Source organism: Sorex araneus, chromosome X (assembly GCF_027595985.1).
Source record: "Sorex araneus isolate mSorAra2 chromosome X, mSorAra2.pri, whole genome shotgun sequence".
Classification (NCBI taxonomy): Eukaryota; Metazoa; Chordata; class Mammalia; order Eulipotyphla; family Soricidae; genus Sorex; species Sorex araneus.
The window spans coordinates 169,272,893-169,336,828 of NC_073313.1; the positions used below are offsets into that span (position 1 = coordinate 169,272,893).

The window sequence follows — 63,936 nt, forward strand, 5'->3', positions numbered from 1 at the left end:
ACACAGATGGGAAACCCATGGGTTGCCAACCTTACCCATACAAATTCATCTCTTGAGGCTTTTTCAGAAGCAATAATCCTTGACTAATTTCCTCATCTTGTTTTCTTGGGTATCTTTTACAAATGAGGATAAGTCTAAACTCTTCTTACAATCAGCCCTAGAGAGTTAAAAGGAAAACAAATAAACAATAATAACAAACCACAAAGACTGCCAAGCACCTCCCATTAAATACTATTGTGGAGTAGATTAAGCCTGTTGGAAAATGGACAGAAATGTTGCAATATCTTGATAAATAAGTCAAGTCTGCAATGTGCTTGTGCTGATAAGTGGCATGGAACAATGGCCTCTTCTACAAAACCCTGAAATTTATGTTCAGTTTGCCTGCTTCAAAAACTAGATAATTAACTCATGAAACTCATTCATCAACACATGTAAAAAAAAGAAATCACAGTACAGAAATGAAATTAGCATGGAATTAGTTAGCTGTAGGACATAAATAGAGGTACTGACAGTTCCCTGCATCTTCTGTAGCGAGTCTTTGGAGAGTTCACCAAGCTTGGACTGTAGATGACAGCCCCTGTAATTTATTTCAACATTTCTACTCACAGTAGATTATTTGCAAAGTCCTTCAAGTATCATTAAGACAAATCAGAAAGTATAGATAATTCTTCAACAGAGAAATAAGATCAGGGGAAGCACTGCTTGTACAGAATATGTACAATGTGTCATTGCAACCACCAGAAGAGTGCATCGTTGTATTTATTAATTCACTGCTACAAAGATTATGGCAATCTGACATGGAGTCCTAATGAATTCTTGGCACATTTGGAAATTGTGACTGTCATAGCTCAGGGAACCTCTTAAATCAACCTCCTTTTCACTGTAGTTGCCTTTTCAAGGCATATATCAAACTGAGATATGAATTACACCAACCATAGATTTAACTACCTTGCATTACTTGACCCTGTGCAGGAATGTGTGTTGCAAAGTGTATGAATCATAGAGTAGAGATTGTATCTGGGAGACGGATTATTTAAACATGAAATTGCTACCTGGAAGGAATAGAGGCAGAGAAAGAAAAAAAAATAGTCAAGGCATTTATTTGGGAGAACCCAGGTATTTGTAACTACCTTACTTTATTTAAGGTGGTGACATTTAGGTAAGTTGCTCAATCTTAGGACTTCTAAGTCCTAAGAACACATGTTTTTATTATAAAATAGAGGAAGAACACATTTTTTCATTTAAAAATATCCACTTCCAAATTGCTAATACTCCATCCACCACAGCTTATTGGATCCTATCCACCCTTTAGTCATTCCCAATTTTGCTACTGAAAACTCAGTTCAGCTGACTATGAATTTTTTCCATAGGACATTGTTACCATGATTTGATTATGATTATGATTATGATTTTGGCACATGAGGTTGGCTCTGGGCTTACTACTGGCTCTGCTCTCAGGAATCATTCCTGGTGGGGCTTTGGGGCCCATATTAGTTGGCAGGGATTAAACCCAAGACTGTCACATGCAAGGCAAAGTCCCTGTCTGCTGTACTCTCTGGTCCCCTACTTTGTTTCTTAATAAATCACATCTGAGTGAGATCATTAGGTACTATTTTGCAGTCCATAAGATAAATTTTCAAATAGAGCTGGAGCAGTAGTACAGTGGGTAGGGCATTCACCTTACACATGGCTGACTCAGGTTTTATCATATATTGTCCACTGAGCCTGCAAGAAGTGACCTCTGAGCTCAGAACCAAATGTAAGCCCTGAGAACCATCAGGTATGGTCAAGAAACAAACAAAAAAAAGAAAACTGATAATTTGAGAGGATAGATACGGAATAATTCTTAAATGTGGGATACGAAAAATCAGTATATGGGAATAACAAATGGTCAAAGACGGCACAACCTAAAAACTGCTTACAGGACTGCATTTACCAATAGTTGGGTGGAAGGAAGGCATTTGAGAGAGGACCCTAGTCAATAGTGATGGAAAGCAGTGTACACTGGTGGAGGGTGTGGTGTTGGAATGTGGTATGCATAAAACCCAGTAAGAAATAGTATAGCCTACCAGAGTGAGTGCTTAAAACAAAACAACAACAACAAAAGCATGATGAATTCAATTGTATGTAATTATTCTATTTAAGACAGTCTGTGTCCAAAAATAAAAAGTCATATTTGCACAATATGTGGATGCACAATGTGAAATCAGAAGGTAGACAGACTAGCTTACTTCATACTACAAATCTGCTTTGAGAGGTGGACAAGATCATTTGATTTATTCAGTATCTCACCTTTCTCACCTTCGTAATGTGACAATAGCAACCAATCTTTGAACTCATATGGTAAGGATCAAATGAGATCTTACATGCTATTTTAAAATATTTAAGTGGCAAGAGAAAGACAGGTGAATACCTCATGTTTGATTTTTGATATATAGTTGGGAATTAAAAATGACAACAAGAAGTATTTGAAGTAGTTCTCCTTTTCCTTTCGAAGGCCATGTGGTTCTATTCCATCTTCACTTCTCTTTCTAAGTGAGGCATACTAGTGTGGTCCTTTTTCTTGTGATGATCAGTGGCTATTCTAGTTCAATGTTGGAAGTTTGCCTCAAATGCTAGGGTAGAAGGCAGCTGGGATAGAGAAGGGCCCATTATGACAAAGATAGTTGGAAATGATCACTCTAGATAGGAAATGGGTGCTGAAAGAAGGTGAAGGAACAAAGGGGATTACCTTTCAATATCTTCTGTGTTGCAGATCATACTGTTCAAAAGAGGGGGGATAAGAGAGAGAGAAGAGAGAGAGAGAGAGAGAGAGAGAGAGAGAGAGAGAGAGAGAGAGAGAGAAGTGTCTGCCGCAGAGTCATAGAGGCAGACTGGTGAAGGGCGGGGGTAGAAGGGAAATTGGGGTCATTGGTGGGAAATGGGCAGTGGTAGAGGGATAGGTGTTGGTCATTGTATGACTGAGACCTGATCATGTACAACTTTGTAGCTATGTATCTCACGGTGAATCGATTAAAAAATCATCATCATCATCATCATCATCATCATCATCCCGTTGATCATCAATTTTCTCAAGCAGTCTCAGTAACATCTCCATTTGTCCTAGCCCTGAGATTTTAGAAGCCTCTCTTTACTCATCCTTCCCAACAGTGCCAGATTGGAGGCTCTTTCAGGGTCAGAGGGTCAGGGGAATGAGACCCATCATTGTTACTGGTTTGTGCATATGAATACACCCCCACGGGGAGCTTGCCAGGCTCTCCCATGTGGGTAGGAAACTCTCAGTAGCTTGCCAGGTTCTCTGAGAGGGAGAACTAGGCTATGTCACTTCTAGGAGCTTAGTTTTATAGTCTCTGGTGTTGGCCATTGATGGGATTACACAGCGCTGGGGGCAGTTTCTGGGTGTGACTGACTAGCTACTGGAAAATGGAGGATCTGGGTGGAAGAGGCCCAGTCCTGACCTAAGCAGGCTTGGAGTTCTCAGCCCTGGGTACCGCACACCTGGGTTCCTCTGCCGGTTCCTTCATGCATTCCTTCATACATACACACAAAAATTGACTCATGAGTTCATTATTCATGGACTCATGAATATTTAATATTAAGGTATGTCTGTGATGCTTTAATGGCATCAGATGAAAACTATACTCCAGTCTATAGTATTACATAAGTTAAATGTTTTTAGCAGCAAAAGGTGATACGATTAAAAAATTTAAATAAAAAATGAAATTAAATTTAAAAAATGCTAAATGTGGAGCTGGAGCAATAGCACAGTGAGTAGGGCATTTGCCTTGCACATGGCTGACCTGAGTTCTATTCTCAGCATCCCATATGGTCCCCCAAGCACCACCAAGAATAATTCCTGAGTGCAGAGCCAGGTGTAACCCATGTACATTGCCAGGTGTGACCCTCCCAAAAAATACTAAATGTTTTTACTTTGGTGTTTGACAGTACACAAAATCCACTAAAAGTTCAAGTTTCTCAGAAACACTACTTTTTAAAATGGGAGTCCCACCCAACCAGCATTGCTGAGGGACCATGAGGTTTCTGGTTGATGTTCCTGGAGAGGGACTGAATTCCAGATGGTGTACATGGTAGGCATATGCTCTACTACTTGAGCTAATTTCCCAGGCTTCAGAAATGAATTCCAGCTTCCAGCAACTAAAATGAGTAAAGATACTGAGGAGTAACAAGTTTGTTGGCTTTCTTGAACCATGTTTGCAAGTAAATGAACTCATAGCTAAAGATAGATGCTTGAGAAAGAATTCACTACACACCCATTATTTAGCATCTTACGTATACATAGCATCATGCTAAATACTGAGAGACACAAAGTGATATAGCAAACAATGTTCAAATTCCTTGTGAGTTTTTTTCTCAACCACAGAATAAATTTGAACTAGAATGTGACTTCTTTGAATACTTTGTACTATCATGAAATGCTAACAGAAGTGGAGTTCTATTCCTTTACCAACAGAGTTTACTATGATGATTAGATTTTCTCTGAGAATACCAGTTTTGTGAAAGTATGAGTAGAGACAATGATGATATGAAAACACATAACAAAAGGGTATTGATAAAGGGTCTTGAGGAGATATGGTAACTGTGTACACCAACATCACAAATATTAACACTATCAAACTATAATAACACGTTTTAAGAGTTTGAGAAATCCTGTTATACTAATTTGAAGCAGATTGAATGTAATTAGCCTTACATTTATTTTATAAGGGAGAAAATGCCTTTTTGACAAATATCCTTCTATAGCTCTGTCATCTAATTATGTTTAAGAAGTTATGTTAGTTGTATTTTATGTGTATAGCACGGACTAGAGCGATAGCACAGTGGATAGGGTGTTTGCCTTGCATGTGTCTGACCAGAGTTCGATTCTTTTGTCCCTGTCAGAGAGCCCAGCAAGCTACCGAGAGTATCCTGCCTACACTACACGGCGGTGCCTAACAAGCTACCCATGGCGTACTCAATATGCCAAAAACGGTAACAACAAGTCTCACAATGGAGACATTACTGGTTACTGGTACCCGCTCGAGCAAACTGATGAACAATGGGAGGACAGTGCTACAGTGCTTCTTTTTATTTGCCCAGTAGTGCTTGGATGTTGGGGCTACATCTAGTCATGTTGGAGATTAAACTTGGGGCCTCACAAATGTAAATCACATGAGCCTATATGTGTACTTTTCTTTTCTTTCCTTTTTTTTTTTTGTTTTCTTTAAAGAAAAGACCGTGGCTTGCTGTATATAGTCTTGCTCTTCATTTTTTGGCTAAGTTATTCAAGGTCATGATGGCTCGTATCCATCCATCATGTGTCTCACAGATTTCCATTGTCAGTAGTGCATATGAGTATGATTAATGGTCCAGGGCACAGATTCAAGACTCTGATTGGATAACTGTCATTTCATTTGTTGGAACTTGTAATTCAAAAACATTGATAAAGTTCTCTAAGAAAAGAGAGCAATACAAGTCAGCTTTAATTATTATGAACAAAGTTTGTCCATCATTGGCATAGATAGATTCTGAACTCTGGTGCATTCACTGGACTTCAACTAGGCCTAAGGTCATTAACATGTAAGTGACCATACTACAGCATTGAATGGTAGCTTTGTCATGTCAAAGAATGAAAATCACAACCATTTAAGGCTTCATCAATGAGAGAAAAGGAACCAAGATCTGTTTAGTAAAAGCTTACTTTTGTTCTAAATGAGTTAGTAATTACTTTTTCTCAAATATTTCATGTTAATTATAAAATCATTTACCAAAAGATGTTTTATATGAATTATACTATAAAAGATAAAATAAAGAATACCAAATATGTTTATTAAGATTCTGGAAATTCTACTGTTCAAAGATTTGAACATGATTTTAAAAAATATCTTACAAGAGCTTTAGGACTTATAAAGTAGCGATATAATTCAAGTCTTTGAGAAGTTAATAACAAAAGGTACATTGTATGTCAGTGTTTTTTTTTTAATTTGTTTTGTTTCTTTGGTTTCAGGGCTATATCAGGAACTATTCAGAGGTTAATCAAGATATGGTATTCTGGAATTACTCTTTGTGATGCTCAGGAAATCATGTGATGTTAGAGTTCAGAGTTGACCAACCCTCAAGGACAGAGAACAGAGCCGATAATGCAAATCACATAGCGAGGTTTATTGCTCCAGCTAGCTGGGGTCCAAGTATCCATCTGATGCAGCGGGCTTCAACAAGGACCCTGAGCACTAGGTTCAGCAAGTTCTTATACTTTCATTTTTGCAAGTAAGCATTACTCAGCAATTTTCTATTACCTACAGAGTACACATCTGTTTTGTTGTTGTTGTTGTTTTGGCCCGCAACATCCAGCCCACCTCCCTGACAGTTACATTCCAGAGACCAAATCTTATTCTGGAGATGTAATCTTTGAAAAAAGCATCTGGTTTTTCTGCTTTTCTTGTTCCTGGAAGAAGCATAGGTCACTCAGAAGGCCACAAAGCCTGTCATGGCGGTTTTCTGGGTAAGTGAGTCTTAACAGTGATACTAAGGTCAAACCTCAAGCTCCTGCATGCAAAGCATACACCTCAGACCATTGAGCTATCTTTTTGATGCTAAAAAATCAGTGTTTTTATTTTCAAACAATGTGTTGACACAGCTATTATTTTTATTTATTTTATTTTTTATTTTTAATTTATCCTTTTATTGAATCACCATGTGGAAAGTTACAAAGCTTTCAGGTTTAAGTCTTATCCCTTCACCAGTGCACATATTCCACCACCAAGAATCACAGTATACCTCCCTCCCACACCCCCACCTCCTCAGCCCCCCGCCTCGCCTGTGCAACTGATAAATTTCACTTTACTTTCACTTTACTTTGATTACATGCAATATTTCAAGGAAAAAACTCACTATTATTGTTTGGAGTTTCTCCCCCCTTAAGTCGGACCTGCTGAAAAGGAAGCATTTGATAATTTGTTTTTCATTGCTGAGAATGAAGAGATATGAGGTCGAGCGACCACACTAGTGGCCGCATGGTTTTGGCTTTCTGCATTTCAGTATTTTAGTAACTAAGTCCAGAGAAATATCTGCCAGAAATTGCATCATTGCAAGCTTGTACCTCTCTGCTACTTTATATTCCGCATATGAATGCAATCTTTCTATATCTGTCTCTTTCTGACTCATTTCACTCAACATGATACTTTCCATGTTGATACACTTATATGCAAATTTCATAGCCATACTTTATTGGTATGCTGGGGACACTAGTACAATAAATAAAATAGTTTTTTTTTTTAATAAGCCAATGAATCTTAGTCTTGTCACTTAGTCACCTTTGCTGGACATCATCCAGCATGTTGTCTCTTAGAGGAGGGATTAGATCAGATAAGCATTATTACACAAGGAAATACTAAAATGTCTTCAAATATTCTAAATTTCACACGTTAAAAGATAACATCATTTTATATTAATGGTTATGTATAGTTTATAAGTACTGAAATGAGTGACCAACATTGTTCAAAATACAATTTTTGAATAGACTTATACTGTTGTGGTTGTTATTTATGCCTCCACCACTATGAAACTCAGACTATTATTGAAAAGCACTTTTCCATCTTTCTTTACACTGAATTCAGGTTCTTGTAGATCTTTCATAATTTCTGCCTTGAGATCAGGTGGTGCTGTTGTGGTAAAGTTGCAGGTTTCCGTCAAAAAATCCCAGAGGAAGTCTCCATTTTCATTGCCTTCAATAAAACAATCAGATATATCCATAGTCGATAGAAGGTCATAGCACTCATACTTAACCCCCAAATTGTCCAGCATCTGAATGAGGTCAGAGGATGTGACATACAGGCAGAGGTCATTCAGGGGTAAGCGGGATCCATACTTTTTCCATAGTTTGTCCCAGCCACTGATTCCTGTGTAAGAGAAAAAATTTTGAATTCATGAATTCTCCTTTTCATGTATCTACTCAGCAGTCAGTGCACTAGATAGTTAAAATATAATATTCCCTTGTATTTGTAACACAATACAATTATAAAACAATTAAACAAGAAAAACATATAAGTAAATAATATGCATTGATGCTAAAGTATCATTGATGCTAAAAGGCTATTTTAAGAAAACAGTCAGAGCAAGGAATAGGAGGATCAGAGTAGATTGGGTTACTCTTTTACAAAAATTGGCTTCTCTTTAATCAAGTGACATTTGAAAAGATAAGAAGGAAAACCAGGTTAATATAATGGGAAAGATTAATCCAGACCTAAAGCAGGAACATGCATGGTATGTTTAATAACTAACCAGACCCAGCCCCAGGAGAGGCATCTGCAGAGCACCGCCAAAAGGCACCCCTCACCCCACCCCAAACCTCAGAATCGTGGCAGAGGAAATTAGACAGCAGCAGAAGGGACATAAGCGGCCCCTCCCACTGACAGGTATGGCAGCGTGCTGGGCGTGGCTTCCGGGGCACGCAGCCCAGCCCTGACCCCTGGACCCTGCAAGACCCCAGCCCCAGCAGAGGCGCCCTCCAAGCGCTGCCAAAAGGCACCCTCGGAAACCTCAGAATAGTGGCAGAGGGAATTAGACTATAGAAGCAGGGACATAAGCGGCCCCTCCTACTGACACGTATGACAGCATGCTGGGCATGGCCTTCGGGTGGCCGCCTCTCATGCAGCCGCAGTTATTTTCTCTTTTCCCAGCACATTGTACTCACAGCTTAACCTGCATTACCTAATTCTAAAGCGGACATCCTGAGTATCCCAGTTAAACTAGGCCATAGACCACTAGCCTAGTCCAATCAAAAACCCGAAAAAACGACCCCCCATCGACCGAGCTCTTCCAGAATCCTTTCTCGAAGCAAGATAGGAATACTGATAGAGAACTGAAAGGTCCCACCTCCATACCATCACCACAACATGAAGAAACAGTGCAAATCCCCACCATGAGGAGAGGATGAAGAAAAGAGTCCAGAAGCCTCAACAAGGGTTACCCACAAATACGATCTTTCTGAAAAAGAATTTAAAGATGAAATGTTGAAGATGACCAAGGAACTCAAAGAAACGGTTGAACACGCATCCAGCAAACTAAAGGAGGGCATGAAAGAAACAATTGAATGGACAGCCAAGAAAATACAGGAAGAAATGAGAGCAGAAATAAAAAACCTACAAGTAGAAATGTCACAAATAAAGGAGTCGGTAGAGGAAATAAAAAAACTCAGTGGGTGCCCTGAACAGTAGCATTACTACAGCTGAAGAAAGAATCAGTGAGCTTGAAGATGAGCTGCAAAAATCTTACAGACAACAACATTGGGAAAAAGACCTCAAAATAGCTTTAGGATGAATCAGAGTTTTAGGGGATGAACTCAGGAGGAACAATATAAGAATCATTGGCATATCAGAAGAACAGGGAGGCAACCCCAGTGAAAAAGCCACAGTTAAAAGTATCATCACTGAGAAGTTCTCAGAGCTGGAGAATGCAGGCATTCAGCAAGGAGTCTGAAAGGTGCCAGCTTAAAAAAAAAAAAAAAACTAACAGAAAGTTAGTTATATTTGCACTGAATGAGTCAGGGGGAAAGTAGAAAGAATTGAGGTCAGGTGGCTGGTGGTGGGAATGAATAGGATACTAAATCATTTAGAAAAAGTGGAAGCCATTCTAGCATTATCTAATAAAACTGTCTGGACTCATGGACACATTTAATGTTTATATTATCAAATATAGTGATCTCTAAACTTTTGTGGCTATGGAACTTTAACCTGTGGCTAATGTGACTAGAAAATAAATTTTAATTTTTATTACACTTTAATTCACTTCTACTTAAAGTTTAAATTTCAAATGTCAATTATTGTCAATACATCAGAATTCCTTAATGGGAATACATTTTAACAAGATCTCTCTGACCATACAGATGAGAATAGAGATAACAACTTAATGGTAGTAAGAATAAGGGTTGAGAGGGCTGGAGCACTAGCACAGCGGGTAGGGCATTTGCCTTGCACCCGGCCGACCCGGGTTCGATTCCCAGCATCCCATATGGTCCCCTGAGCACTGCGAGGAGTAATTCCTGAGTGCAGAGGCAGGAGTAACCCCTGTGCATTGCCAGGTGTGACCCAAAAAGCAAAAAAAAAAAAAAAAAAAAGAATAAGGGGTGAGAGATGATGATAAATTGGATCAATGTTGGGGCTGAACTGAGTCGTCAGCATAAGCCCATGTAGACTGTACCATATAATGGGCAGGAACAAGGGACCCATGAAAATGGGCGAGATTTCTCATGTGGCCTGACTGGTTTGGATGAAGCTGAATATTTTTTCCTTCAAACTGCCTTCAGTAAATAATTTCATAAATTTCAGTATACTGAAAGGGGCAGTTTTCCTTTTCTCACAGCAGCCCAGCCTGATCTTTGACATGTAGATTCCTGGCTCTGGCCCAGCCTAGACTTTGGGATGCAAATTTCAGATGCTTGCCCAGTTTGTCTTTGTGTGTGAATTTCAGGTGCCAGTCCAGCCTTGTCCTTGAGATGCAAACCCAAGTATTTGTAGCCCAAAAAAGGTTTCAATTTCAGTTCTGAATCTCTTTCCAGAGGACAAAATCACTGGCCTGCAGACACAAGGAAACAATACATGCCATGCCTGCCTCAATGTTCTTTCTGTAACTTCTTTTGATGACTTCTCTGTATTGCGCCCTTTAAAGGTATGGATGATCAATTAAAACAAGACCTCAGGACACTCTGCCTTTTGTCACAGGATCAGAGAGAGTCCAGTGATCCTCCATGAAAATAATTTCCCTCACATTCCTTGTGCCTCCAACTGAACGAACATTCATGCAACAGATCAGCAAGCTTGGAGGTGATGGGAAGTGGTTGGATTTTTAAAATATTACACTCTGAGATCCAATCAGATTTGCCAAACAATTTGGAATTTAGTTGTGAGTTGAAAAAAAATTAAGGATGACCCTGATGTAGGCAGGAGATTAGGGAAGGACTGCCATGGCAATGGAATTCATGGAAAGTAGTAAAACCACCTAGTCCTAAAGCTGTCAGCACCTACCTTGTGGCTACAGCAACTAAGCCCTGATAAGGCCTTTACCTAGACCCATCCTCTAAAAGAAGATCCAGCAGAAACAAAGGTGAAAAAAAGGAGTTTACAAAGAAGACCATCATAACTCTACCTTCTTCACAAACACCCCCGAAACCACACCCATGAGGGCAGCTTGGGAAAAGCCTATAAAAGCAACCTTGAACAAAGGAAGCACATGTGCTGCTTGTGTCCATGTGGCCAAGCATATGGGGTCCCCGAGCATATGTTTTGCCCACATACTCCATCTTGAGATGTGTACTGGGGCGCTCTCTGCCTTTAGAGAAGCCCATGTTCTCTCTTCAGCATGTTACACACTCTCTCTCTCTTCTCTTTCCTCAAAAGCCTACAAATAAAACCTGTTTTTACTTCATTGCTCATCTACTCCAGAAATTATTTTCTGTGAAAGGGGAAAGACCTGTATGGCCTGAGTTAGGCCTAGGACTGGCTTTCTTTTCTGCAAAGTGCAATTCCTCGCTCCAGCCTGAGTCCACAGCTCCCTGAGAAATTGTGTGGTGGGGATTAACTCCCATGCCAAGGTCAAGTGGCATCTGGTGTGGTTTGATGGCCACCTGTTGGGTCTGGCTGGGCTCTTGCACAGGCCATACAGGGTCTCATCACAGACTTTATCAGTTTTAACCTTCCCAGTCTGTCCCAGGGTATCAGAAGTGGATTGGGAGAAAGTGGCCATCTCTCTCCCCTACACGTCACATAAGCTACATAAGCTCATGGGAGCCCACCAACTTCAACCTCAATAATTTTGGGCTAAAAACTTAAAAAAGAAGAAGTGTTTGGGGGAATGGGAAGAATGAGGAAATAACAGTTAAAGCATCATCAAGCATCTGGTTTCAGAAATGTAAATTTGAGATACTTAACGAGCATTCACATAGAAAGAGAAGGGAGACAGCTGTTTGTTAGACTTGAGATAAAGGATATCTGAGAGCAAAGGAATATTTCACACCTATATATGATTTACCCAAGTAATCAGATATGGGGTAATCTCTCATGTCAACCACTTGCAAAATGTTGCTTTGGACTGACAATAATTAAGCTGTTTTCTATAACTTTTGTTTCTAACTTTATAAAATATTTTAGCAAGGACTATAAGTAGTTAACTGAAAACAACCCTGCATAGAAGCTATGAGATGCAACATCTTAGAGAGAAAGACACATAACAAGTGAGATGGGATTATAAACCTCTCAGAACCTCAATTTTCTTGTCTGTAAAATGGAGATAACCAGACTAGCCTCAAATGTAATGACAAGTACTAAATGAGATCATTTAAGTGAGTCATTTCACAATCCTAGGTGCATAGCTGATGTGTGTAAGTACTTACAAAATAAATGAGTGCTATTTGGAATTAGTCTGACAATGGATTTCTACTTCTTGCAACTTTAAGACCATGTGAAAACAAATTTTCTCTTCAGAAGTCTATAATCATAAATCAAAGCAAATGTCCATCTCTTTACAAATCTTTCATATCTTCACGTAATGTTGGGCTGCTAATTCCACAACCAGGAAAACACAATTATAGAGTGATCTTTAAAGTCAAACTGCCAAAGTGTGAGCCTCAGTTTTCTTCTTACTTGCTTTATAACCCTCACCTCATTGGGTTTGTTGTTTTTGATGCTTGGTTGTTCTTTTATTTTAGTTTTGGGGCCACACTGAGTAATGCTTAGGGCTTACTAGTGGCTCACCATTCCAGAATCACTCCAAGCAGGGCTCAGATAATCCCAGGTCAGCTGCACTCAATGAAAGCACTGTAACCCTTACCTGCTGTACTTTCCTTTGCCCCTCAGTTTTATCATTTGTAAAATGGGTAATAATAAGACCTTGCCATATAAGTGCTATAACGATTCACTGAGTTAATAAAATTAAGGCACTGAGAACCAGCTACAAATGATACACAAAGGTATTGCTCAAGTGTTTGGGAATTAAACTGAACTTTTAACATCTAATTGTTTGGGAATTAAACTGAATTTTTAACATCTCTCAACATCTAGGAATGAACCTTTCTTTCCTATTAGCTTCCAAGATTAAAAGTGAAAAAATTTTTAAGGAAGATTCCAGAGACTTGAGTATTTTTGTTTCACAAATATCCTTTATGGTATAAAGAGACTGACACTATAGAAAAGTACACAAACAATGAACATCTATACCATTCTGTCTATAATTACAGGCTGCTTAAAGACATCTGGACTTATCCATGGATTACATTAATATGCCCTGATTTAACTCAACAAAAGAGACTACCCATGGCATGAAATGCAAATAATAGCCTAGATAACTGATGTTCTTTGATATTTTAGAGAGGCAGTGGTAACTCATGAAGCATTTGGAAGTTAAGAATTGCAATGAAGCAGAAAAAATTTTTAAAAAGTTCAATGGGGAAAAAAAGATTCATGAGTATGTATTAAAAAAAGTCTTTCATTCTTTCTTCCAAATTAAGACTGTCTACAAACAAGACTTTACACATGAATACAAAAACCACATTTGTTTAACCCATTGAGATAAGCACAGAGAGATAGCTCAGTGATTTAAACATATGCGTTGCTTGTGGGAAGTTCAATCAATTCCTGGAAACATATGGTTCTCCAAGCATCTCAGGAATGACTTCTGAGCAAAGTTGGGACTAGTCCCTAAACATTGCAGGGTATAGCCCCCCAGACAAAAACAAACACACACAAAATTAGTGATCTAAAAGAATTTGTAACCATTATTAACAGTGGGTGGGGGCTGCCTTTATTTTTATTTATTATTATTTGTTGAGTCACAGTGAATTGCAGTTATTCATGATAGGGCTTAAGGCATACAAAAGTTTCAACATCAATCCCTCCACCAGTGTCTTTCCTCCTCCAATGTCCCAAGTTTTCCTCCCACTCCAGATTTGTTTCTCAGGGGATAATGCCTGGTGTTGCTCAGAGTCTACTATCAGTTCATTATTTGGGGGTTGTCCTCAGTGGTGCTTGGGAGACCATGTTATACTAGGGATTTCACCTGAGCTTCCTGATACAAAAGATGCACACTAGCTCTCTGAGTTTTCCCCCTAATCATCATCATCATTATTATTAATTTTAATTTGGTAAAGAAAATAGACCTGAATACTAACTGCAGAAAATTTGCCTGTGTCATTGTTTGTGACTCAGTGCCTTTTCTAAGCCAAATGATTTTACATTTTCAGACTGATGCATTATCATAATGACTCTCAGTGGACACAACATATGGTGTTACTTTATTTTCAAGATGATATAAACCGGATTCCTCTTCCCTACAATGTTAAAATAATATGCCACAATTTGCTTCCTTCCTTAGTTAGAAGAAAGGACAGACAACTTCAATAATCTTTTAGTCAGAATAAATTACATTTAATTAATTACATTTAATTAAGGATTCTTAATTACAATTAAGAATCCTTAATTCTTTCAATTAAGGATAGTAACTACATTTTCAGAAAACATATCATTGACATAATTTTGGCCTGGAGTAATACACACTTTTAATATCCCCCAAACTACCTCATTTGTTCTTATTTCAGTATGTACTTTTTGCATTTATTAATTTTATTGTCTCTTATTCCTGTGTACAAACCATCTTCAAATATCCATAACTTTCTATATTCTCTTATTTAAAGTCCATCATACAGTCAGTTTTAGCTAAACTATTCTGTCAATGTGTCATTGAGGATGAAATCTTAGAAAAAGTGGTAGTTCTAATCTCGTAAGACAGAAACACTAAATTGTCATTTATTTTAATTCAAATATATTTACTGAGTATCTTCGTACTGCCAGTAGTGTTGCCAAGACAGTGAACTAGGATGTGTGGAGAGTTAACTCCTCTCAAAAAACTTTTAACTCCCTGTATGTCTCTGAATGCAAACTCAGTATATAGTTAACAGTGTTTATGTGTCTCAATCTTAACACTTGGAATCTTTCAAAGGTAAAGAAAAAACAATAGAAACTAGCAGTGGCTTAATGTTAAGAGCTCAAAAAAAAAAAAAACCCACTAAATGAACCAAATCTGCACTTGAATATTCTGTTCAGCCAGAATTAAGAGACTGCACTTTGAATATGGTTGAACACACACAACACTTCATCAAGAGAGACATACTCCATATTTTATCTTACAACCTAATAAATTTTATAAATGTGTGATGATACAGTACACAGATAATGAAATGATCTTGTCTATTCATAGAAACAACTTACTGGTTTAGTCATGTAAGGGGAGTGTAGCACCCTCACTTTGTGGCAGATTTAGAATGTTTCTTTAAAGTAGTGCCGACTCCCAGAACATTCCAAAGGGGTCACGGGTGAAAAATTACCTAAATGTAAGGTGGGGGCTGAGTACAGCTCAAACTTAGGTTCCGACCAGTAGGATAGGAGGGCTACAGAAAGAAAACGAGATCAAAAGGGGACATGGTTGAAAAATGGTTGAGAATATAGCTTTAGAGCAAAATGCTGATCAAGACATTGTTATTTGCCTACATGAAACACAAGTTAAGTGAGTGCACTTAGGATTCTCTAGTTCTAGGACTCTCTGGACCACCTTCAGTGAATACTTCCACAATGCAGCATAACTATGAATGACAACTTTGCCTTGAGGCAAAGGAAATAGAGAAACCAATTTTTATAGATTGGTAATTATTGGGGCTGGAGCAATAGTACAGAGGGTAGGGTGTTTGCCTTGCATGCGGCCAACCCGGGTTCGATTCCCAGCATCCCATATGGTCCTCTGAGCACTGCCAAGGGTAATTCCTCAGTGCAGAGCCAGGAGTAACCCCTGTGCATTGCCAGGTGTGACTCAAAAAGCAAAAAAAAAAAAAAGATTGGTAAATATGAAGCAAATTTTGTTTAGAAAATAGCTGTAGAAAACAATAAAGAGTCTAGTAAAAACCACATTTTCTCAGGTGTATCAAGTTTTGGGGAAATAGTTAATTCTAAGGAATGATTTTGCAAATATGAAGAATGAAGTTTCAAGAATTATATCTGGGGCTGAGAAGAAAGGTTTGGGTGACTTTCCTTGGAGGGGGGAGCACACCTGGAAATATTCAGGGGTTATCCTGGCTCTGCATTCAGGAATTACTCCTGGCAGTGCTTGGGGGACTATATAGGATACCAGGGATTGAATTCAGGTTGGCCATTTGCAAGGCAACTGCCCTACCCACTGTACTATTGCTCTGGTCCCTAGGGAAACAATTTTATAAAGGTGTGAGGAAGAAAGTTGCGTGGAAACCACAGATGATATGAGCAGTTTTCTCAAACTTATTTGCTAGCCACAGACTGGTCTAGCAAGCAAAGATTTGATGTACTATCAGCAGTGACCAAATTACTAATAAACATGTAGACCAATTCTATGCATGTTGATTAATTATGTAAACTATCAAAAATTCCTATGTCATAATTTTTTAAATATGAAAACTAACCTCAATCTATTTCTTCATACTCTTTAGAATTTGTTAATGCAATAAAGAAATGACTACTCTTAAAGATGGAAGAAATAAAGAAACTGCAGGCACTTCTATACACTGAGGGAGGAACCAATCTATCTCAGAGAAATGTGTTTTTAAGAGAGGTTCAAAGGTGTACAAATTTACTGAGGTGAGAAAGTTAGAACAAAATGAAATTAAACTGTTTTAAGTACAAATAATGAAGTACACAAAGGAAATGAAGGCTGGCACCTTGGGGAAAGTGAAAAGAGGGATAAAAAGAAATTATGAGGTACAAGAAAGTGGACACTGGTTGAGCAAGTTAGCAGGTACCAAAGAGTGGGTGGCTATGAAACGTCAGTGCTGTATTTTGTCTTCTGTTTCTTCTCCCCAAGCATGCAGACAACTCTCCAAATTAAAGAATGGTGCTTTAGAGAATAAAGGAAATTGGACTAAATCAATTCTCAGGACAAAGGAAAACAAGATAGCATATCCAAGGTTTGGAAATAAAAATATCAAAAGTTGAAATGGGAACAAAAATTTGGAATCCTGTCTGATAATTATCAACAGCATGTAAACATGATAACCAGTCCTTACAATCATGCGGAGGAAAATGAACTAACAACTTATTTTAGGTAAAGCCTTCAGTCATTCACTGTGAGAATTTTAGAATTAAGCATGAGTCCGGGCAGAAGAACAGGGAAACCTGACATATAAGTTAAGCTAAGCAGATAAAAAGATGAATGTAGTTGATCACTTCCTTTCTCTTTTCAGGTTGAATGTATTTTAAGAGACTAACAAGTTTTTTTTTAATTCCAAATTCTGATGAATCTATTTACTTAACTATTCTGATGAATAAGGCAAAAAAGTTCTATCTTTACATATGATAGAGAAAAATATATGAGAAAAGAATTTTTAATAATTAAAAACATTTGCTATATTATTGTGTCTAAAAATAACATATATTAAAAATAGCTTATTCTTTTTTTTTCTTTTTGGATCACACCCGGCAATGCACTGGAGTTACTTCTGACTCTACACTCAGGAATTACTCCTGGTGGTGCTCAGGGGACCATATGGGATGCTGGGAGTAGAACCCTGATAAGCCACATGCAAGGCAAGCAGCCTACCCACTGTACTCTTGCTACAATCCAGCTTTTTCTGGATTGGACATCTAAATCCTATTAGATGTTGTGTATACTAATAAAGAATTTTGAAGGGCATACTGAAAAATTGCCACCATCAATAAAAAATCAATTAAATATTATGACTCAAATTATTTTTTAGAAAAAGTTAACTAATTTTTGAGAATTACTCCTCATTCCATCTCTTTATTTTTCCCCATTATGTAAGTATATGTGTGTACATATATACATATATCTATATATGAACCATATGTATACATAGATGCAATAACATATGGGTATTATTAACTAGAAATTGCACTTAAACTAAGACAGAATTAGTTTCCCCAATTAGGAGGTACTTAGTATTTACATCATCATTCATGTAACTATACCTCTAAGTTTAGACATGTTCTGATACCAATAAAACATAAATTGTCAGGGGGTGGGGGGTATGGTGATGCCAGCAGGTCAACCTGTACCTGTGGGGTGAGTGCATCAGCAGCTTGATGATGCTTTCAGAATTCCAGATACCCCAAAATTGCTGCTTTGCCTTTGGAATTAAACACCCAAAAGTTAGGTAAGTGGGAGACACACTCACAAACCACCTCTGACTCAACTATATAAGCTCATTTATTGGCCTTATTTCAGAGACCAATCTTGAAAGAGATCAAAAGATGCAGTCAGGGCCTGTAGCACAGAGTTAGGTGGGAACCCATAACTGAGAGCCCCAGGCTCGCTTGGATCAGGACTCAGCCTCCTTCCCCAGGTCCCAAGTTTTCCAGCAGCTTGGCAGTCACACCCACAAACTGCCCTTGGCACCATGTAAACTCATCAATGGCCAAGGCCTAGAGACCATAAACTAAAGCTCCCAGAAGAGAGCACAGCAGGATGCCCTGACCCCAAACCAGGCTGTCTTCATCAAGATACCTCAGAGGAAGGCAGGTTGAGTTTCCCTCCCTGCCCCAAGCAGAACTCTGGCAGCCAAAAACCTCCAGAACCCTACCACTGCCATGCTCAAGGCCACTCTCCTCATGGTCGGATGAGCGCTACCCAAGAGGGCATGAGTCTCACCAGAGAGCAGACCAGCAGGAAAACCCAGATATGCGGGAACCCATGACTAAGATCTCCAAGCTTGCTTGGATCAGGACTGGGCCTCCTCCCCTTAGGTCCCCGGTTTTCCAGAAGCTTGGCAGTCACACCCACAAACTGCCCCTGGCACCATATAATCTCATCAAGGGCCAAGGCCCAGAGACTATAAACTAAAGCTCCTGGAAGAGAATGACACAGAATTTCCTGGACATATATTCTATCCATAACAAGCAATACAAAACAAATCATCTAGCATTGTCTTTTTGGCAGGTTTGAATGGTAGTGAGACTGGTGTCGAAATATTGAATGTAACCAAAGTAAATAGAGTATGGGGAAAATTGTCTGCCACAAAGCAGGGAAAGGGTTGTAATGGTGGTGGTGGGGGGCGGGGGAACTACTAGGAATTTTGGTGGTGGAAAGTGTGCACTGGTGAAGGGATGGCTGTTTGATGATTATATGACTGAAGCTCAAACATGAAAGCTTTGTACTGTATCTCACAGTGAATCAAAAAAAAGGGTGGGAAATAATAATAAAATAAAGTTAACATTCAGAATAGGATGAGAAATTAATGCGGAGTTCATGCCCAATTCAATCAGCTTAATCAATGGCTGAATAAATAGCAGTACTCTTGTCACTGTATCACTGTCATCACTGTCATCCCGTTGCTCATTGATTTGCTCGAGCGAGCACCAGTAACGTCTCCATTGTAAGACATTGTTACTGTTTTTGGCATATCAAATATGCCACGGGTAGCTTGCCAGGCTCTGCCATGCAGGCGAGATACTCTCGGTAGCTTGCCAGACTCTCTGAGAGGGGCGGAGGAATCGAACCCGAGTCAGCCTAGTGCAAGGTAAACACCCTACCCGCTAACAGACCTCATCTCATCCTTACACTGCTTAAGCAGTACACAGCCTCAGAGCAGTACTCCTACATTATTAAAAAAAAAAATATGTATTGTCTTAGCCTATTCATTATGTAATCAGCCAAATACAATATGTGTATTGGCACTTAGTCAATTTTGAGTTGCTTATAGACAACTCAAGTTCATTTCTAGAGGCTTACTTTTACTTTCTTGTTAGTAGAAAAATAAGAACTCATAGACAGCTTCCTCTGTCTCTCAAATACTTAATATTTGAAAATATTTTAGAATATACCAAACAGAAGTGGTTCTGCTATTAATATGAAGTATAAAATCAAACATATATGCTATCTGTTCAAATTAATCTCTCTTTTGGAAAGACTTTAGAGCATTACTGATAAAGGTTAAGAATAGACTGTCCTCAGTACTGAAAACTAACCCATTTTTCCAAATGTGGTGCTTTTCCCCAGGATATTAATTTATTCATTTAGTCTACGCTACTTATTTACTTATTTATTTTTAATACTGCTGGTCTTATTCCAGTTTGTTCACGGGCCACTTCTAGTTCAGTGCTTAGGGACTTTTCCCAGCACTGTCCAAGCGACTATGCAGTTCCAGGGATCAAACCCTGGGCTCCTCCATGCAAAGAATGAGTTGTAGATCTTTGAGCCATCTTCCCAGTAACTGTGTACTGAGTTAAGATATGTTAGTAGGAATCATAGAGTTTACATAAGCCCTCATCAATGGCAAGATTTTCATAATTATTTTTAACTTACCAGAGATAAAATAATAATCAAAATGTACCCTTAGGATAGAGGTTGTTCAAAGTAGCTCTTTGCTGTTATACCTCCCCATAAGTTCATACCCAAGATTTATAGACAATAGCCATGTATGCCATCCTTAATGATGTTCCTTATGTATAAGAATAAATAAGTTTTGTGATATGGCTTTTAAATATGGGGTCTTGGTATAAGTTAAGAAAGATATTATTATATATTATATGGATTCAACCTGCAAAGTAATGTTATGTGCAAACCAATAAAGTATTCTGAATAAAAGAAATTAATGAATGATATAAGCAATATCGATATTAAATTTGGCAAAATATTCACTCATGTTTTCTGTGTGGTACATATTATGCCACTGGAAACAACAAAACATTATTAAATACTTTTTGGGAAAATAAAAAACAATAAAAAAGACCAAGTTAACCACTTTTTATAGTTATTTGAGAAAATCTATAATAAAAATGTTGATAATGGCTCTTGAAAAACAAATTAATACAATATGATGATACTGCAAATATAAAACATTAACTATATTAGTAGAGTTGGAAAAGAGACAAAAAGTAGACAATCCTATAGAGTTACTCTTTTTGGTCTCATTTAAGAAAATCAAGAGAGCTATATTTGTTCTTCATTACATAAAAATAAATTACATACAGATAATGAAGAGAAAATTTCTCAAATGAAAAAATTAGACATTTCATGTCCCTAGAACCCTTAAATAGAGAGCTATTTTGAAGGACTTAGCTAATACTAAGTTAATTAATTGACTGTGATCAGAAGCCAAGAATCGCATAATGAAGATGAAATGCACCAACTGCCTTCAAACACATTAATCCATGCGCACATGCATTACTACTGTCTTAAATTCAAACTGAATGAAAATTAGCTTACCTGACACAAGAATAATGAGAATCTTAGCATTGGTAGCTAAGAGACTATGAAAAAATTTTAGGGTGGCTGGGATGTCTTTTACATAATACAGCATCTGGAAATGAAAAAAAGAAAAATGAGATACTTTTCTACAATGAATCTGTTGCTTGAACTAGATACAAGTTAGATTTTTAATATTTGATGAATTTTTACTCAAAAATGAAAAAATATAATTAGGGAAAGGAAAAACTATTAAGTTTGCTCGACTACAACCAATATTTTTAAATGTGCAATTTGTTCTTTAATCATAGCACCACAGGTATGGCATCTGCCTTGCACGTGGCCTACCCGGGTTCGATTCCTCTGCCCCTCTTGGAGAGCTTGGCGAGCTACTGAGTATCCCGCCTGCACAGCAAGCTACCCGTGGCATATTTGATATGCCAAAAACAGTAACAACAAGTCTCACAATGGAGATGTTACCGGTGCCCACTTGAGCAAATCGATGAGCAGGATGACAGTGAGAGTGAATTTGTTCTTCTTTCTTCAATAGCATAGGCACTTATTGCTGGAGATAGAACTCCATTTGTTCTTTATATTATATTGGTGCCTTGATTCAAAGCTCTCTCTCTCTCTCTCTCTCTCTCTCTCTCTCTCTCTCTCTCTCTCTCTCTCTCTCTCTCTTCCTCTTGCCCTCCCTCCCACTCTCTATATATACATATGATTTGGGGGGCCACACTGAGCTGTGCTGAAAGCTTACTCCTGGCTCTGTTATCAGAAACAAAGCCAATATGAGGTTCCAGAGATCAAACTCAGGTAGGCCACATGTAACTACTGACCCACCCATTGTACTACTGCTTCAACTCTCATCAACTCTCACTCTATATTTTTTGAACTGCAGTTTTTGGAGAAAATGGTGCTAATAATATTAAAGCAGACCCCATTTCATGGAACACTGCTTTTATAATTAAACCCTTTGAATTAAGTTTGCCATATGCTCAAGATATGTTTTATCAATCACAGAAAATGTGACAGGCTCTGAGCTCTCAGAATCTCTAGGAACATAGACTATTATATAAAGCACGAGCTTAGATGCTTGGTCACAAAATACTAGGGATTACCCACAATTTTTCATAAAGCCAGAGCATCTGAGGTAAGTGTAAGCAAAGGCCTTTCCATACAGCACAAATAGAATTTGGAAATATACACTGGCAGTTAAAAATTTTCCCCAAGGGTTTTCATGCATCCCTTTGATCTATACCCACAGAAAAAAAATGCTTTTATTTCATCTCATCAATCTCACCCATGAATTCAATATTCTCTGTAGATTCTTACAAAAGAATTTACTGCATAAAGCAAAAATAAAAGCTCCTCTCATGTGAATGAATGATATAAAATGGAACTACAAGACCTTCATGGATGTGCACCTGTTCTGCCCTGGAGGTTATATTTGGTATCAGGATACTTTATTCCATTTATCATGGGGACCATACAGATAAAGCAAACCAATAAAAGAGCTACCAATATATAATACGGCCTATATAAAAATAGGAAGTTAGTCATAAGATGTACTCCAGAATTTGATGTGAAATTGAGATTCTGTAGAGTTGACGGTGAGCATGCAGTTTCAATAATATCATAAGTATCAGAAATAATTAAGAGGTTAGAGAGACAGTGCAGTAGGTAGGTGTTTGCATGCTGGTGATTCAGGTTCAATACCCACATCCCATGCGGTCCACTGAGCCCCACCAGGAGTGACCCTGAGAGCAGTCAGGAGAAAGCCTTTAGCACCATGTGGTGTGGCCCCAAAACAAAAAAAAAGGCTAACAGAAATAATTAAGAGACAGAGACATAGCACAGAAAAAAATCAAAACAGAAAGAGCAAAGGAGAGAAAGGAGAGTGGGGAACAGAATAGTATTGTAGAAATCCTAAAGTTACTATAAGAAAAAAAAAACTTGGAAGTTTTTAGGTAAATAGAAGAAAATAAAATATCTAAAAACTAAAATATTAAGTTTTAAACAGTTCCAGGTTGTTTTCACTCGAGGCACCCCAGAGGGGGCAGGTGAGAACCCTCCCTGCCCCAAAGGACCCAATCAACCTCCACTACCCACCCCCACCACGCTCCAGGCCGCTTTTTGGACACATTATAAGACATTTCCTACCCATTTTCCATAATTACCATATCATATTTGATGGAGTTCAACAGTAGGCAACAAATCATAGAGAGTAATATATATACTTCTTGGTGAACCCGGCAAGCTACTGAGAGTATCCCATCCGCACAGGCAGAGCCTGGCAAGCTATCCTTGGTGTATTTGGTATGCCAAAAACTGTAACAATAGGTCTCATTCCCCTGACCCTGAAAGAACCTCCAATCATTGGGAAAGATGAGTAAGGAGAGGCTGCTAAAAACTCAGGGATGGGAGAAATAGAGACTTTACTGGTGCCCGCTCAAGTAAATTGATGAACAACTGGATGACAGTGATACAGTGATACAATGAACATATTTTAGTTTATGGAAAAAGAATGGTATCCAGAGCACTAGTAGAGGGATTGGCCTTTTGTTTGGTTTTGGGCCACACCAAGTGATGCTCAGGGGTTACTTTTGGCAGTGCTCAAAGGAACAATATGGAATGTTGAGCACTGAACATAGGTCTGCTGCATGCAAGGCAAGTGCCCTATCCACTGTAATATTTCTTGGGCCCCAGGGATTGGAATTTGATTAAAGGTGGATCTTGCAATACCATAGAACAAACGGTAACTATTAGCACAAATATGTTGAACAGGTAAAAGAGTTTCTATCTAATGACTGATAATTTCTCTATATGATATGAAAAACATCATCACTTGGGAATGAGTTATAGGAGAAGGTTTTTTGGAACTAGAGAGATAGAAGATGTGCAAAAGCAAGTCCAATGCTAACATAGTCTTGGTTTGCTGGCCACTGTTAAGCTTTCCTTCATAGGTAAATAATTTGTCAGCTAAGATATCAGAGATATGATAGCCTAATAGGTCTACCCTGGAATAATTTCTTCCTTTGATTTATTATAACTTAATTTCTTTGAGTTAAGTGTATTTGTGGACCATATAGGAAGGAAGGTGCTTCTTATAGTTAACAAAATAGTTGCTCTACTAAAACAATTCTTGGGAAAAAGATGATGGGAGGCATCACCCTCCCCAACCTTAAACACTACTACAAAGCGATAACAATTAAAACAGCATGGTACTGGAACAAAGGCAGAGCTGAAGACCAGTGGAACACGGTGGAATGTCCCTACACACAACCTCAAATGTATGATCATCTAATCTTTGATAAGGGAGCAAGAGATGTGAAGTGGAGCAAGGAAAGCCTCTTTAACAAATGGTGCTGGCACAACTGGACAACCACATGTAAAAGAATGGGTTTAGACCTTGACCTGACACCATGCACAAAAGTCAGATCAAAATGGATTAAAGACCTCAACATCAGACCACAAACCATAAGGTACATTGAAGACAAGGTCGGCAAAACCCTCCACGATATTGAAGATAAAGGTATCTTCAAAGATGACATGCAACTGGCCAACCAAGTGGAAACAGAGATAAACAAATGGGACTATATTAAACTAAAAAGCTTCTGCACCGCAAAAGATACAGTGACCAAAATACAAAGACTATCTACAGAATGGCAAAGGATATTTACACAATACCCATCAGATTAGGGGTTGATATCAATGGTATATAAAGCACTGGTTGAACTCTACAAGAAGAAAAATCCAACCCCATCAGAAAATGTGCCGAAGAAATGAACAGAAACTTTCCCCAGGAAGAGATTCGAATGGCCAAAAGGCACATGAAAAAGTGCTCTACATCACTAATCATCAGGGAGATGCAGATCAAAACAACCATGAGATACCACCTCACACCACAGAGACTAGCACACATCCAAAAGAACAAAAGCAACCGCTGTTGGCGAGGATGTGGGGAGAAAGGGACCCTTCTACACTGCTGGTGGGAATGCCAGCTAGTTCAGCCCTTTTGGAAAACAATATGGACCATTCTCAAAAAACTAGAGGTTGAGCTCCCATTTGACCCAGCAATACCACTGCTGGGAATATATCCCAGAGGAGCAAAAAAGTATAGTCGAAATGATATCTGCACTTATATGTTCATCACAGCACTGTTTACAATAGCCAGAATCTGGAAAAAACCCGAGTGCCCTAGAACAGATGACTGGTTGAAGAAACTTTGGTACATCTATACAATGGAATACTATGCAGCTGTTAGAAAAAAATGAGGTCATGAATTTTGCATATAAGTGAATCAGCATGGAAAGTATCATGCTAAGTGAAATGAGTCAGAAAGAGAGAGACAGACATAGAAAGATGGCACTCATCTGTGGAATATAGAATAATAGACTAGGAGACTAACATCCAAGAATAGTAGAAATAAGTACCAGGAGGTTGACTGCATGGCTTGGAGGCTGGTCTCTCATTCTGGGCAACTCAGAGAAGGGAACACCAAGTAAAATGTGGTTGGAGGTCATGGGGGGGAAGGGTGATGCATGCCGAATGTAGACTAGAGACTGAATACAATGGCCACTCAACACCTTTATTGCAAACCACAACACCTAATCAGAGAGAGAGAACAAAAGGGAATACCCTACCATAGTGGCAGTGTGGAGTGGGGGGAGACAGGTCTGGGGAGGGTGGGAGGGATGCTGGGTTTACTGGTGGTGGAGAATGGGCACTGGGGAAGTGATGGGTTTTCGAACTTTGTATGGGGGAAACATGAGCACAAAAATGTATAAATCTGTAACTGTACCCTCACGGTGATTCACTAATTAAAAATAAAAAAATAATTAAAAAAATATTTGCTCTAAACTCTACACATGTTCTACTGGCTACTGACATCCAAAACCCTCATCTTCTAGTGCTATCTAGAAACAAAGTGATCCCTGAAATTATGAGCCCCTACCATCTACTGGATAGTTACCTCCCTTCTAAGAAATATAGACTAATAACAGACCATGGAAGTAGATTCCAACTGAAAGACTGACTAATATTAGTCAAGTCTTTTGACCTGAGGAACCATCTAAACTGATCTTTTTGTCACATACACACCATCCACTTCATTAAGCGGCAATAGTAAAAGGTTTCAGGAAACCTCAGTGCCAGTTTTTCATCCAGACCATTAAAGCTATCAAAGAATTGTACTAAGATCTTTTGCACTCTATAATCTTCAAATCTACCTATAACTCTCAACCCTATAAAAATTAAGTCAATACTGAAAACAGTAAGTCAAGGTATACTGAGTAAATTAAACAGAATGATTAAAACTTTTTAAATAATCTCTAAATATTAACAATTTTTTTAATTTATGTTTTGTTCTTGTTTTTTTGGAGGGCCACACTGAGCAGTACTCAGGGCTAACTACTGGCTCTGCACTCAAAGATCACGCCTGGTGGGCTCGGGGAACCATAAGAAGACCCAGATGGGTAGTATGCAAGGCAAGGTATAGTACCCGCCAAGCTGTACTATATCTCTTACCCCTTTTTCAAAATTTTAAACAAATACTACCCACTTCATAATCAGAAATCAGATGCTCATTTTTCTTCTTAAAATTAGAATACTGGCACTCTTTATACATATTTCTGAAACATTTTACTCTTGAGAATATAAAACAATGAACATTTCTTACCTGAATCATATGAATAAAGTCCCACTTCTGAAGTTCATTTTTCTCCATAATTCTGCTTTGATATTCAGATGATGTTTCCTCATGCCAAGCAAATTTTATGTTCTCAAGGTCTGATGTTTTGGCTACGAGCTCTGAAATATTGAAAAGAGGTAGGAAACCATCAATTTTAATTGCAGATGTGCAGCCTATTTCCATGTAGAACTTTGATGAAATCAATATTATATAACTAACAAACATAAAGCATATATATTTCTAAGTATCTCGGGTGACCAGGGAGTTCATCCTGATTTTTTTCTAGCATTAAACAAAATTAAAACTAAAATAGTTAATCAGAAGTAGTTGTGACAGACCTTAACAGGTATAGGTTACATTAAGTTACTTATTAATGGAAAATCACTGGTAATTTTACCAAAAAAATGTAAAACAGGTATTAAGAATCCAGGAATCAGTCAACTATGAAGTCATGGTTAATCTGCCACCTAATTTAAATAGACTTAAATAGAACTAAAGACATATCATATCCTATCTTTTATCTGCAATGTTTGTGATATTAAACTTTTGATTGAATGATTGAAATAATTAAAATAATGATACCTTGTGACATGTAAATATGACAATGTCTAAAATAAATATAAATAACCAGTGAATGGGTAGTCAATAAAAACAAACCTAACTACTTGTTATTCTTATCACATGGTATTAAATCATGCTTTTAAAAAATGCCCAACATCAATTAACTTTTTTCTCCCAATAAGCCTACAAAAGGCATGCATATGATAACTATGTAGTTAATGGTTAAAGGGTCAAATGTGGGAGATAAACTTGTCAGGATAAGATTTGGCATGTAGTACCACATTTACGCATACCTTTGTATTTGGCAATTTGTTCGACATTTGGCTCAACAACTTCATTGTTGATATGCACTGCAGGGTATTGAGCCCGCACTTTGGAAATAATCTGAAGATCTATTTCACCTAAAAGACAAGTATATGTAACAGATCACATCAACTTAGAGAGAAATGATTAAGAGTAATTTGAGCTATTGAATATCTGTGGCATAGACAGAAGAACCCAGACTAAATGAAGAATAATGATCAACTATTTCCCTATCATGATGTTATGATGTAGATTAGCTAAGGCATGAGTGATGCCTAACATCACTTAAGGAAGATTTTAATAACCATTCGTTCATATAAACCTTATTGTAACCTTGTTACAATATTGTATCTATGCTGCTATTGATCTCAAGATGAAATTAAACTTTTTATATCACTGAATCAAAATAGTAAATCAGAAGAAACACTCTTGATTACAAACTCAAGATTTCACCAACTAGGAGCTGGATCTATAGTACAGTGAGTCTTTTCTTGCATGCAGCTGAACCGCATTCAATCCCCTGCAGCCCATATGGTTCCCCAGCATGCCAGCACTGAAATAATACATGAGCACACAATCAGGAGTAAGCCCTGAGCACTGCTTGTGTGACCCATAAATTAAAAATTAATTAAAATAGGATTTCACCTACTAGAATATGTGTGTGTACCAATGTCAGAAATGTGCGTATATATACATATATATAATAAAATAATGTTATCTACATATGAGATACAAAGATAAATAAAAAACTATGTCAAACATCTGCCCACAAAACCACAAAGGTTGCGGGTAGGGCGTTTGCCTTGCACTCGGCCGACCCGGGTTCGATCCCCGGCATCCCATATGGTCCCCCAAGCACCGCCAGGAGTAATTCCTGAGTGCAAAGCCAGGAGTAACCCCTGAGCATCGCTGGGTGTGACCCAAAAAGCAAAAAAAAAAAAAAAAAACACAAAGGTTAAGTGGAGGAGATAGAGATGGAAATAAAAGAAGAAAAGGGAGAAGACAGTACAAGGAAATGAGTTGAAAGGCCACAGAGATGAAAAGTTTCATGGAGAAAGATAACATCTGAGCTCTCTGCTACGGGGTATGTAAAAGCTCACTTCTAGGGAAATGAGGAGCTACAGATGGAAAGGACAGAAAAGCAGAGAAGCATGAAATCAGGAAACAAAACAGTATATGTGAGCATCTGGCACTTCAGGACTTTAGATTATTTGGGATATTGGACAGGATGTCGTAACAATAAGTGATCCCAGAAAAGTAAATGAAGAGGAGGTTTGAGCATAATAGGTATTAACTAATTTGTGTATCAACTATTAATTGATTATTTACTATATGCCAGGCATAGCAATAGTTGGATTCAGAAAATAACAGTAAGAAAAAATAGATCTGGTCTAATACAAATTTAGCATGAAAGTGATTGTATGAGAGAAGTGATATATGCTATGGAGCTCCAAACCCATATTTGCTACACACTAGGTAGGAAAGACGTTTGGAAATTTGCTGTGTCTCTCCAAACTTTATCTTATTATAAGATAGGTATAATTGGTTGTGGGAAATGTGCACTGGTAAAAGGATGGGTGTTGAAACATTGTATGACTGAAACTCAATCATAGCAACTTTGTAACTGTGTATCTCATGATGATTCCATTGAAAAAAATTAAATCAAGATAATAATAGCTTATTATTTATTTATTGTAAGGACTGACTGAAATATCACATATGAAGCACAGTGTAACACTGAGTTGTCACCCAATACATGTTAACTCTTCATTATAAGTATTGTTATCAAGACCTTCTATCTTAAAGACATCTCTTCTTTCCTTAACATTGACAACTTACATTTTTCTCATTTATTCTTTTAAATTATGCCATTAACCGTCATTGAAATAAAACTATCTGTTGGGAAGACTAGTAAATAAAAATAACTTTCCCAAAGAAGAAATCTGAATTTCTGAGAGGCACATGAGAAAATGCTCTACATCACTAATCATCAGGGAGATGCAGATCAAAACAACAATGAGATATCATCTCACACCACAGAGACTGGCCCACATCCAAAAAAACTAAAGCAACTGGTGTTGGCGTGGTTGTGGGGAGAAAGGGACACCATTGGGAAGGACGAGTAAAAAGAGGCTGCTAAAATCTCAGGGCTAGGACGAATAGAGATGTTAGGGACCGCTGGAGCAAACTGATGATCAATGGGATGACAGTGATACAGTGATGACAAGTAATAATCAGCATCTATTTTAGAACGATGCATGTAATTTTTTCCCTCACTTCTCTATCATTTAAAATTTTTTTACACATTTTGTTTGAATAGATTAATTTTAAAATTTTCATTTTCCAATTACAAAAATTCTTCCTTTACTATGCAACAACAAAAAGACATTTTTCTATAAAATAAGTTTAAGACATATTTGATTCTGAATATAATTTCATATGCAAATGACTATCCAGTGGTATTTTTAGCCAAATATGGAACACATCATTAACAATTTGGCATTTAACATTTAACTTTCAATAATAGGATTTTAGGATTAGAATTACTCTTAGTACTAAGTTTGTAATTAAGCATCTTAAAATGAGGTATTCATTATAATACAGAACTGGTTCTCTCATACATTATATGTATATATTTGATTTTACAAAAACTGCATTATAATAATTTAGGGGGGTGCTTTCTGGGTGGTACCCAGCAATGCTCAGGGGTTATTCCTGACCCTGCACTCAGGAATTTCTCCTGGCTGTACACAGGGGACCATATGGGTTGTTGGGGATCAAACCCCAGTTGGCCGCATGCAAAGCAAATGCTCTCCCCACTGTACTATTTCTTCATTTTAAAATAGGAATTTTGTACCCACTAATTAACATCTGCTTTCCCACTTCTCTCAGCTTCAAAGATCAATCTATTCTTTATTCCTATAAATTTGACCTTTGTATATTCCACACAGAAGTAAGATCATTTGGTATTTCTCTTTCTCATGAAGATATATTTTTATGGTTATAACATATATTGTAAAAATATCATGCATATATTTAAAGAGGAGTATATAATTGAGACTATTGATAGAACTTAGGGAAAGCCAGGCTTTAATCACTGTAGATACAGTAGTGAATGAAACGTAAAAATATCCAGTCTTTCCATGTGACCATGGGAGTTCAATAACGTGAAGGCAAAATAGGATTGAGGGAGTTTGTAATTTCCCATTGGATAGTCTAGTATACATCACAAAAAGGTGATATTTGAGGAGGCAGAGCAATAGCATAGCGGGTAGAGCATTTACCTTGCATGCAGCCAATTGATTCCCAGCATCCCATAAGGTCTCCCAAGCACTGCCAGGAGTAATTCCTGAGTTCAGAGCCAGGAGTCACCCTTGTGCATGGCCAGGTGTGACCCAAATAGGAAAAAAAAAAAGGTGACATTTGAGAGAAGTCAGGAATACTGAGAATGAGGAAACTTAAGAGTTGCACTGCTACAAAAAAATGACTGCTTCAATGAGAACCTATCACATATGGTGATGTCTGGTTTGTCCCTTTAATTGAGCATACAGCAAAGGAAATCCAAACTCAAGTTTGAAAACCATTGGGCTTCCTCAAATGAAAGAATCTTTAATGGAGGACTAAAGATTGGAGCTATTTCCTGCTATCTGACTTAGCCTATTCCTCCCTGATTTCCCATCTAAAATATGTGTGAATCCCTTAGACTGATTATATTATATATCACATTAACATTATTACTTCCAAGTTTCCTTACTAGATGATCAGGCACAAACACACACACAAACACACACTGTTTCTAGGGAGAAAATTTACTCAGATAACTGTGGTTAGTCATTTTGAAAATACTGTCAGACACAGGGTTGTAACCAGAGCAAAACCAATCTAATTTATTATAATTTTTTATTTATTTGTTTCAAGCAGAGGAGTGCTCCCAAGATCTATACAAGAGGATTTATTTTCTTCTGCTTTTTGTCCACCAGGCCATTGGTTCAATGCAAGCAACTGAAGATACTCAGACTCTCAGAACTGCAAAACTCATCTCAGAGTGTTCTGGGTCTCCAGGGATATAGTCAATGATGCTCAAGGGACAATTTATGGTGCTGCAAAAATAGAACCTAACTACTTAACTACCTTCCTGCCCCAGCAACCTGGTTACAAATTATAGTGTGAAGACAGAAAATTCTTGGCAATATCAACACTAACACAGTCTCTCTCTCTCTCTCTCTCTCTCTCTCTCTCTCTCTCTGTCTTTCTCTTGCTCTCTCTCTTCATCTTTCTTATATTTCAGTATTGAAACAGTAATGTCAGTCTATAAAGGTGAGATTAGAACAGTAAAGTGGCACTAGGATCTCAGGAAGTGGGTTACAAACATGGTAATTGAGGAAAGCATTGTCATATGCTTTCCTGTGTCTTCTAGCTTTTGGTCCAGGAAATCTACTGCCTTAAAGTTTGGTAACTGCAGGAGACCTAGGCAACACTATACTACCTAAATGCTCTATAAAATCCAAGCTTAGAAATGCCCTAAAGTGATCTGAGAACTGAAGTATAAAGATATTTAATAGACAACCCAGAATACATTCAACTTTGGATAATTTTTTAATTATAATCTAATTTTTTAAAATGTTGCACAAATGCATTTTTAGCTCTACCTCAAAGAACTTCCATATGAGTTTTACTTAATTAGTCTATAGCATCAACAGTTGTAAAGATACATATTTTCCTGAGAAAAATTTGCAGTCATTTATGCCTCAGTAAGAGAAGGGTCTGAGAGTCCATTGTCCTTGTACAGTAAGAAGGAGGGAATAATAAACAAAAAACATCATGTAGGTTAAGAAACATGTAATGCTCATTTGTGGAGTACAGAATAACATCACATGAGGCTGACACCCAACGTCAGTAGATACAAGGGCCAGGGAGATTTCCTACAGCTGGAAGACTAGGATAACATGGGGTTTGTCCTTTTAGCCTTGCCGCAGGGAACTTTAGTTTACCTTAGAACAATGGCCTTTCTGTATGGACACAGGAAGACAGTTAATGATATGTTTTGTAACTTGGGAGCTGATTGACTCCAATAATATTTACTCCCAGGCGTCTGCTCTCTCAACTCAGTTGCCCTTAGTTCCTAGCACTCCAAAAGCAGGGTCCTGACGAGGGACAGAATGGACCCAGGTCAAGCTGTGAGCTACCCTGGCATCAAAATGGGCCAGGCCAAAGCGCAACAATACTCAACTATAAGTTGAGAGCATGGTCATAGACAAATGCTGTCATGATCCAAAAGTAACAAACAAGACTAGGACCCTGCTGGGGTTATGAAGATTAACCTGGCCTGAGGACTGTGGTCTGGAATGTATAGTGAGATGTCCTCAGGAAGAACCAAACTTTGTATCTCTTACTGTGCTCATACAGAATGACATTGCTAGAAATATTAGAAATAGATTTACTATAGCTATTTAAGCAAATTACTAGCTCACACCCTGACACACCCTTGTTTGGACCCCACCCTTGAGCGGATCTCCTTAGATGAGATTTCCTTAGATGAGATTTTGTTAATCTCCTCAAGAAATGGTTTTACCCTTTTTTGTTGATTTTTTAATGTTCAACCCACCTTTGTGTCACCACCCTATGTAATTTGCTATATAATCTAAGACTGGGGGGCAGTGAGGGGAGACAGAAGAAGACAGAAGAGACAGAGAAGGAGACACACAAGCGGACATGGGAGAAGAACAGAGAAGACACAGAAGCAGAGACAGAGAGAGGTTGGAAGAGACCAGAGGAGAGACTACAGAGACAGAAACAGAGAGACAGACAGAAGCAGGGGAGACACCGAAGCAGAGCTCAAGGCGAAAGAAGTAAGAGTGTGAGTGAGGGGTGAGAGAGAGAGAGAGAGAGAGAGAGAGAGAGAGAGAGAGAGAGAGAGAGAGAGAGAGAGAAGCAGAACGGGAACGGAGACTGAAATAAACTTCAACTGATACCGACCAGCCTGGCACTTGTTCCTTCCTTTGCCTGCCCATCTCCATCAGCCTCCCCGGGGTAGAGACTACTGAACTCGGGCTATGGGAGAAATAGAGCCCTGCTGGCCCCCTCTTCTTTTGTGAACACACAGAAGACTGCTTCATGAGCTGAGGGGAGAAGGTAGATGGAATAGAGAAGGGATCACTAAGAAAATAATTGCTGGAGGAACCAGTTGGGATGGGAGATGCATGCCGAAAGTAGGTAATGGACCAAACATGATGACCTCTCAGTGTCTGTGTTGCAAGACCAAAAGTAGAGAGAGAGTATGGGGACTATTGTCTGCCATAGAGGCAGGGGGAGGGTAGCAAAGGGGAGGGGTATACCCGGGATATTGGTGGTGGGGAATGTGCACTGGTGGAGGGATAGGTGTTTGATCATTGTGAGATTGTAACCCAAACATGAAAGCTTGTAACTATCTCACAGTGATTCACTAAAATAGAAAGGAAAAAAGAAAGAAAGAAAGAAAGAAAGAAAGAAAGAAAGAAAGAAAGAAAGAAAGAAAGAAAGAAAGAAAGAAAGAAAGAAAGAAAGAAAGAAAGAAAGAAAGAGAGAGAGAGGGAGGGAGGCAGGGAGAGAGAGAGAGAGAGAAAGAAAGAGAGAAAGAAAGAAAGAGAGAAAGAAAGAAAGAAAGAAAGAAAGAAAGAAAGAAAGAAAGAAAGAAAGAAAGAAAGAAAGAAAGAAAGAAAGAAAGAAAGAAAGAAAGAAAGAAAGAAAGAAAGAAAGAAAGAAAGAAAGAAAGAAAGAAAGAAAGAAAGAAAGGTGCAATGGACAGCTACCATACATTTGATCAATCTCACCCTCACTTTCATGATAATGACTAACTGTTCTCAGAGCCAGGCAAGCCCACAGCTGTGAACTGTGAGAGCTGTGAGGGAAAGCTCTGTTAAACTGCAATACACATAAGAATGTCCTTAAAGGGTCAACACAGAGAAAATTCTATTACTGGCAAGTCAAACTGCCTAAAGAAACAAGTCATAAAATCCTATATGTCATGGGCTGGAGTGATAGCACTGCAGGTAGGGTGTTTGCCTTGCATGTGGCCGACCCGGGTTCAAATCCCAGCATCCCATATGGTCCCCTGAGCACCGCCAGTAGTTATTCCTGAGTGAAGGGTCAGGAGTAACCCCCTGTGCATTGCCGGGTGTGACCCAAAAAGCAAAACAAAACAAAACAAAAAACCCTATATGTCAGCATAGGGTATCAGCTAAAACTAGACAAAAAAAAAAAAAAAAAACCCACCCTATATGTCAGCATAGGGTATCAGCTAAAACTAGACAAAAATAATCTCAGAAGTTGGCAAATCTATCTTTACCACCATCTTTTATCAGCTAATAAAGGTATACTTTTGGATTATACTATAAAGAAAACCCAAGATGAGGCATAATATAAGTATCTCACTAGAGAAAACAAAGTTAACATTCTTATTTACTTTACTCAGAGATTTTGTTGTTGTTTTTTGTTGTTGTTGTTGTTATTAAGAACTTAATTTTCTTTACCCAGGTCAGATTGTTATGCACATGGATTATTTTGATGTTCTCACTTGAGAGTCCCTCTATGAATATATCAAAATTCATTTGAATGTACTTCCTACAGTGTAATACTATAGCCTCTAAACTGTATGTGTAGATTTACTGATTTAATTACTATATTTTTTATATGGCCGTAGCAATAGCACAGCAGGTAGGGCATTTGCCTTGCACACAGCCAACCCGGGTTCAATTCCTCCATCCCTCTTGGAGAGCCTGGCAAGCTACCAAGAGTATCCTGCCCACGCGGCAGAGCCTGGCAAGCTACTGTGGCGTATTTGATATGCCAAAAACAGTAACAACAAGTGTCACAGTGGAGACGTTACTGGTGTCTGCTTGAGCAAATCGATGAACAATGGGATGACAGTGATACAGTGATAATGTTTTTTTTTTATATAGGTGTACCCATACACTTGCATAAACTACATATATAATTCTGTACATGAAATACAAAGCATCCTGAGCATTAATCACAGTCTCTATAAGCCCATCTCCTTGAAATGTAAGGTTAGAAATCTACAAAATGAAGATTAAAAATAGGCCCCTTTACACCAGGGCTGCATAAGTATGTGCACGAAATCACAAAGTCGTATTCAGAGTATGTCATGTGGGAAGGTTATTGAACGCCCATGCCCCAAACTAGTACAACTGAAAGATACGGATTTGTCCCTCAATAAAATTACAGAAAATCACATGCCAGGAACTTTTAGATTGTCAAATCTATTTAATGAATGAAGATCACTCAAAAATTAAAACAACAAAATAATGTGGATTAACCCTATCAATTTTTTACCTACTTTATTCCCTGAGGCCAGTATTACATTTTTGCTCATCTTAAGACTGCATAACTGAGTTTGTTTTTCCAAGCATATAGTCATTTAATTTGCGAATAATAATAGTTTTGTCTTCATTTTGCTTATTATCCCCTGCTTTCCTGTTTTAAGCCTTATTGAATTAGTAAAACAATCTTGACTACTCTGGTTTTAATGACAGTGGATCCACTATTGCAGCATTATGTTTAGTTTGCTTAAGTCTGTAATGCATCTGTCCCTAATAATACTTCCACATTCACAGAAAATTTTAAATACAATTGAGCAAACTACTTCAATAAAAAGATATAAGGAAAAGATGTTTACATATTATACAAGCTTTTAACAGCACTTTATATTCAAGACCCCATACTCTAGTTACTAGATATAAACAGTCCTAAATCCTATAAATAATGAATCCTGTAATATATGTCCTTGTGATAATGTAGTAACTATTAGTTTGATGCAGGTGTACAAATAGTTCAGTTTGTATGATTTCCTCAGTATAACAAAACACAGTTTTAGCCATATCCCTCTATGGCTAAATGCGCACCTCTTTTCAGACTGAAAACAATTTTAATGGCCAAAGCACTCAAGAAATCAATGCCTGAGCTCCTTCTATAACATGTCTGATTAGAATTTTTTCTTGCACATCTAGAGAGTTATTTTACTTTCAAAGATGTGTGTTTTCATTCTGCATAGATTTTTTTCATTAATAAATTCTAATATGGGGCCTAAAAATCTCAACCATTGGCTCATTAGGGGCAAATATTCTGTAGTTTACTCAATTGGAAATATTTGAAGATGATAATAAGCACATTCAAATTATTTTCTGGGCAAAGAAATATCTAATTTCCTCTATTTTCCCAATCATTTCTAATTGCTAAAATACTGTTAACTTCTTCCAGACCACACTGGAAGTATTAACCTATGCTTCCTACCACCTCTCAGCCTCTAAACCTGATATCACACTTTCTTTTCCAATTCTTATCCTAATTATATTTGTTCTACTTGTATCTAGCTTAAAGAAATTGAACTTTAGTGTCACATTAACATGTCATCTATGAAAGAATACTGATTAATCAGCTGATTAGATTTTCACATAACTGGTCATAGCTAAATGTTTCATTTCTCCTTCACCAAGTCAATAATTAACCTTTATATCTGTTTGCTACAATAGTTGACTGGACCCATACCAGGAGATCTGGGTATTGCACTGATTGATGCTCTAAATTTTTATTATTTGTAAAAGGAGAGTTAATGGTCTTCAAACTTTCTTCCTCCTTACTTTAAACTCCTGAGGAATTTTGGAATCTATATGTTATTGTTCAGCAAGAAAAATATTTAATTGCTCTGATAATATGTCAATAAAATAATTACCAAAATTTGCTATAAAAGCATTAAGACAATTTTCATTTAAAACTTAAGATGTTTCAGTTGATTAAAATTTATTTATAGGTTCATAGAGTATTATATATAATAGGTTAATAAAATATAATGAAAAAGTTGTATAAAATGAGATTACTATCTAACTCTTAGAAAACTTTGCCATTTTCAACATAAAAACTGAACAATGAAATGAATAAAATAATTTCCTTTACACAGAGTACAGAGCAAGAACATATCGCTCCTAATACAGGAATATTTTTCCAGTCATATATATGCTATAAATTAACAGCACTGTGTCTCACAAAAAATATATATAGGTTTCTTTTTCTCTATGTGCCATTTAGTAAAAAGATTACACTCACTAAGGGTAAAATAATAAACTCCACTGGGTGATTCAATTTTAGGAAAGCATCAGTGTTGAAGATGGATGTAAATGGATGTCCTAACAGATTAGAATACTGTTACTGCTTTCAATATTTAAAAATAACTGCTGCAATTAACATACTATTTGGAGACTTCAAGTAGAGCAATCCAGATACTTTCTGTGTTTCATTAAAGCACAGAAAATCATGCACATATATTGACCCATAATACTCATTTTAACAATTGTTTTAACATTAAATATATAATTTATTGGTTATAGGGCTACTTATCAATGTTACTGCTATAATAGAGTACTTTATAAATAAAAACTTTTGTTTTTAGTTTCCTTTCTTTCGATTTGCCGACAATCCTAGTAATAGTTTAACTTTAGATATTACATTTCCAAGCATTATTCACAAACACCTTACATTCTCCCAAACTCACAGACCACTCTCCACACAATGGCCGGCTTCTAGAGTAGAGAGGGAGAAGACAGAAAGGGTCCAAGTCATGCCCTGCTTATGTTTCTCAAAAAGGACATTAACCATGCCCTTGAAGAAAATGAACATATTCGACCAAAAAAAAAAAAGTTTCAGAAAGGGAGGTGTTTAGTTTGCTTTTGTTATGTTTATATTGTGGATGGGAGAAACAGTAAAATATTAAAAGTGCAGAGATAACATTTCCAAGTAAGATGTGGAAAATATTATTTATAAGTATTTGTACAACCAAGAAAAGATCTAGAAAGTAAAATCAAAAAACTCATAAACTAGAGACTGAAACAGAATCCTGTAAAATGCCATAATAGAGCTGAGCACAGGTACCAAATAGGACTAAAGTGGCTTATATAAGAGAATACCCAAATCAACATATATTACATAATATCAGACAGTGTAAACTGTGCAAAATGTTTGAAGCCATTTCTGGAAGCTAAGGAGGAAATGTAACCTTTCTTCCTTCTGTATGCTAACTGACATAGATATACATCTCCCAGAGTGGCATATGAACACTCAGAATAAAGGAGGGAGGTGTCCTCTTCTTTACAAAACACAGAAATTCGTGCTAAGGACATGGAGTCTTTGGACTCTTAAATGGATTGCTTTTGATTTTACACAGGGTACTTGAGCAATGAAAGCTATGTATCTATAGTTTGAATTTCTCTTGGAATTCTTTCATTTCCAATTTCTTATGAACAGTATCCTATGAGGGTACCTATATTTTCCCCAAGGCAGACCCTATCATTAATAAAATACTAGGACTCAAAAAAGAACTTTGTAACTATTGCTCCCTTTGTTTAGAGAAGTTCTCAAAATTAGTTCTTATGTGTACCTCTATGTAAGGAGTTACTGTGTGGAACAAATGTTCCTTTCTCAACATAGCTTATAAGCATCTGAATGAATTTACATTAGAAATAAAATTAACTTTCTATGTTAAAAGGTCAATTAAGAAGGCATGATAGAGATTGTTTTTAATAACTTTTCCTTATAAGGGCTTCTGTTGTGCAAGGAAAAGTGACACTATCAGATGGGAATTTCATTGCTTGTTGCTAACCTGAAATTCATATTCAAAATACACTGGAAATGTCTATATCAGTTAAATAAAAATAGAATACTCTTTAGGAAATTCACTATTCTAATAATTAGTATTTATAATAGCAATAAGCAATAATGAAGTTCTAGCTTAAACATTCTACAATATCACTCATGAAAATATTCTATTATTTGTCCTTAGTGTCTGCTCTCTTGGTGAAAGATATCATAAGGCAAAACTATTTTCAGGATTAATCCTTCTATCACTAGCATATTTTATGAAAGTTAACAAATAATGGCAGAAATTAGACATTTCATTAGAGGGTTCTTGTATATTTGTGCAAATATTCGATTTCAGCTCATTCATATAGTACTGGAACACTCATTTAAGAGACTTGAGATTCCCAAGTGGCACCATATAACAAATAATAATGTAGTTTCCATTTCAAGTGGAAACCAATACCAAAAAAGCACTGAGCAATTGTTTCAAATAACATATAAATAATACATGATTGCACTGTATATATTAACTCCTATCTCAAGAACACTAGCAGTTTAAAAATAAAGTAAACTCTACTCAGAAGCTTGATCTGAGGCAAAAATCTACCAGTGAAACTGGTTTATTTTTGCAAAAATAGACCAGCAAATACTTTATAGGAACAGTACTAAAGTGATAAGCATTTTTTTAAAGTATAATTCTCATGTACCTTGTAAGATATAATTAATCATTCCCATTTTACTGATGCTCAAACTTAAGATTATTTCAGTCAAGGTCACCAGCTTATTAGCAGAAGAATCAGAACTTTGTTTATTTCAATCCACCTTTAAAGATTTCTCTTTTTCTCCTAGAATAAAAAGTTCTGATTCCAAGGGTAATTTTTAGATCATGACATGGCTTATAGAATCAGGTTTGGGCATTTGTTTAATGTTTAGAAGGCCATTTTGGTACTGAATTTGGAGTAAGAGACTGGTGGGGGCCTGTGCATTTCAAATGGTAGGGTCACAAGGATGTACATTAACAATGCAAATAAGTGTATTTTTCTCCTAGAAATACTTTCTCAATGAAAGATGCTATGCATTGATCTGCATGCTTGCATATTCTTCTTATTGTCTCACTGAACAACAGCAATAGAGAAAACAGACAACTATTCCAAGAACCACAACTTAAGGAACATCAGCTTATGGAATGTCTTGTGAAAGTTTACTTTTTTATGAATTTAAATAATTTTTCATAAAATTTATGTGCTATGTTTTTCCGCTCATAAGGAGCCAGAGAGAGCACAGGAGGTAAAGCACTTGCCTTTCCTGCTGTTGATCCCCATTCTAATCTCACACCCAGCACTATCAGTAGTTGTCCCTGAGCCATCAAAGTCAGGCATAAGCCCTAAACACCAGCAATACCCCTTTGCTCCGCCACCCCTCTCCCCTCCCCCCCAAATGAAAGAATAACAAAGTCACAGTATAGATAATAATGAAGATTGATGCTCTGAACTATAAATCTGTGGGGACATTCATCTTAGTTGAATTGATATTGTACTAGTTTAAATATATTATTCTTTTGCAAAAGGAGAATAGATTTCTTCAGTATTGCCATCAAACAGTATGATGCTTGAAGTGAAATTCAAATTTTAAAAATGTGTTATTCATACCTGCACCTCCACCGATGCTTAGAATTTTAATTTCTGATTTTGTGTCTCCAATCCTGTAAAAAGAAAAGGAGTTATTTTTTAAAAAAGGTGCTACATGATTTGTAAAATCTGATTATCAAGTCAAATTGAAGAGAACAAACTAAAATTATAGTGAACCAAACCAAGGCCAATATGAAAGGTCCTGATCATTTCAAGGGCTGCATTACTGCTTTTGAAATCTTTAGAAATACAGGTTCCATTCATTAACAATCTTCACTGGCAGAGAGGTAGGAAATTTCATTTGTTTAGCTAGTATTTGAAGAAATAGAACTAATGGAGTGAGACTTTGAGTTTGGTTATTTTTCGTTGTAGGTGGGACAAAGGTTAGAGTGATTCATACTTTATAATATTTACCTTTTTCAACTTTATTCTTGCTGACTTCTTTTTAATAAACAAATGCTGGGGCTGGAGTGATAGCACAGTGGGTAGGGCGTTTGCCTTACATGCGGCCAACCCGGGTTCGATTTCCAGCATCACATATGGGTTCCTGAGCACCGCCAGGGGTAATTTCTGAGTGTAGAGCGAGGAGGAACCCCTGTGCATTGCCGGGTGTGACCCAAAAAGCAAAAAACAAAACAAAAAAAAAACCACAAATGCTTATTAAACAGTTATATGTACCTATCTTAGGCACTGGAGATAAAAAAAAATGAATTAGATAAAACAATTCTCAAGTTGAAAAGTGAGAGAATAAAGCATGTATTAGAAACATTCTAGTATTAGTATTAGAAACAGTATTAGAAACTAGTATTAGAAATTAGAAACTAGTATTAGAAACAGAGAGGAGGAGTTGGAAAGACACAAGGCTGACCTGGGTTCAATCCACCACACCACATATGATCACTGTCAGAAGTGATCCCGGAACACAAAACCAGGAATAGGCCTTGACCACTATGGATATGCACATGTCCCACCACCAAAAAAAAAAAAAGGAAGAAATAGAGTGGAATTTGAATTGATATATTAGGAAGCAATAGAGGAACTAACTTTAGAATAATATAAAACAAAAGTGGGGACTTAAAAGGGCATCCATTTCAAATAAACTAACTGTTGAAGAACTGGTTTAAAAAGTGCTAGAGAACAGTTTGATGGTAAGTGTAAGCTTATCCAGAGCTGCCTGCTTGTCTGACTGCCTGCCTCATCCATAGATGCTCAGGACTTACTCTTGACTCTGCATGCAAGAATTACTCCTGGTGGTGCTCGGGAAACTGTGTGGCATGCCAATGGTCAACTCGAGATTGGCTGTATGTAAGGCAAGTGTCCAACCCGCTGTACTATCACAACAGACCCAATTTTTATTTTAAACAGACATTTGAATATTCAGGAATTAAATTCAACAGGAGAGACAATATATCACTGTGGTTCAATAAAAAAATTAAATAAAAACATGTAGAAATCTTGCCTACTTACAACATACACAATTTTAAGCAGCAGTTTTAAAGGCCCTTTAAATGTCATTATAAATATCACCATCAGGAAAAGAAATGTATACACATTTTTAATAAATGATATTTGAGCTCAGATTGTTTCTAATCAGGGCTAAAAAGACAGTATAGGAGGGAAGGTGATTAACTCACACACAGCTGACCCTGGTTCAATACCTGTCCCTGAAGGTTTGGGGTGTGGGCCAAAATCAAAACAAAATAAAACAAAAATTTTAAAAAAACACAACTCAGATTGTTCCTAATTATATATTAACTTGAAAATGCTAATTTGATTATGCTTTTGAAACTTCTCCAACCCTTATTCATTAAAAAATTAAAATGCATCATTTCCAATTAGATTTTATACCCTCTGAAGACAGGACCAGTACCTTTTACTGTTATGTACCATGCAAAGTACCCCTTCTAACTGAAGACTGAAGAAAACCAAAGAATTGGATAAGCAGTGGACACTCAACATTTAGGACTGCAAAAGAAACTCAGAAATCAACTTCTATCTTTAATTTTAGAAATAAGCAAAAGGACACTAAGAAGTAATAGTTGTTGGCTTTGGCTTTTTGCATCAGCGACTTGTTATTAATGTATTATATAATGCTTTGTTTTTAAAACTATATTAAAAACTGAACTATGGAAAATAGAAAGGAAGCATAATTTCAAATAATATCCAACATGTCTACTCTGGTTAGGCAGAAATGCAGTGCTGGTTAAAGAATTTCAAGCCTAAAATAGTAAAATTCAGCAAAGGATAAATATTAATTTTCTTTTGCTGTTGCAGTTTGGATTCATTGTCAATCATTTCTTCTCAGTTTTCCATTATTATTTCCTGAAGCAGAGTAAGTTACAGCCATCCACTCCTACCTAGGTGATTTTATTATCTTTAGCATGTGAAATCTGTTACTTTCATAATGCTTATCAATGGTGGCACAAATTGAACACATTAATCACACACAAAAAAAAACTGCAAGAAGTATAGGAACTACTGACTTCCACTGATAACAGAAAAATGCTTTTTTTAAAAGGGCTACATTGCTAATATTAAGTTGAAAGGGTAAGACTATTTTTTGAGTGATAACTGTAATAAAGGAATAGCAGACTGAATTTAAATGGATAATAAGAGAACTTAGAGACACCCTCTCAATCCTAAAGAGCAGAATATTCCGTAACCATTTACATTTGATTCTAATAAAAATAATACTAGATTCCTTTGGGGATATTTTTTTTTTCAGATGTAAAATTTGGAGGGAGGCAGCAAAATCTGAGCTCAAAAGATTTGGATCTTATCTTTCCGGAATGAACAGAGGGATTTGTGCCCTCAAATGGTTAAAGCTTATCTCAGAGCAGCTGGAAATAACTGAGCAAATCAAAGCCTTTGGATGTTTAAAGCAAACAGCGAAGCAAAGCACCGCGAGAGAAGGGGTGCGGGGCGCCCAGGGCCGAGCAAAGCGGCTATCAGCAGTTCCCGATCCCCCTCCCCACTCCCACGCCCGCCCCCAACCTTCTGGGCCGCATGGGACCATTTATCATTGTACAGCCCTCTCCCGAGGCTTGTCCCTTTAACAAAAGCCGCCTTCTGGGTTACCTTGCTAGTATGCTTGGCAGCTTCTTGTCCAGAAATTCCTGCATGCACTGATGCTCTGTGGAATTCTTGAGAAACCTCCGAAAACATTCTACGTATCTGCTGTGGTCAGAAAACAAGCTCCTCATGGAAGATGCCATGTTTGGTTTTCTGAAAAGACTGGAGGGAAGGCTGAGCTTCCTCCTCCTTCTCTCTTCCTGGTTCCTTCTATTTCTCCCCACCCCCAACAATTTTGAGCCAAAAAAAAAAAAGGGCTTGTTTTGAATTTAACTTGCAGGAAAAGCTGGTGTACAGAGCCCTATTAGTACAGGACTTTACCCCCACCTAGGCAGCTTTTGCTATTGCTATTGCTCCCACAGCTATTGCTCCCTACCCCTAGAAAATGTTAAATATTAATAAACCGTAACAATAAATGCTATCAAAGTTGTAAAAGGCTCAGAAATCAGCTCCGTTTTGGTGGAACTATGAAATACGTAGTCATTCGTGAATATAGCTGCTATTCCGGTTATATTAATCGAAAGTATTTTTTAAAAGGCCAATGACTCCACTATTTGAAATATGCTCTTAAGTTGAAAAGAAAATCAAAAATATAAAAAGTTCCTTAAGTGGAGGTGTGTGAGAACAAACTACATTCTAGTCACTTTCTGTTTTGACAGCAACTGCTACCAGTGAGTTCTTAGTCAGAGAGGGTGAAGAGAAAGTAGCTCAGAGATAGCTGGTTTCAGACCAGATTTGAGGTGTGACCCTGAACACAGAGCCAGAAGTAGCCCCAGGGCACTGTAGCTTTTGTCCCACATATCTCCTGCCAGTTCCCATCCAGCCCCCACTCCTGCTCTTCTTCACCCCCTACCCACCCCTGCCAAAAAGCAAAAATCCCAGGAGACACAGTTCTGAGTAAGCATACCACTTCCAGAAATCTCCAGCTGCTAGAACCTTCCCCCTAAAATTTATCTGGGCTCTGAGATTTCTTTTTGTAGGAATTTCAGGCCTTTAGGCCTTAAGTCGTGAATTTAAAACTGAACTCCTTCAGTGAGGAACCAGAAAAATAACAAATTACCATTTGAAAAGACCACTGGGAAAAGGGTGGCTAAGGGAGGATTTCTTGGGTACTGATGCAGTATAACAGCATAAAAGCCTAATCCAAAGAAACCCTTTGCTAAAATATTCTGAAACCGGCATGTTATATGTACTTAGAGTTGGACGAATCTTTGGAGATAAGAGCGTCTCCTAACAAAGATCCCAGATATTTCAGATTTATGTTCCACTTTCTTTCAGTCTTGACTTTGGATCCCGTCAAAGTGCACTGCATTACTGGAATACATTTCTGTATTGCCTTGCCTATAGCACTATCTCCTTGTAGACTAACCCCCTTCCCCTACCCCACCCTCTGGAATGTTCCCATTCTTTATGTGCCACCACCTTCATGAGTGACTGTGTATTTTATAGTTCCACCAAAACTGAACTGATTTCTGAGCCTTTTACAACTTTTTCTAGGGGTAGGGAGCAATAGTTGTGGTGCTCGAGTGCTACTCCCAGTGTGATTCAAGAGCTCACTCTTGGCCATCCATACTCATGCAATGTGCAGAGTCAAACCAAGCCTCCCATAAGCAATGCATGCGCGCCAGTCTTTTGAGCATTTTGCTTAGCCCTATTTCGCCTACTTCTTACAGAGAAACTAACTGAATGATGAGTACCCCTTCCAATCATGAGCTTGCCACTATAGCCTTTCAGTTCTGTAAAATGATTTAAAAAAAAAAGTATGCAGGTCTATCTCTCCTAACTCCTACATAATAAGGCTCTCTCTGATTAAACCTCTTAAACCTAAGCAAAAGAATTCTGATTTTTTCTATATATGACCTATGGAAATTTTGAAATTGACTCTTTGGACAGCCCTACTTTCAAAAACGATTCTTTCTCTTTCATCTAAGGACTACTGTAACAAAAACATTGTGGGTAGTTTAAGCAAGTATTTTGTTTATTACTATTCTTAAGACTGGAAAGTCCCAGATCACAGAGACTGCTGTTTGAGCACCTGGTGAGAGCCCGCTAGAAGTTAATAGAGAGCAGCCTTCTCTTGGTGTCCTCACATGTCAGAGGTTTGGGAAGGTTCTCTGGGATATCTTTTATAAGAGCACTAATTCCACCTTTTATAAGAGCACTCATTCCACCTGCAAGGCTACTACTCTCATCACCTAATCACCCCTCAGCAGCTTCAGTGTCTAGAACAATCAGTTTGGGAGTAAGATTTCACATGAATTTTGAAAGTAAAAAAAGTTCAGTCCAATGGCAAGTACTATTTCTTTTTTAGTACAATTTTAATATGTTACAGAGGTGTCCTCATTTAGACAAATTCTGGTTTGACACTTGTCTTTCAAAAACATAGGTGGGAACTACAGGTGATGGCCCAATACTAAAGTATAAGTGTAAGACTGCGAGTTCAATCCCCATAACAGCAGCACAGCTAAATCTAAGCAAAGTGTGCAACCCCTGGTGGACAGGCATGTGAGCACTATACCACTCCAACAAAGGGAAGGGAGAAAAATGGGGAAATGTAAATAAATAAGTAATAATTACACATGATGCCTTAAATAGACACAATACCATAAAGTCTGCCTAACCAGCAGCTACTGTTACTAACAGTCTTATTCTAGACAAGTGTCGCCCAGGAATATTCTTGCTGGTCCAATTATTTTTTCAGATGTTGCTAGGTATTCCATAAAGAATTGGTTCCATGGTCAATAATATAGAAAGAACTGAATTAAAAATCTTTCTCTGGGTAGTAAGAACATTCATTAGAATGTTCTTTAATATGCTAATTTATTAAAGTTTGTCACAATTTCTGTTGAAATGTTTATGCACTATATCCCTGGCATTTCTCTGATTAGTCTTTCAGTTCCTAAAAAAAAAAAGAGAGAGAAAATTTCACTGCTTGAAGCAAGATGTGCATTTAACTAAAGTCCAGTTTCAGCAAGCACAACTTCCTCTTAAAATTGCTTGTAGAAAATCTTTTTGATAATACATATTGTATCTGAATTTTCTCTGGGAATTAAAACATCTAACTTCCAGTTGCAGTTACTAAGTTTGAAATCCTCTTTTCCTCTCCTTTTTGAAAATTAGGATTATAATGCAGTACATCTATCCTTTGCCAAGACTTTACAAAGGTCACTAGCAATGACTTCACTGTTGTTTTTTTTGCAATTTTTTTTAATATACTGACGTGATTAATCTGGACTAGAAAGATAATCTGATTTAGTATTATTAGTCTCTTACCTACTTTTATTTTCTGTCCCCTGTTAGTCACCTTTTATTAAACTGTCACAGTGTCAAAACACCTTATCTACATCATGTCATTTATTCCTTCCAACCCTCTGGGAAGGAATTATTGAAATTCTAAAGCAAATACAGTAACAATAACAGGTCTCATTCCCCTGACCCTAGAAAGTGCCTCCAATCGTTGGGAAAAACGAGTAAGGAGAGGCTGCTAAAATCTCAGGGCTGGGAAAAATGAGTAAGGAGAAGCTGCTAAAATCTTAGAGCTGGGACAAATGGAGATGTTACTGTCTCCCACTCAAGTAACTCAACGAACAATGGGATGACAATGATACAGTGATACAATGACAAAAAAATGAACAAAAGAAGAATAAACTATCACAAAACACTAAGGTCCCATTTTATTATACATAGCAATCTTGCCCTCTCTTCATTCAACCAGATCTGTAGTCTTTTGAACACTTTTCCTTTTGACTTCTAATTGAGTGGTTGGCTTTTCTCAATATACCCAGAGCAAGCTGTTCCGGTAAGTTTCACCTTGGCAGTGAGAACTAAAGGCCATCTAAGACACTATAGGCCTCAGGAGATCTGTACTATTGCTCAAAGCTTGAAGATTATGTATGTGTTTATATATTTCAAGCTTGCATATTGTTAAAAGCAGTAAAGGCCCTAGAGGTTGAGAGTTCCCATCCTTGTCTCAGTATTTCCCTTTCCTAACTAAGGAAGCAATTGTTTTGCTTCCCCTCGACAACACTTTCTTTTGAATTAGAAAAATGTCACTTGTAGGGTGCAATTCAGATACAAATCTATTAGTGAACAGAATCTCTATATATAAGAAATTCATTTTTTTAACTCTCAGAGTAAAAGATGAGGTGATTTAAACTTGTCATTCAAACTCTTCTTCTTCTTCTTCTTCTTCTTCTTCTTCTTCTTCTTCTTCTTCTTCTTCTTCTTCTTCTTCTTCTTCTTCTTCTTCTTCTTCTTCTTCTTCTTCTTCTTCTTCTTCTTCTTCTTCTTCTTCTTCTTCTTCTTCTTCTTCTTCTTCTTCTTCTTCTTCTTCTTCTTCTTCTTCTTCTTCTTCTTCTTCTTCTTCTTCTTCTTCTTCTTCTTCTTCTTCATACTGTAGGTCCCTTGGCACAGATATATATATTCGCATTCTAACTCATTTTCTCCTGAACTTACAACAATGTATATTTCACATATGGGTTATTATGGCTTTTTTGTTAACCCATCTAATGCATTTTATTATCCACAAAGCCTGAAAAGAATACAGAAGGATGGGGAATTTTTCCTTTATACCTCAAAACATTGTCCTTCATTAAGCATTCCATAAAGCTGCATATGTATGCATATACAATTGCAACATTGCTAAATAATATTAATTTAGCAGAAGATTCCCATTTTACTTATTCTGTGCAAGAGAAGAAAAGAAGGGGCTGAGAGGTGGCTCAGTGGTTTAAGCACATGCCTTATAATCACGAGGCTATGAGTCCAGTACCTGGTGTTTCCAGACATAACCACTAACATTCTGAAAGCATGCTATCAGTGATCTTTAGCATCACAAGTGATTTTTGAAGCACACACCAGTCAGATGAGTTCAAGCACCATAACTAAAGAGATGTGAAAATTCAAAAACCAATTATACAAACTTCTGAGAGTATATGTGTGAGCAACATCATGATCCCTGGTGAAACTACAACCAGAATGTATACGAGCACCACAACTAAAGGCATGCTTAAGTGTGAGAATTTAATTTCAATTTAATAATCTAACATTTTTCAAAATGACACCTAAAGAATAGGCACTGGTGGAGGGATGGGTAAACGATCACTGTATAAGTGAAATGCAAACATAAAAATTCATAAGTTTGTAACTGTACATCACAGTGATTCTCTAATAAGAAATTTTAAAAAAAAAGACACCTAGAAACATGTGGATTGTCTTCCAAAGACAGACATTGATTAAGTGATTAGAGTGGCAATTAACCAGGAACTGGACAGTTCTAACAAAGAAAACAAAGCAAACACAATAATATAATTCATCAAAGGAGCTTGGCCAGAGTTTATGACAGATCTCCTCAGTGAGGTGAAGGCAGGTGTCATGTTAAGTTAGCGATGTGATAAAGTGAAAATATTTATGTTAGAGAATTTTTGCAAGGAGCATGGTAATGGTAAGTGAACTTCTCTGGCATCTGTCTTAGACATGTGCCACCTTAGAAGACTTGTTCTGCATTTTGTTGACTGAAAAGAGTACATATTCCCATGAAGTCCAAAGATTATTTTATACAAAAACACACACAACATTATGTACACTTGAAAACCTTATGTATGAGCCAGAGAGATAATACAGCTGATGGTATAGCTGCATGTGACTGACCAGAATTCCATCCAAGGACCTCAAATGGTCCTTCAACCACAACCAGGAGTGACCCTTGAGAAAAAAGCCAAGATTAAACCCTGAGCACAGCCAGGTATGACCCCCAAAGCAAAATCTGCCTATTGTGGAAGGTTTTATAAAAATACATGAATGTGTATAAGTACATATCCTAGAAGTTAATTCATGTCTATAATCAATGCTACTACCACCACCTGCAGTAAGCTATCATTCTGACTTTTCTGAAATATGCCTGTGCATGTATTTTGATGGACATATACATTTATATTTGTTACTCTGAGTGAAATTATATCATAGAAAAAATAAATGTTCAACTTTAGAGGTTATAAAATAGTTTAAGAAATATGCACAATTACCAGTAAAGCACAGAGATCTCATTTATTCCACAGGCTCACTAATTATTTTCACTTTATCTCATCTTGTGGTATATGGTAATATCTTCTTCTGGTTTCAATTTGAATCTTTCTCTCATTAACACTTTTCAGTGTGTTTCCAAATACTTGTAGCCTATATAAGATGCCGAGTGTTTGATAAAGGCCTTATTAAATTTTTCATCCATTTTTAAGTCATGTTATCTTTCTCACTTTTATTAATTTATGTAAAACTTCTTATATGTATTAGAATAATCTTGTTATGTTTATATGTATGCATATATGGGTATATTTAATGGGTATATTTATTTATGCATGTTCTTCATTTTTAAGTTTTTAAAGGAAAGAATTTTATCAAATTTTACTGTGACTTTTACTATGAATCAGAAACATATTCTCCCTGAAAGTAACCTGCAGCTAGCAGCATACGATATTTTAGCCTGTGATTATTTACAAAGAATCTATGATGGTTTTGAGGCTGATAAACTGGCTGATCTTTAGTAATGCAATAGAGACATCGTTTCTTTAACCGCCAGTTATAAACTCCTGAAGAGCTTGCTAATTAAACTCTGTAAAAGGAGGTACCATCTGCAAACATCTCTTAATTGGTTGGATACCTAGTAAGAGCTAGAACAAGGGAGGTCAACAGTCACTCTAGAATCTAAGAAAACAGACACAAACAACCACCATCTCCATTTTTCTATTCTTTCTTGTTTTCCAGCTTCTTTCCTTCCTAAAACTAACTGAAAACCAGTTGATGCAAGCTTAAAGGACATGAATTTCTGGATTCAGTCCCCACAGTATTAAACAGAATAGGGGAACAACCACAAGTAAATCTGATAGTTTACTCTTAGCTAGGGACCTTTTCTTTAGGGTATATTAACTGTAAGAATTATTTTTTTAAAAAAAAAAGAAAACAGGAAGCATAAAACAAAGTACACAGACTATGCTAAGTGCTCAATGATTTACAGATGACTTCAATAAAGTGAAATAAAGAATATTTTTACTATATTTTGCTGTAATTGTAGCTATAATACTGTTATCACTGTATCACTGTCATCCTGTTGCTCTTCAATTTCTTCTAGTAGGTACCAGTAATGTCTCCATTGTGAGACTTGTTACTATTTTTGGTATATTGAATACGACACAGGTAGCTCTTGCCAGGCTTTGCTGTGTGGTAGAGTTACTCTTGGTAGCTTGCCAAGCTCTCCGAGAGGGGCGGAGGAATCGAACCCAGGTTGGCCGTGTCCAAGGCAAATGCCCTACCCGCTGTGCTATCGCTCTGGTCCATAATACTGTTATAACTTAAAGAATTGTAGCACTTGTAGCACTGTCCTCCTGTTGTTCATTGATTTGCTCCAGCGGACACCAGTAACATCTCCATTGTGAGACTTCTTGTTACTGTTTTTGGCATATAGAATATGCCACAGGTAGTTTGCCAGCTCTGCCGTGTGGGCGAGATACTCTTGGTAGCTTGCCAGGCTCTCTGAGAAGGACAGAGGAATCGAACCCAGGTCAGCCTCTTGTAAGACAAACGCCCTATCTGCTGTGCTATCACTATCACAATCCAGAAATACAATTATCTCTACAACTGGATATATTTAATAATTACACTCAAAAATTTTAATCTTAGGAAGTTTAAATATGTGAAGAGTACATTCAGAAAACAGTTAATTCCTAGGAGTGGGAGGGAAGGAGAAAAGGGAGGAAGTAAGGGAGAAAGGGAACGGAAAGAGAGATGGAAGGAAGGAGGCACACAGGGCTTCCCCTTCTACCATTTGAGTCAGATAGTCAAAGCCTATCTTTGACAATGAAACTCTAAAGGTCAACTTGAGGGGAAAATGACTAAACTGGAAACACCTCCTCCCTGCTCATTGATCTGGGACCCACCTAAAGCAGAAAGTCCTTCTAGAATATACAGTATTAACTTACTTTGCCTTCAAAATTTTACTTATACAACAAGAAACAGTATGCTATATTATGAAAGTATCAACAAACAAGACAAAAATTTGAAACACAGCTATCCCATTGCCAGTCAGAGGCTTCAGATGGCACTGAACTCTCGTGGTCGTCACCCAGTGTTATCCAAAGTTTTTGGTTTTTAACTAAAAGAATTAACTTTATTATATTTTTATCACTTCTAATAGCTACAGAGTTAAAGAAAGGGTCTTGGAAAGGTCAGAGAAAGAACCATAGAAGGACATTAGAACTTTTCTAGCTTGCATGAGTTTCAGAGCTGCCTGGAGCAGCCCTAAAGGTTCCCTTCATCCATAGTATAAGTATAGAACCTCTGGTTCCACTTCTTACATTCTGCTTATTCATTTGCTCTATGTGTGACGTTGTGCAAGCTCTTAACTCATTTAGATTTGAGTTTCCTAAAATGAAAAAACCTTTTCATCACACTTCTAATTCCAAAAGTCCAAGATCATTTGGATCTAAAGCTACTATTCAGTGACAGAAACAGTTTAACACATCTAAATATCTGGCATTTGGATGCCTCTGTTTGGTATCCTTCCTCCCCTAACACTGATTTAAAGCTATTTTCCATTTTAAAGTATAGATTATACCATTGTAAAGTACAAACCTGTTGGGGACTGCTCAGGACCCTGAACAAAAGAGGACCCCGAAACCTTTACCCTGGACAAACCGGAAAATTCCATTACCAGCTTTGCATGACCTGAGGCAAAGGTGCCCTTGTGACAAAGGAAATAGCCAAACTCAAGAGGTAAAAGTAGCCCAGGGCAGTTAACTGAGAGACCCCATAAAGCCCTAAAGTAGAATACCTTCCTCTACCTTGTGCCTTCCTCCTGCCAGATGCTCCTGCCAGATAAACCCTTGCCTTCCTCTCCCCACTATTTCTCAATCTACTCTTGAAGAATGTTGTAAGCCCACCTAATACACCCCGAACCTTTCCTTATTTGGTCTGAGAAGACACTTCCCTGATGATTGACAACTTATGTACCAACACCCTGCTAAGAAAAGTATAAAACCAGCGTGGCAGTTAATAAAGTTGCCCTTGATCGGCATGTGTCGTCTTGGGCCCCCTATTTATTATCCTCACTAGTTTTATTTCAGGTCGGAACCGCTCACAGAACCCACCCAATTAGGAGCGCTTTCCACTGCTGTCTCTCCGCGGGCCGGAGAGATCTCCGGGGGAAAGCGCACAAACCATTTGAAGAACATAAGGATATTATAGTAATTACCCATATGCTCTTGGACTGTAGAAAATAATTATGATCTGTTTATCAATATGCCTAATTAAAAACAAAAAACATATAAATCAACATTTGTTTTGCAGCTTCCTAGATTTCTAAGAGTTGTTGAGACCTACAGAATCTGAAGAGCTAGTTTCTTTCTCAGGATATTGTATAATTAGGTATTAAACATGGATGACAGCCAGTTTAAGTAGTGAAAAGAAGACTTCTGGTAAGAAAAATTGCTAGTATATTTTTAAGTTGTGATTTCTAAATGCATTTTGTGTACTCAAGTGAAATCTCAATTCAATAAATACATAATTAAAGGTATATACATAATCTATACAGAAATGCATGTAAAGCCCTATCTGCTGTGCTATCACTATCACAATCCAGAAATACAATTATCTCTACAACTGGATATATTTAATAATTACACTCAAATGTATGTCTAACATGTATGTCTAACATGTCCCAAAATGTTTCCATTAACATAACATAACATGCTTTCATGTGTTGTGCCAAAGATAGTGAAGGTAAATGGAATTAACTTGCTAATTTGGAGAATTTAGTGCTAGTAATTCTGAATACTGGTATGAACTTTTTGCCTCTATAATATTATGCTATCTACCTAGGATGTGAGTTTTGCCTTTTTGACTCATGCCTGGCTGTCCTTGGATCGCAAGTTCTTTGGAACACTTGACCACTCATGTTTGACAACTTTTGTAAAAAAAACACTCCCTATTTGGCCTCAAAAAATATTATGCTACTGAATGAAAACAAGACAGAAAAGGGTAAGAAATTTTTGTCTATCGAAAATGCCTACTTTGTTTTGTGGCCTATATTTATTTATTTATTTATTTATTTATTTATTATTATTATTCTTTTTCAGTGAGTCACAGTGAGGGTACAGTTACAGATTCACACCTTTTCGTGCTTTTTTTCCCTCATGCAATGTTTGAGAGCCCATCCCTCCACCAGTGTCCATTCTCCACCACCAATGAACCCAGTATCCCTCCCACCCCACCCCCGATCCCATCCCTCCACCCCACCCCACCTCTGGGGCAGGGCATTCCAATTTGTTCTCTCTCTCTCCTTTTGGGTGTTGTGGTTTGCAACAGGGGCATTGAGTGACCATCATGTTCACTCTCTAGTCTACTTTCAGCACGCATCTCCCTCCCCATGCAGGATCTCAATCACATTTTACTTGGTGTTCCTTTCTCTATCTGGGATGACTTTCCACCAACATGTGAGGCCAGCTTCCAAGCTATGGAGCAAACCTCCTGGCATTATATACTACTATTCTTGGCTGTATGTCTCCTACTCTGTTATTTCATATTCCACAGATGAATGCAATCTTTCTATGCCTGTCCCTCTCTTTCTGACTCATTTATTTAGCATGATACTTTCCATGTTGATCCACTTATATGCAAAGTTCATGACTTCATCTTTTCTAACAGCTGCATAGTATTCCATTGTATAGATGTACCAAAGTTTCTTTAACCAGTCATTTGTTCTTGGGCACTTGGGTTTTACCCAGATTCTGGCTATTGTAAACAGTTCCGCGATGAACATATAAGTGCAGATGTCATTTCAACTATACTTTTTTGTTTCTCCAGGATATATTCCCAGAAGTGGTATTCCTGGATCAAATGGAAGTTCAATTTCGAATTTTTTGAGAATTGTCCATATTGTTTTCCAAAAGGGCTGAACCAGTCGGCATTCCCACCAGCAGTGTACTTTCTCTCCACATCCTCTCCAACAGCGGTTGCTTTTATTCTTTTGGGTGTGTGCCATTCTCTGTGGTGTGAGGTGGTATCTCATGGTAGTTTTGATCTGCATCTCCCTGTGTGGAGAGCCTCCACGGGACCGTGCCTCGAAAACAACACCTGTTTCCTGTTATTGCACCGTGCTTTGAAAACAACTCCTAATAAGGAAACAGGATGTCCCACGAGGTGTAACTAGCCTATCAGCTGTAGACACTTGGGCATAAACAAGCAGCGAGAGGGATATATAAGGGAGAAAGCCGCCTAGCTAGTCGGTTCTGCTTCGTTCCTCGTTCCCTTTCATTCCCCTTCGTTCCCCTTCTTCCCCAATGCATGAGAAGGTCCCTGAATAAATCGCTGCAAGAAGAATCTCCGGGTTGCGTGTTTCGTCGCTGGTCCAAGTGGCTCGCAACATCCCTGAAGATTAGTGATGCAGAGAATTTGTTCGTGTACCTTTTAGCCATTCGTATCTTTCTTGGAAAAGTTTCTGTTCATTTCTTCAGCCCATTTTCTGATGGGGTTGGATGTTTTCTTCTTGTAGAGTTCAACCAGTCCTTTGTATACTCTTGATATCAATCCTTTATCAGATGGGTATTGGGTGAATATCCTTTCCCATTCTGTAGATTGCCTTTGTATTCTGTCTTTATGCGGTGCAGAAGCTTCCTAGTTTAATGTAGTCCCATTTGTTTAACTCTGTTTTTACTTGATTGCTTAGTTTGGTGTCATCTTTGAAGATACCTTTAGCTTCAATATTGTGAAGGGTTTTGCCGACCTTGTCTTTGATGTACCTTATGGATTGTGGTCTGATGTTGAGATCTCTAATCCATTTTGATCTAATTTTTGTGCATGGTGTCAGGTCGAGGTCTAAGCCCATTCTTTTGCATGTGGTTGTCCAGTTATGCCAGCACCATTTGTTGAAGAGGCTTTCCTTGCTCCACTTAACGTTTCTTGCCCCCTTATCAAAGATTAGATGATCATACATTTGGGGCTGTGTGTTGGGATAATCCACTCTGTTCCATTGGTCTGCGGCTCTGCCTTTGTTTCAGTACCATGCTGTTTTAATTGTTACTGCTTTGTAGTAATGTTTAAGGTTGTGGAGGGTGATGCCTCCCATCATCTTTTTCCCAAGAATTGTTATCGCTGTCCATGGGCGTTTATTGTTCCATTTGAATTTCAAAATTGCTTGATCCATTTCTTTGAAGAATGTCATGAGTATCCTTATAGGGATCACATTGAATCTGTATAATGCTTTGGGGAGTATTGCCATTTTCACAATGTTGATTTTCCCTATCCATAAGCAGGGGGTATGTTTCCATTTCCTCGTGTCCTCTTTTATTTCATGGAGTAGCGTTTTATAGTTTTCTTTGTAAACGTCCTTTATTTCTTTAGTTAAGCCAATTCCGAGGTATTTGATTTTCTGGGGCACGATTGTGAACAGGATTGCTTTTTTCATGTCCCTTTTCTCTGTCTCATTGTTTGCATATAGTAAGGCCATGGTTTTTTGGGTATTGATTTTATAGCCTGTGACCTTACTGTACAGGTCAATTGTTTCTAAGAGTTGCTTAGTAGAGCTTTTAGGCTTCTCTACATATAGTATCATATTGTCTGCAAATAGTGAGAGTTTGATTTCTTCCTTTCCTATCTGAATGCCCTTAATATCTTTTTCTTGCCTAATGGCTATTGCTAGTACTTACAGTACTATATTGAAGAGAAGTGGTGAGAGTGGGCATCCTTGGCTTGTCCCCGATCTTACAGGAATGGCCCTTAGTTTTTCCTCATTGATGATAATGCTTGCCATAGGTTCATGGTAGATGGCTTTGACTATCTTGAGCAAAGTCCCTTCTATACTCATTTTGGCAAGAGTTTTCATCAGAAACAGGTGCTGGATCTTGTCAAATGCTTTAATCTGGGCACCAAAGGGAATTGCTGGTTAAAATTTTCAAGTTCATACTTTTAATCTTATCTTTTCCTATTTACATAAACACTGGAAAACTTACCTGGTTTTTGTAATATTTTCTCCAGAATAATTTTTCTAAGTTTCATTTTATCACCTTTTCATCACTAGTCAAGAAAAAAATGAATGCACATTGGAAAATTTGTTTAGGGAATTCATTTTGTTCTTAATTTGGTTTTAAGATACCAACTGCTATCCAGTACAGAAATAACTTAGACTACTTAATAGTCTTATCCAGAGAGATTTTCATAGTAAAAGTGGGAGAGGGGAAGGTAGATATTGTTAATATTCGGGCAAATAATTATAGAAAATCCTGTAGAATGAACAAAAGTTATGTCTGAAAATTCAAAATGGAATTAGAATTCAGAGCAAGGTGCTAGTGAACACAGGAACCCACATATTGCTTCTAGGTGGCAGACAGAAGAATAAATGAGCTTCAGCTTTTGTGAAACTTAATTAAAAATTATATCAAAGCTAAGACTCTCCTGAAAGAATTTGTACCTAGTTGAATAAAGGCTGTTTCTCATTGAGAAGCAATTCTAATTTTAAACCAGAGCTGTAGTTTGTGCTGAAAATGGTCTTTCTATGATGCCATGTGTTCTTTTTGCAGAACAATATATCTCTACCCCCAGGACCTTCCCTTGGCATGCAAGCAGAGCAGCAGTTGCCAAAACAAAATTAGGAAGACTGAGAACAGCGGCTTTCCTTCCCTATGAACTTTATTGCCATGAATACAGGAGAGCAAATATCCAGTCTATGGGTAATACTGAAGTAAGAAAGAAACCACATTTATCACCCCAGGGGGCAATATTCCCTGCAAGTTCTATTTAAAATCATAGATGGGACAAGAAAGAAATCAGTGTTTTTTGGAGTTGAAATGTAGGGTTGGCTTCTATCAAAGAAGTAGCTTGAGGAGTATTTTGGGGGTTATGGCATTACTGTGTACTCTGAATGTGGCAGTGGTATTTGTCCAAACTAGAACTGTACTCTAAGGATGAATATTTTACTTCATGTACATTTTAAAATGAACAAGGAAGCATAATCAATTTAGCCGTATCTTAGGCATATCTACTGAGACATGATAGCTAACTGGTTCTTCTTCACTTTATTAATCGTATTTAAAATCCTCCTTCCTTCCTGTCTTTCCTCATTTTCCCACTTTCTTAAGGACTTTGAAGACTTCATAATTTCTCTTCTTAGAAAACAGAGCAAACAACAATTGGGAAACCAAAGCTTCAAATAAATTAATGTGATGAAAAGACCTGGAGAAAAACATTGTAATTGTGGGGCCAAAATGTGCTAGAAAACTTTACGTAGATAGTGGAGGGGAGAGGGTGGGGGTATTTATTTCAATGCCATGTGAATATAACAGAGTAGAAAGTAAGAAATGGAAAGAAGGATCTTATAACAATTCGATCTTTTATTTGTAAAGTATCACTGTATCACTGTCATCCCATTGTTCATTGATTTAGTTGAGCGGGCACCAGTATCGTCTCTATTACACTCAGCCCTGAGATTTTAGCAGCCTCTCCTTACTCATCTTTCCCAACGATTGGAGGCTCTTTCAGGGTCAGGAAAATGAGACCTATCATTACTGTTTTTGGCATATCGAATACGCCACGGGTAGCTTGCCAGGCTCTGCTGTGCAGGCGGGATACTCTCAGTAGCTTGCCCGGCTCTCCAAGAGGTATATATATATCTGTTACTGTATTTGGAATATGAATACACACAGGGAGCTTGCCAGGATCTCCCAACTGAGCAATAGACTCTTGGTAGCTTGTCAGGTTCTCCAAGAGGGAGAACTTGGCTATTAGATGTTGGCGGCCGGCCGCATGGTGGGAGCTTGGTTTTATAGTCTCTGGATGTTGGCAGTTGATGGGATTACACAGCACAGGGGGCAGTTTCTGAGTGTGACTGCCTAGCTACTAGAAAATGGGGGATCTGGGTGGAAGAGGCCTAGTCCTGATTCAAGCAGCCTTGGAGATCTTGGCCCCTGGTCCTGCATACCTGGGTTCCTCTGCCAGCTCCTTCATGTGTGAGGATGTCTGAACATGTGCAGAGTGGCCTTGAGCATGGCTGTGGCTAGGTTCCGTAGGTCTTCAACTGCCAAGGCTGCTGATTATATCTTAAACCATAATCTTAAATCTTAAATTGGCTACTTTAGTTCTCCGTTAGAATACCAGAGTGATGGGTATCATTTCCCCAGTTTTAAAAAGAAACTGACTTGGAACAATAGTTTGAACTCAGTCAAGGGCTAGTATGTGAAAAAACTTGTTTATAAGATTCCTGCTTCTACATTCTGACTTCAGTTTCTCTCCATCTCTTGTAGCTTCTGCCAAATTCTAGAAATCAGAACTACTGACAGCAATGTCACAACCAGTGAAAATCTGATGGACCATTACCCAGAGAGGTAGTGTGGGTGGAAAGTTCTGGCAGCCTCTTCCTGGGATTTGTCTTTGTAGAGCTGTGCTATGTCTAATTAATTCTGTGTGACTAGTTTCATGCTTATTCTAATTTGGTTAGAAAAAAGAGATATAGGTACCTCAGACTGGAAAGTATTCCTACAATAGATAATGACTACTGTCACTACAATGTGGGGTCCCCCCTGTGGGCATCATCCTGTCCCGCAGGGAGGACCCCTCGTGGGGCTAAGGAGAGGACACAACCGAACAAAGAGACGCAGAGCCAGAAGGAGGAGGAGGAGAGAAAGAGAGTTTATTCACAGCAGTTACAATACTTATACCTCTTGGTGGGAGGGGGGTGGTATGCATGCTTGGACCCCCATAGGAACAATAGTAAAATGTTGATCAGGCATGGCTGTTGGCTAGTGAGACAAGTGGTGAAATGATAAGATCACAGGAATCCCAAGCAGCCTCCGCTTGACTAGACGATAAGAGCCAAACTCTGTAAGATGGCTCCCTACATCTCCCCCTGTTTTGTTTTAAATTAAATGTGGTCAGGGGAGGCATTGTCCGGTATCCCTTGTGACACAAACATGAAAGCACGAAAGTACACATCTCAAGGGGGGAGATGCGGGCGACACATGTGCTCGGCCACATGGCACAAGCAGCACATGGACTCAGGTAGCATATGCGCGCACTTCCTTTGTTCAAGGTGGCCTTTATAGGGTTTCTTCAACCTGCCCCCACGTGGGGCTTCTTCCCAGGTAAAAGTCCGTTGCTAAGGAGGTTACCAGGGAGGTTGGGAGTGGTGATGGTCTTCTTTTAGAAGGTCTTATCAGGTCTGTTTTCTGTATCCACAGGGTGGGTCAGTCTCAGGATTCTCCTTCCCAGAGACTTTATTAATCTGTTTCATTGCAAGGGCCTTTCCCTATCTACCTGCCTACATCATATTCCTCCCTAGAGATTTCACCACCTTAAATCTTTAAGGGAAAAATGGTCGGTGATCCATCTTCTGAAGCTGCTTCATGCTGACAGAGGGGCGCAGACCCTGCCTGCACAAGGGGTGAAACCTCAAGCTACCTTAGTTTTAGTGGACCGCAGGCAATGAACTGGTTGGGTTCCTGAAGTTATCTGAAAGAAAGGATCAGATCAATTAGACTGAGGAATGGCACTTTGAAATGATTAGATCCTGGAGATGTGGAAGGTCCTTTCTGACTTCTTAGAAAACATTAAGAGTTAAAACAACAGAAACCAAAACATAATGCCATACCCATTTCTGTCATAAAAACAATGGAAAAGAATAACTGCTCCACCCATGGTTGATAGAAAATGACTTCCTATGTCCAGATTTTTCTAGTGGCCTAGAAGCACCACACCACTTCTCAGGTTGGAAAAGCTACCTATCCACTGAAGCTGTCATTTGGAAGCAGTAGATATTTATACCTTGAATATGAGCATTTGATCATTTACTAGAAGATGTCAAGCTGCCAATCCTCTCCTTGGTAAATTCCTTGATGCTGAACAAGTGTTAGGAAAGGAAGCCCAGAATTTCCACTAGGTTCATTAATGAAACAGAAAGCACAGTACTGAGTTCCTTCCCATGAAAGATGGCTTTCAGACTAGTGATAGCAAGTTCAACATTGAGTCCCAAAGACTAGGCTGCTTACACAGTCAGCAAAACACATTTTACCTGAATTACCCAGAAGGGATACCTTTTAGATCAAGATTAGAATACATTTACTAGATCACTCTGTAGAATTTGAATCTGATTCTTTAAAAGGCAAGTTACAGAAACATGGTTTTCTCTCCACCTTCATTTTAAAATTTGCCTGATGGCTTAACAAATCTGACTTGTTCTTTTGCATAAACACAGCAAGATTGGAGAACTCTCCATTTTGGGGTACCCCATTATTTACTGAGAAGTTCTGGGGGTTGGGCTAAAGACAGGAGGCACACCAATAATGGCATTAATCTTATATGGCACGTCAGAGTTACCCAGGCCTGGCCATAAATGTCCCACGATGAACTGGATGCTCTCAAGCTTTCAGGTTGAACTGGAGGTGGCCTTTTCCGTAGATGCATCCTGGCAGAAAGGAGTCCATCCCCTCCCTTTTTCAGGGCTGGGAGGGATCCTGGTTTCCAGGGTTTTTCTTGATGCTGAGTAGGCCCAGATTGTGTCAGTCACACAGATTCCTGAATTCCTCATTTCCATAGCAGTGATGATTTCCATTCTTTCCTTAAGCCAACAGGCCTCTAGGGTCTCCCTGAGGTTTGTAGGGTACTTAAAACAGTACCTGTTAAATACCTGCTCCTGTCATTTAGACCAATCCCTTGACTCTTTCCCTGAAAGAGGGCTTTGGGGTCCCATAATTGATTTTCCTGTCTGTATGAGGGGTAGACCCTATTACAGAGAGGAAAAACTTTTGTCTGGATTTATGCAAACCAACATAGTGCCACGAAGCATTAAAAACATACCGAAGGTACAAAGAAGAGAAAAACATTTCACTTTACTCACAATGAGATACAACACACCCATTTGTTGTGGGTCCTAGTCAAAGACGCTAAAATCTGTAGAGAAAAAGGTGTACAGTTTAACATCATATTTAACCCATTCAATCCCATGTTGAAAACCTTGACTTCCCATTAATACGAGCACTGTACTGGGAGTCCAGTGTACAGTTAAACATGTCTAATTCATTTAATCTCATTTGAAAAACCCTTGATTTTCCGCAACTTTTGAAGAATTCAATTATCTAAGAGCACTGTAACAGGAGTCCAAACAATCCATCCAATATCTTTTCCATAGATCCCACCAAAAAACATACTAGAACAATTCTGCATGTGATTTAAAGAGTTTCTTAAAACAGTGATCAGTTTCTTTCCTTCAAACACAACCTCAAACCTTCTACACATTCCTTTATATTCATTCTGTCCTGTACCTTTCCTTCAACCCATTTCAAAATCAACTTCACTTTAACAGGATTACTTTCCTTTTTCCAACTGATGATATCTGCATCCATCATCTTTCTGACTTAAGACATACATCTATATTCCTTATAGTCGTCCCACAAATTTAAACTCTTATTTTACTGAACTCAGTACAACATGATTTCCCAAATTTGGACACTTGTTATCAATCATCTCATTTAACATGACAAAACTACTCTGCCATACCATTTCAAAAGCATTTTCAGTTCTATAGATATTCAAAAAGGTTTAGAAAGTTCTTACAACATATATTCACTTGGCAAAAGTTCACTTCACATTAGAAATTAACCAGGGGACATCTTAGAATTCTGATTTCTAGGAAAACACAAATATAAAGATTAAAACACTCAGATTACCATAAAACATTAAGGATCTCACACTTGTGTACAAAGTTCTCTGATGGTCCAAGCTAGGTATGATACCTGGTGACAAAGGGGGTGGCTGCTTTCCCGACGGGGGCCAAGGGGTTGAGGGCTGATACCTAGCTACCTCATTTTCCAGGATAGCCCCATCCTCCAGGGGCAGGGATTCGGGTTCTGTATGAGAGGGATCAGAGATGCCAGAAATCACAGGATAAAGTCTCGGAGGCACCTCTGCATGGGAGGGCTCAGGTAGGGGAGCAGGATGGTCAGAGTCTATAGTAGTAGAATTTAAGGAGTCAGCCCCGTGCATGGGGGTGGCCTTATCCCCACAGACTGAGGAAGCCTTGGAAACAGAGGATAAGCAGGCCATAAAGCAAGAAGAGAAAAGAAAGGGTCACTGGTAGGCTGTTTCTGCCAACTCGACAGAAATGAAAACACAGGACAAAGGGGTTCAAGCCTTCCACCAGTGGCTGCTTCACTGGTAGGCTGTTTCTGCCAACTCGACAGAAATGAAAACACAGGACAAAGGGGTTCAAGCCTTCCACCAGTGACTGCTTCACTGGGAGGTAGTTTCTGCCAACTCGACAGAAATGAAAACACAAAAGGCACAAGAAGGGGGCAGGGGGGGACGGGGGACACTTATAACAAACCACTCAGATGCATGTCTGGCCGGTGAGGAACTTAGCCATAGTGGATCAGTCTGAGAGGTGACTTGCGGCCGGTGTCTAAACCAGCACCACCCTAGACCATATGTTCCTCGTGGAATCGCAGACAGCCCAATCGGACTCCGTAACCTTAAAGGGATCTTAAGGATGCCAAGTCGTGGAGCCACAGACTCAGTACAAGGACGAGGACGTCCAAGACTGCACAATCACTCACACATACACACAAGACAAGGGAATTCAAGCCTTTCCGCCAGTGACCGTCTCATCCTCAACACGAGACTGAATTCGAGCCCGGTCCCATACCAGGGTGTGTGCCAAGAGAGAGGCGACCCTCAGAGACACTCACTTTTCCGTGGATTTGTTGGCCGACGTGAACTTGACCGGGCGTTCGGTGGCCCCCTAGTGCCCCACGCTGGGTGCCAGATGTGGGGTCCCCGCTTCGGGCATCATCCTGTCCCGCAGGGAGGACCCCTCGTGGGGCTAAG

At 38.1% G+C, this 63,936-nt stretch overlaps 1 protein-coding gene across 1 annotated transcript; it reads right to left on the reverse strand.

Annotated features, from left to right (window-relative positions):
* Positions 1-6,784: 6,784 nt before the first annotated feature.
* On the reverse strand, positions 6,785-44,412 carry HNMT (histamine N-methyltransferase). Its single transcript, XM_004613702.2, has 6 exons — positions 44,089-44,412; positions 41,032-41,084; positions 27,748-27,855; positions 26,882-27,012; positions 21,226-21,319; positions 6,785-7,895 (listed from the first exon to the last, which is right to left on the reverse strand). The coding sequence occupies exons 1-6, from the start codon at positions 44,223-44,225 to the stop codon at positions 7,540-7,542; spliced, it is 879 nt and encodes a 292-aa protein (XP_004613759.1). The 5' UTR covers positions 44,226-44,412; the 3' UTR covers positions 6,785-7,539.
* Positions 44,413-63,936: the final 19,524 nt, after the last annotated feature.

What these genes read in the sequence shown, in the direction of transcription:
- HNMT (XM_004613702.2), bottom strand. Translation starts at nt 44,225, where the DNA reads ATGGCATCTTCCATGAGGAGCTTGTTTTCTGACCACAGCAGATACGTA. An exon ending in AAGCATCGGTGGAGGTGCAG is followed by an intron (nt 27,856 to 41,031) that starts GTATGAATAACA and finishes CTTGTCTTTTAG; the next exon opens with GTGAAATAGATCTTCAGATT. An exon ending in TCTCATTATTCTTGTGTCAG is followed by an intron (nt 7,896 to 21,225) that starts GTAAGCTAATTT and finishes TCTCTTACACAG; the next exon opens with GAATCAGTGGCTGGGACAAA.